Here is a 69,147-nt window from a genome sequence, read left to right on the forward strand (position 1 = left end):
GTTCCAGGACCTCATAATTTACAAATTAAGCACTGATGTTGAGTAATATGTTGTTTAATTATTCAAAAGTACACTACCAGTCAAAAGTTTGGACACACCTGATTGAATGTACTATGTTTTTCATTATCTTAAAGCCATTTTGATCTAAAGGCTTATGCTTAAATGCTTGAAATTTGTTTCTTAGACAAATATAAATAGTGAAGTTGATCCTATGTATGAATTTCTTTTCAAAGCCTTTGCCTTTCCATCAAGGCAAAGGGCGGCTACTTTAAAGAATCTAAAATATAAGATAGTTTTGATTTGTTTAACACTTTTTTGGTCACTGCATAATTCCATTTGTGTTATTTCATAGTTTTGATGTCTTTACTATTATTCTAAAATGTGAAAAATAGTAAAAATGAAAAATGTGGTGTGTCCAAACTTTTGACTGGTAGTGCAAGTCAACAATTGTTTTAAAGGATGTTCATGTATCCAAGATATTTCTTGTATACAAGAGTTAATTAACTTTAATTGAATTTTGCCCAGGAATAAGATTGATAGCACTGATAATTGAAATGCAATCTGAGCGTCTGTGCAAACTAAGCACAGTGTGTTTTGTTTTTTTTGTTGTTTTTTTCAGGGGCATCCAAAAATAGGCATTGATTTATGGATGTTCTCCATTCATTTCTTTCCTTGGATGAAGTTTGCTTGGAAGCCAGCAAGCAGGAAGCCCTGCAGCGCACATCTCTCTGCAGCCTAAATCTGTCCATTTACGGCTGTTGACCTTCATGTGCCACTGTTGAGAATATTAGGGCGGTATTAATGTCAAATTCCCCAGAAGTATTTCTCACTGAAAATGTCCACTGCCAATTTACAATTTACAATTTAGTGCTCTCCGGCATGAAAGACTGTATTTCTGAATTTATAGCAGAACTTGTCTAAGGCAGCATTTCCCTGGTGAGATCTAGCTTGTGTCTTGATTCTCTGTCCCCCTCTGTGAATTTATTGACTTTATTTTTCAGGGCTATCTGGATGCAAGCCAAACAGTGTGTTGCAGGAGGAGGGGATGACAGGGACCCTCGTGCTCTAGGACACAGCGGACAGATCATGTCCACTGCTAACATGATTATTCCTTTGTAATCTCCTTCACTGTGCAAGTCCATGCATGTGAAAAAGGATTTCACCCCAACTTCTCAAAAGTTCGCTCTTGAATTAAACAAAGGCTGCTATTTCTACAAGAGGAATACGTTTAAATTGGACCAGTAGAATTCGAGAGAAACTGAATGAATGCTTTGACTGAGATTGAGAGAGCAAACAACAACGTGGATGCCTAGTAGCTTCAGTGACATCACATATTATTTTCCTACAGAAACGTATTTTCCTACATCCCTATTCTTGAAGGACTATACTCTGCCAAAGAGGCAGGTTTCAGGAGTGGTGATCAAACTTTTAAAAAAAAATCCAAAAAGGTCTATACTGTAGGCTTGAAAGAGGAACAAAAGTTGAAATTTGAAAACTAGCTCTCCAGCAACAACAGCTCTGCTACTTGGAACAAAATCTTCTGCAGGAAAAGGCCTTTTCATGAAGCAGAATAAATGAGTGGCACTATTTTTGCTGTTTAAGATTTAAACATCTCAGTTTGGAGGATCCTGCCTATTCCCCTCCCTATCCATCCCGCTTCAACACACAAGTGAGGAGTTCAGATAGACTTAAGTTGAAAAATTAGCAATCAGGAACAACGACTAGCCTATAGTGACTGAATTTAGCAGGGGAGTTTGCTACTGTCCAGCCACATATGTCAGATTCTGGTAGCTATAGTGGGCCAAATGTATTCATTTAAAATGTGTAACTGTATACCTCCAGTTCTTACAATCCATTTATTTCTAATACATTTTTCAGTTGGGAATCAGTGAAATGGTTAAGGTTTTCCAAACGTTATTCGGGTTGTAGTAGGCTACTCTTCCTATCGTGCCAACCTGAGTGTGACGTAACACAGTCTACTACCAAGCAGTAAATGTCTAAATGACAACAGACCTGTAGTGCTCACCTTTGTAGATAACTAAGACCTTCAAGCATTGCATCCTGGGATCATTTAAATAGCCTACATCTCTCAAAAATGGAAAAAAAACAGCAAAAATACTTTGATATGAAATTATTTTCACGAGGCTGGACAACACTCGAATGGGCGAGCGAAGAGTGCGTGGGTAGCAGGGATTTTAATGGAAGTATAGAAATGGCACAGCCTCGGAGCCTGGATGAGGCCAGTCGCCGCGGGAGTGACCGTGGTGAAACAAGCGTCCGCTGGGAGATCTGCACTGACCCCGAGAACAGAGATAGAAGAGCTGGCGAGGGGAGGAGGAGGGGTGCAAAGCAATTTCTGCCAAACAAGGCCTGTTGTTTAGGAGTGCTTACATACTGTGAGTAGGTGGTCAAGGTAACTGAGCGCAGGTGAGCTGGCAAGTGCTGGAGGAAGGGAGAAGGGAGGGAGAGAGAGAGGAGAATTCTCCTGTTGTCTACTCCTGAACTTCAGCTAATAAACTAGCTCCATTTAAAAAAAAAAAAAAAATGCATTGTACAATCAGCCTGACTTTCAAGTAGGGCTGCAACTAACGATTATTTTCATTATCAATTTTATTACTGATTATGTCTTTCGATTAATCATTTAGTCTATACAATGTCATAAACAATGACAAATGCCCATCACAAGTTACCAGAGCCTAAAGTGAAGTCTTAAAATTGTTTACTTAGTCTGACCAGCAGTCAAAAACCCCAAAGTATTAATTTTATAATGATATGAAACAAAGAAAAACAAGCAAATCTTACCATATGTGAAGCTGTAACAGCAAATGGATGGTATTTTTACTTGTTCTCTTGGTGTCTCAGTAATAGAAGGGGGACATTCGGTTAATGAATATTTAACTAGCTAATTAGTCACAGAGTGTTATTGGATAGAATGCTATTACATGGTTAGATTGCATTTCCTTAATAGCGGGGATGGTTTGACATTAACAGCTGATGAGCAGCACAGATTGAACGAATGTGCTCTTTAGAATGGCACAGGCTTCGGCTTCGGGATCAAGACATCAAAATACACACAATTCCACAGCATCATTAATGATAAATGGCTGATAATCATTCTGAAGACGTTGACTGACAAATTGCGGGAATACGTTGTGATAACAGCTGCTCAGGGCATCTGTCATCAATAATTACCTCTGGACTGATGGAATTGTCTTGAAAGGAGAGGAGTGTCGTGCAAATGTGTGGCTGCGTTATGCCGCGTTTTGCATATGGATCGTTTGTTGATTGTTGCAAACAAAAAGGGGAACAGAAGCAAGCCTAACCAATCTTTTTTAATGTTATTTGTATGGCATTTTCTACTTTGATAGTCACAGTGAAGAAAAGCAGCAAGGATGAAAGAGGGAGAGGGGGGTGACATGCAATAAAGGGCCAAGGCTGGATTTGAAGCGAGGGTGTCAGGTACATTGCATGCACCATAGTCAACTGAGACACCAGCTTGTTTTAATTGGAAAAAATAGACTCTGGCAAATAAGTGAAATCAGTTGGTGTAGTGTTTGGTTGGACTGAAATCCTGCATACTGTCAGTGGCACATGGTGGAGAGCCACTGTTACAGAGAAACCAGACAGATGGGGGTGTGCTGAATGACTCCCAGTTAATCTGTTTCTCTGTCTCTCTCTCTCTCCCTTTCTCTCTCTCGCTCGCTCCCTCTGTCTGAAGCTCTAAATCTGTCTCTCCTCGCTTTGAAGAAATTTTCCCCCTGGGTAAACCCTCCTGCAAAGTAACCAAACTGTGATTCTGTGAACTGTCATGAAACAGATTTCTGGCATTTTTCCTTTGGCACCCGCAAAGCTGTAGCCTATAGACAGAGAGAAAGAGCGTTCGTTCAGGTGGTCAGCCACAGTGATACAGGAAGCAGAAAGAAAAAAAAATCTGATGACAAGGTTAGAAGTGGAGTGAGAAAATAGAAAATGTAAATTGCTGTCATTGTTGATGGCAAGGCAATGGAAATCAACAGCAATTTTCATATGTCTGAGACAGCAGGGGAAGAGTTCAAGCCCTGCGTCACCGCTTGTGTTTACGTGGATCAGAGTGGAAAACTGCGTAGACTCAACTGAAATTGATTGCTCCAAATATATATGATTATTCTGAAAATTACTTCTTTCCCGTGACATTTTGTTGATGGGCACAGAGACAGCAAATCAATAGATTGGATTAAATTTCCAATACTGGAAAAGCTATTCTATTATGGTGAACAGGAATTCTGCTGTCAAATAGCAGGTGGAAATAAGTAGGATATTGGGGAGAACTATGAAAGTTGGAAGATATTAAAAGTAAAAAGTAATATGGAAATACCACCTGTCTTTGGATTTCAATACAGTGCACAGGTGGCATCTAACTGCTCCACATTACTATTCCATATATGCATATTTATGTATTCCCCTCTCTTTCTCTCTTATCCCTTCTCCAAACTCCACTTAAGCATGATGACACCAGTATCATATGATAAAATAGCAGTGCTTGAATATGGAGTATTTGAGAAAATCCACATTTAACTCCATTTTACAACACAATTAATAATCCCGTCAAGGCACATTTTTCAGATGTATTTCATCATTTTGGACTAAGGTGACCCTTGAAATCCCATTGAAAGATATGCAGTACTCTGCATTGGGAAATTTTATGTCATCGTGTGAAAGAAGTTGGAGCTTTATATCTCAGCGCCAGGTCCCACAGGCAGTTAGGTGCATTTGGAGAAGGCTATAAAGGGGGTTGGCTGGAGTTGCCTCTGTCAGCTTCTATTTGGAGTTTGACTGGAAAGTGCCAAATCAGAACAGATTGAATTCTGGATTAGAGAGGAACTTCAGGACTGAGCAAAGTGTCCAAAGAGGACACTCAAGGTATAGGGAACACTGCTGCGCCCTGATAGAAAATGACATCTCTCTAAATAAAACCCTTGACTCTTAACAAGGACACCAAAATAAGCATGGACAACTGTAATTTTTGGTTTGTTCATGAATTTCCTTTCTGAATGATCTTTCTCTTCAAGCCTATTACCAGCTCATTTCATGCAAAAACATGTGCCTGTTTGAAGCTACCAAACCTGACTTATCAAAAGGAAAATAGAATTATAGATTAAAATGGTATTTTGCTCTCAGAAGCCTCATTAGGTTTGTGAACATGGGTTGCATCTTGTATAATTCAAGTTATTTCATCCTCAAGTGAGACTTGGGCCCAACATGAATCAGACCTCTGTGCCCTTCCTCTTACTGCTGTGTGATCACAAGGGCAACAGAGGATCAGAAGGGGCAACATTCAATCAATGAGGAAGATGGCAGGTGGATGTGGTAGGACAGCGGTCTTCAGTCCTCGGGACCCAAAGTAGCTACTTCTGGGTTTCTATCCTGCCAGGTAGTTAATTGCATTCACCTGCTGTTCCTGGTTAGATGACTAGAATGAAAACCAGCAGGGCTTTGGGTGGCGAGGAGCAGAGTTTAAGACCAAGGACAGGGTTGGTGGATAAGCAGGGAGACAATGGTAGAAGTCATTAGTTGGGATGTCCCCATTGTTATCCATTACAGTGTCCCAGGAGAGGTCACTGTGTCAAATGATCCTTTCGTTGGCATCGTCATGAATGGGTGCTTTAAGATTTTTGTGATTTTATGATACATTGTGCTGTAACATTGTGCGGAAAAACAGTGATAATTTATACGGCTGAATATGTGGAGTTTTGCCACACAGGGCACATAAACATGTTTTATTTGGCCATTCATTTCTAAACTAAGATGTAAACTCACAGACTAAATGATAGTTTGAATGGCTGTTACAGGCTATTATTTTTCATTGCTATCATCACAGAATATGCATACACAACATATGGTTGCTCTGTTATCATAAAAATTAAATTTTTCTGAAATGAATCCTGTGTTTGTGAAACACTGTTTTTCTGTAGTAATTATACTTAGTGGTTTAATTTGCATGATTGTGTTTTTAGCTGACAATTTTCCAGTGCCAAGTCAGTTGAGGTTCATTTCCTATTGTTGAAAATGTCACTTAATGATTTTGTCTGATGTTTTGGGGTGAAATGCTTTTGCGTTATTATTGAATATTAATGAAATAGTCATTAAGCATCATAAAGCAAGAGGTCAAATTGTTTGTCATCTATTGTGTGTACTAGCCAAGCTATAGTATGTGTTGTACAGGAATCTCATATACTACTTCAAACTAAGTCTGTAAACCACATTACTGAAGCATCAAAAATTACATCTATGCTCCACAATGCTCAGAAATTATTTGTAATTATTCACAACTGTAACTGTTTTAATTGCTTTTGGTGGTGTCCATGTTGTTGCTGATGCTATTTGTTATGCTGTTTGCTGCCTCCGAGTCCTCATGTGTGTCCGTTCCGCTTATGTCTGCGTACTTCACTGTGTTTTCAACCTTACTGTTTTCATTGTGTTTTGCTCACCTCCTTGTCCCCGGTTTTTCCTTCTTTTCCCCCAATTTCCCATCAAGAGGCCTTTTGCCTCTTGTCAGGCGGTCATTGTAAGTAAGAGTTTGTTCTTTTAAAGGTTAAATAAAAACATATGAAATTTCTCCTGGTACACTGTTCCCATGCACTGCTGCACATTCACTCGTCGTCTCTACAGCTGCAACCTTAATTTATGGCCATGGTGCCTGAATTCACATTGTGATAGACTGCTGAATGGAGAGGGGTATGTATAGTGTTTGTCCTCCACTGTTCTTGCACTGAATGTGAGGTCCTGTTGTTCCTCTATGTGAGACAAGTCCTTTGCACACCTATTCTTCTCTTTGTGCAGGTGCCAGTGGGAGACGATGAGGTCAGAGCCTTGCACACAATTTCAAACTCCCACACACTGTAATCTTGCATTGCTGGTGAAAAATGTATTGACGTTTCAGTGTTAAAACCTCAACAGGAATAACGCAGAGGATACAATATATAGTGTACTGGTCCAGTAGTAAACAAGTTCAAAGTTCAAGTCATTTGGGCATACAAACAATATAGGAATGGAATAGGATTATAGAACTGCAGTCTCTCCTTTAAACATTACCTGAATTACCTTTGGAAATGCATAAGTGTAAATAGTACATATTTTTCTATATTTCTACATTATGGTTGTGTATATTATTTGTTTGTCCTAATGGCTTGAACTTTGAACTTGTCTGCTAATGGATCAGTAGACTAGATATTGTTTTCTCTGTCTGCATGCATTATTCTGATGAAGGTTTTTAACACCGAAACGTCAATAAAGTTTTCAATAGCAATGCGAGAGAGCAGTGTGCAGGAGTTTATTTGAAATCCTGTTGTCCCTGTGCCATATGTGCCAGCATGTACAGTTTGTTAGGTGTCACCAAGTCAAATTCCTTACATTTACTGCTGAAAAAAGTTATTCTGATTCTGATTGGGTGGTGGTCGTCTCCTCTGGTTTCCTCTTGTTTACTTGAACCTGAAAACATTCCTTAACTGTCGGGAGGATGATCGATGGAGCAACTCACATCAGAATAAAGAACACCTTCATTGTAAAGAGTTTATTTTATATTCTTGTGCCTGTTAGCACTAATGTAGCCCCTAACAAATGTTTAGAGCCAACTTCAACAATAGAAGGAAATCATACTCAATGCTGGCAGTCTGTTGCTCGACCCGAAACACAGACTAATCACAGAAAACTTGTATAGCCTTTGTGTAGACCAAATCAATTCCTGGCAACGCAAAGCTGAGCTAGGGCAATTGTTATTGTAATTAATATACTCTGATTATTGAATGTGCTCACTGGCAGACGGTTTTCAGGTTGACATTGTTTCTTCCTGCTGGTTAAATTCAGGTTTACAATACAGCGAGTCAATAGCTACTCCTCGCTGACTCAGTTATTCAAAAACATAAACATAAGCTGTTCCACACTAGAGTTCAAGTGGCTTATATTAACTTACAAAATCTATGACTGAATTATATGAAAAATATGCATGACTCCATTTTGCCAGAAAGGAGTAAACAAAGTGTCTGGAGTCTCATTTTCACAGAGCAATAATTCTTTGCTGATAAGAATTCCAGTCACAGCTCATTGTAAAAAAAAATATATATATATTCATCTAATCAGACAACATAGCTGCAAACGCTGCAGCAAAATGTGATTTACTGAAATGAGGTAAATAAAGAAGGTCACTGAAACCTCTCCAGCAGGTTTAAAGCAACACACCTCCACTATGCACTCTGTAGTTGCAGGCAGGAGATAAGACAGTGACTACCTCTCTCTCAGTCTATTTATCTTGCTATCTAACTAGATGTCTACCTCTATCTTGTTAATTTTCCAGTGCTGACTGGAATATAAATCTCTTATCAGATGACAGTGAACTGTACTCACTACACTGTAGACAGCAGGCCAGAGGTTCTCATCTCAAGAGTCATATTTCTGGAGTTCATGATAAACAAAACCACAGTTGGCATTTTCATAACTTGACATCTTGGATGATACTTCATAAATACCTGCTGGTGTCCATGAGAAATAAGATCAGATCGTGTAGTGTGCTGCTGGTTAAATGCCAGTCATTACTGTTTCAAATAGATTTATGTCAGATGCATTCAGGGATAGAGAAGAGTGAGAAAGTGCATTTTGTTGGTGAGAGCTGAGATTACGCTCCATGTGAGGCAGACTCTTCTTAGGGATACATTATTCAGGGCCTCTCTCACCACTTAAACTAACTAACCCAAGCATGCCGTTCTGCATTTGCACTTTACCTCAACACAGGCAGCTAAAGCAAATACACTGCAGGTTTTATTTAAGATGTGTAAGGGTCTCACATTGCGTAACATCCCTTCCTTGGCTTTGAATAATGAAACCTCAACTCATGAAAGGAAATTCTGAACACTTCCATTAAGAACAATATATGATTTACCCAGTAGGTAAAGACAGCCTGAGAATAAAAGGTGTAAAAAGTATCAGTGAACAGATAAGCAAAGCCAATCTTGACAACAGGTTGCATGGAGCCCCGGGACCTCCCATCCAGATTCTGTGTGTGTGTGTGTGTGTGTGTGAGTGTGCGTGTGTGTGTGTGTGTGCAGCGCCATCGCTAGTGGGGTGAAAGGTGGTGACGATTCTAGGGGCCCACAGCTGGAGAGGGCCCACAACACTTCCAGAAGGATGTATGAATTAATGTATTCTATAGATCCTGCAAAGGCATCTGATACTTCAGAATAAAAAAAATTATAAACCTACAAATTATGCAAGTGGGTGCTACACACCGGTGGTGGATGAGTTGAGTCCCCCCCCCAATATGTGAAGCGCTTTGAGTACTTAGAAAAGGCGCTATATAAATGTAATCAATTATTATTATTATTATTATTATTACAAATTATGCAATATGTGATTAATATAGTTTTCATTTTCCAACCCAATTTGATAATTGGAATTTGATAGAAAGCATTCCAGCTGGTCACCAGCGTCTGTCTCTCTCTCTCTCTCGCTCTCTCTCTCTCTCTCTCTCTCTCTCTCTCTCTCCTCTGTGTGTGACAGTGTGTGTGTCTGCATTGGTTACAGAGTTGCCTATTAATTTTTGTTTCCATAACTGTTTTGTTTTGTTTTGTGTATCTTGTAATTATGCAAAAAATAAATAAATAAATAAATGATCCACTGTAGAATGTGGAAAAAGTAAAATACTCTGAAGCCCTTTCTGTAGTGTTTGCAGTATTTCTATTGTGTATAACCCTTTCTTCCAGTATAGTACATAGTAAAACAAGAGGTCCCATGCTGTTTTACAAGCAAAAGTAAAATAAGCATATTATCTACAGTATACATATTTTATACTATCAACCAAAGATCTATATAACACAAAGGCTCACTGCAGTGTTGACAGCTGCTCTTAGTGTTTTCTTTGGTCAGTGTGACTATCTGCTGTTTTGGTTGTCTCATTCAGTTTTGGGTTGTGTCTTCACTGTTTTGAAAGCTTGATTGCTCTCAAAACTGCGGCCTTTTCCAACTATCTGGCAGCTGTGGCATTGATAAGGCAATTTGGGCTAGTTTGACGCTTGCTGTTACATCAATTATTAATAGCCAGTTGTACATCAATTACTCTTTAAAACATGCATTTGAGTTTTGAGCCGACATGCAACAGCAAGACACAAGTGAAAAATCCCTAATACATTGTAGGATCTCCTGCAGACCCTGATGTCTCCTGCTGTATTTCTTTTTCAGTAGTTATGAATCATGAATATAGAGATAGTTCAATGTATAATACAGTGTTACTGAAGATGAAATTGAGGACTTGGCTGTGTGGGTTTGTTTGTGAGTTTTTGGGATGTTAGTTTGCAACCTGCCAATTGCATTGATATGGAATAATCTCTCTTGTCTTGATTTGGTAGTAGAAGTATTTCAGCATTATGCTGTTAGTCATTTGCAGAGCCAGAAGAGAGAGGCATGTGTAAAAGGAAGGAGAAGACAGATTGAGCGGGAAATGGATTTGGCCTCTATATTCAAGCTGAGTATGAATTCACTGCATTAAATATGTCCTTTATATAATAAATACTTACATTTACTTTATTAAAAAGGGGGGGTCCAGAACAATATTCTTTCAGGGGGCCCAGAGTTCTTAGCTACGTCCCTGTGTGTGTGTGTGTGTGTGTGTGTGTGTGTGTGTGTCTGTCGGAGTGTGGTTTCAACCCTCTCAAAAAGATTTTGAATGCTGTGTGAATCGATGATGCTGTGTAACCTTTAACAATCCAGCCAGAGTCAAAGGACACAGATAACTCACTCAGCATGTGGCACCTCAACAATATCAGCAAACACAAAACAGGGCGGTTTGTGCTGGGAACCAAAATGAATGCAACACCACCTCATCCTCAAATGTTAATTCTGAACACCAAATTTTCCACAGACAATTCGCTACTCTTAGCCTGGTGCTGTGTGACTTCAACGTTGGACAGTTGACCTTTGTTTGATGGGCATACAATGTATAAAAGTACACAAAAGGCTTGTTGGCCTTAAGTGGCACATGGAAAAAGACTCAGGATTTGTTCAAGTGTGCACAGGTTTATGGGCTGTTGGGCCTTTTAAAGTAAAGAGACGTTTTCTTTCTGCTGCTGCAATAAATATTAACTGTTCTTCGGAAACCCATTTAATAAGCAGTTCCCTTTCTTTATACAGGAACAAGAAGTAGGGAAATGTAAGTATGCAACGTAGCACAGGCATTTCACTATCCTCATGCACAAATGTTGTGTTATACCGGCAGCATATTTGGTCATAGACATGGTTTATAATTAAAGACCTGGGAGGACGTTCCAGTGTATGCTCTGGTGGTTGGAGCATCCACTGCCCTGAGGCCAGTTAGGCTGCTGCTGCCCCATGCATAGGACAGCTAAAACTAGATGTTAAAAAATTATAAATAATCAGAGCAGCAGGCTGTTGGAGTCACTCTATTGAAAGCTGCGCTGTGCAGAAGACGTTCTATTTCTTTTTTTAATATCCAAGCCATGAATGTTGATTAGTTTAGTGTGACTTTTAGACAGGGGTTCTACCGGGATGTGTGCGTCTGTGAAGGGCTTTATTTAGCCTGCAGAAAGTAATTGGACAGTTATAATGATAGGAGCTTTATTACACAATGGAGAGAATTTCCATATGGGGACCAATAAAGTATCCCCTTTATTACATTATTAATTAAGAGCTAAACAACCACTCCTGTGTGAGGTGTGGAGACATACACACATATCAGATAGCAATCTCTTATTTAAGAAACGTGTCGGTATCAGTTTATCATGAATTATTCAAAGGTGTAGTTGAAGGGAAAAGATAACAGATTCAGAGATAGAGAAACAAAAGTCAGCCTCCATAAAGTAGGTCAGTAAATGTTTCATGACAGAACAGTGGGTATGGTTAGTGCCCACTGGAGGATGCATGTTGTCTGGGTGTGGGACCGCCACAGTTTCTGATGTGCGGGGCTCCATGTCGTTCTTGCCTTAACAAAAGATAAGTGACAAACCGGCGTTTGCCACGTCCTAACATTATTGTGACATATTGTATCCATTTAGCTCTGATTGAATATCGCCAGAGACTTCAATCGGAAAATGTATCTTAAACACCTAAAAGATAATTGTCCTGGATTTTATTCAGCGCTGTTATCTTTTATCTGAAAACTTGTCCTATTGTGCCATATTCCAGCACCTGAAGCGAGGGCTCCTCCTTCGAGATTTTATAAGCTCTGTTGTATTGCATTTGCTTGGGAGAAGGACTGATAAGTGACTTGCTTATATAAGGTCGATAAAGAAAAGCCTTTCAAGCAACTAATTAAATATTTCTAAATTGGACAGTCCGGTCTATAAAAGCATGATCATCTTACATTAGGGGAGAAGGGGGTAAGGTGTGCCTGTGGGTAAGATGAGTCACCCCTCGTACCTGGGCAACCATACACAAAAGTAATCATGTGATCACAGATTTATGAAGAATAATTCATTTCCTTGAATCTGTGATGGAGGAGAGCACATGGAAAAAGCGATGAGAGAAAAATCTGATTTTTTGCTATATCAAGTGGTTTCATCATGCTAAAGATGTCATGATTATTGTATCTAAATGGAAGTAGATAGGTTTGAGGCTGGTACAATATGAGGTCATAACTGTGGGCCTGATTAGCTGTGTGACAGTTTTGTCAAAGGGGCGGTTGTGGAGTAAAATGTGTCATTAGCCCTGGGGCAAGTGGAGCCAATGTCTCAGCTTACCCCGATGTAATTACATTTACATTCTAGTAAAATGTAGTTAATTTAAACATATAACAGAGCAGACATCATTATGTCAGGAGACAGCAAACACAAAACAAACAGGGGTTCAGCCACCTTGGAGGATCTAAAAAGAGCAGCAGAGGAAGTGTCAGCAGGAAAGTCGATTTGATCAGTGGCAAGGGAACAGAAGATTGACAAGATAGCACTGGAGAGATATATTGAGAAAATCGACAAAGGTGAAGTACCAAGAGCAAGTTACGTCAGACACACACATCACACACACACACACACACAATGGGCTGAACTACATTGTGCAGAGTTGTGCTGAAGTAAACATCAGTTATGTTGTTAGACTGTGACAGAAGACAAAGACAGACAGATTGTCTGCCCCTGCATGCTGGTAAGTTCCTAGGAAAAAAAATGTTTTAAGTTGTGTAATATTTTACATCCATAGGGCTCAACTTGCCCTGTCCAAAAAATCAATTTTGAATGTGTCATATACTCTTAAAACTGTATTAGTTACAGAAATTATTTGAATTTCCATGGATTCCCAAACCATTTAAGCCCATAGGTGGCAACTGCACTTGCCAAAGTAGCGGTCATTTCTCATCAGTGAATATTTTTCTACATGCTTTTTCTACATGCATGTTCTTATTGTGATGACATGCTGGAAAACAATCAAATAAATAATTTAAAGAAAACAAGTCATGTCTGCACTTATTTCCTGTGTCACATGATGATGTCATCTTCCTGTTGGAGCTTCTTGGAGGCATGGCAGAAGTAAATCTCCCAGTAAAAAGTAAAGTAATTTTCATATAACCATGATAGTTTAATTTTTAACATAATGTATAATACTTAATCATGAGGGTCTCTTGTATTACCCAATTAAAACAAAACTCAGATCTATTATATTTATATATATATATATATATATACATTATTATATTTTTTTGTGGCTAGTCAAATGTCTGGGTGGCAGCTTTATATAGGATGAATGAAACGAAATGAATGAAAACAGAGAATAAGCAGATTTCATACTGATGATTTGCAAAAGTAAGAGAAAAATATAAAATTTTTATGATATGCAATCATTGGGCTTTACCATGGTCAAATTTAGACAAGTGAGTAACCATTTAACTGATGATATTAAATCAACTTTAATAACTATAACAACTTTCCTACAATGAGTTGTAATATTCTGAATTCTCTCTCAGGTACACATCGGGGTTTTAGATGTTCTCAGTGCTGAGTCACCTGCAGTTGCCTTAAACATTACAGCGGTGCAGTCTGAGCAGAACGCACATGACTGTGACAGTGATGGCTCTGATGCTGAAGTGGCGTGTGATTTTAAACGCTTTTCATCAAGACGGCTCCTGGGAGAGTTATTTCTCAGATGATGGTCCTCAACTATCTCTCAATACCAGTGAACCAGAGACCTCAAAGTTTCCCCCGAGCCACACGTCATCAGTCCTGTTGAGCCTCTTTGTCTTTCAGAGAAAAGCCTAAATGTGCTTTTGACTTTTTATGGTAAAGCTCTTTTGGGACATTTTAGTGTTGTGTTGTAATGTTGACACTTTTTGTGACGTGTCTTACAATTTCAAGACAAATTGGGTTGTTCAAGACAGTAAAACTTCAGGAATAAAGGCATTTCTAAGATATTTTCATTTATTCATGAAGAAAATAAGCTACAGAAGGATTCTTCTGATGTCAATGAATGTTGTTATACTTTTATACTCGATGCACTTTGCCTGAATAAACATTGATCTGTTAAAAGCAATGAAATTGAATTAAATGGCATTTTTTCCTATAATGTATTTTTACATTATAGAAGTACTTACAATGTGCGTATCCACTGGCAACTATAGCTGCCGTGTTTAAACAATATTTTCTTGGAAAAAAGCAAACACTGGGTGAAAATAAATGTAGAACATGTTTATATTATACTGCCAACATGGCTATATACATGACACCTTTGTGAAAATTGGGGGGGGGGGGGGCACAAATAGGTTTAGTATATATAGCAAATATTGTTTGAAATAATATTAAATATTGTGCTGTACTTGCACAAAATGTACAAAGGTGGGTCATTTTATCCTGCTCTCCCCTTTATGCATCTGGACTTGACAATAAATTTTACATCCAAACACAATTAAAAACAGACCTTATTGTTTAGCATGTTGACTAAAATACGTATAAGACAGCAACTCTTCAGAGTGTGCACCTTTTAAAGTACACAAGCAGACATGATGTATGTCATGAACACACTTACACAGAGGTAGTACTCATGACTGAGGTGTTGCAGCCCTCTGTGTGTGGTGGGTGTTCCCTGCATGGCAGGTTTAACACAGGCAGTCATTACACTACAGCGGTCCACTGCCCCTTAGAGGCTAAAACCAAAGTCTACACCCAAACATAGGAAATGGTCAAAGAAAACTCAAATAAGGAAAAAAGCACAGAAAACTTTTTTATTAACAACTCTTTTATAATGCTGGATCTGATCCATCAATAGAAGCACAACTTAAGATCACAAATAATGACAAAGTCTATTAAAAACAAAAATAATGCTATTTACATTCTCTTGATATTTTAATACATCAGACACCAAAATCTGCTTCTTTTTTTTAAGTATAGAAAAGAAATATCATACATCTCCTTATCAGGCTTTTTTTTAACATCCTGGAGGGTTTTGTCATTTGATGTGAAACCTCAATCTGGACTTCCTGCCAGCATCCTGTTGAAGTACAGGACTGCAGGCTCTTCAGTAAGGTTTTGGATGCTGTAGGCGTGTCCTGTGTAACAGAACAACACAGTAAGGAACAACAGAATAACATGAAGACGCTGTATAACAAAGGGCATTATTACTTTTCATGGAGATACACCACCAGTCAAAAGTTTGGACACACCTGATTGAATGTATGTTTTTCATTATCTTAAAGCCATTTTGATCTAAAGGCTTATGCTTAAATGCTTGAAATTTGTTTCTTAGACAATAATAGTTTTGATGTCTTAACTATTATTTTAAAATGTGAAAAATAGTAAAAATAAAGAAAAATGTGTGTGACCAAACTTCTGACTGGTACTGTATATCCGGGGCTGTACAAGTATGACTAAAATGACTGTCCAGGTGACTCTTATCTTGCCGAATATTGTGATCACAACTGATTAAGTACTATTGATCATCTGGAGAACAAAATTATTTTATTACACCATTCTTACTGGAACAACATATTGACTATTTTCAACTTTCACTTTTTCTACTTTTTAGTGCAGTAACCCTCTCACAGCAGCAGCTAACGTCTCTAAATCAGCAAGGTTACTTCCAATTTTGCAGTGGTCCTTATTCACACATTCACATCAACCTACACTTTATCTTTGGGTTGTTTGGGTCTAATTTATGGGGAAAACGGAGCACTGCCTTCTTGCACTCATGCTTGATTTTGTGATGATTTTGAGGTGATTTAATACATTGGTCATTTTACTTTGAAGAGCACCAACAACCCCAAACACTGACTGTTTTGTACTTTACGCCATCAAAACCATAACTTGTAACTAGATTAATTCTAAAGCATAGATGATTATTTTTTTGCTTTTTAACATTTTTGTATCAGATAGGGAGAAGGAATTTGGCAACATCATTCATGGCAGGGCTCTAAAACACAACCATTATGGCTGCAACTGCGACCTAAATTTGAACTGTGCAAGCTTGAAATCAAATTTGGGAGCACTGGTGTGAGTGCAGGTAACTGTCTTGGTGAGTCTTTAGTGCCATTAATGAAACTCTGTCTACATCAGTAAAATTCTTCTGATGCCCTTACCAATTCACAGCTCTTCAAACATGAGAGGCTACTCGCCATGGAAATAGTCATAAACATTAACGTCATAATAAATGTGTGGGGCCAGTGATGAATTCAAGAAGTCACAGGTTTCCAGAACTCAGAAAAACAAAGTTAGTGTGTAATTTTTGCTGGGTGCTCCTAAATTTTTGCTGGTGTTTAGAACTTCCTGAGGTTGGGAGCATCAACGAAATTACTTCAATGCTGCCTTATTATACAGTTATTGATCGTGGAAACTAAAATAGAGATATACAATTTAATGCTGTGCTAAATATATCATATGCTTACCATGTGGCACCATGAAGGATTGTCCTGGGTTGAAATGGGACTCCTTGCCATTGATGGTCATATTCACACAGCTTGTGAGGATGTTAAAAACCTTCAAAACAGAACAAGCAAAAAAAAAAAAAAAAAAAAAAAAAAAAAAGGTCAGCATAATGGAGCATATATGAGAAGTACAAAAGAGAAAAAACTGTTTACTTACTGTTGTGGCATAGTGATCCACCCAAAGAGGCTTCTTCATGTAGGAGCCCAGCAGGATCTTGCCATTACAGAAGGAACCACAGTGCAGATCCATGTGGAAGCCCATCGCTCTGCCTTGGTAGAAGTACCAGTTAAAATGGTCTGGGGTCATCTCACTTCCATCTAAAAGAAGTCAAGGAAAAGTCAAAATTACTTCATGGTAGGGCTGGGGCAATAATTCAATATTATTTATCTTTCAGTAGAGTTATATGGTGATGAAATAATATGGAGTTATTGTGATAAACAATTCTGTTGTCTAAATTAATGATAAAAAGCGAACAGTAATTAAAATATCTCATGAAATGAGATCTGGTTCAATATATTATTTGAAAATGACAGTTTTATAGTACTTTAGATTACCATTTTCATTATTAGTCAGTTTACTTATTTAACATGTCATTTTGCATGTTATCAGATATCATTACTGTATATATCGATATTGAAATACTTTCTTATGATTATCATGATGCTAATTTTGTACATATCGCCCAACCCTACTTGACGGTTCAGACTACCCTACTTGGTTCGGTCAGATGTCACATGCAATGGCTGCCTAAGTCACCTGTTCTCAACACAGTTTAACAAGGGAACAAAGACCGTTTTCCAGCCTAAAAAAATATTAACAATGATAACCTTTATCATACCAATTGGCCAAATGGGGTATGGCAGTGGGTTTGGCCTCTCGCTAAAAGGCATAGGCTATAGCTTCTGAATTGATTCACATAACACCATCAAACTTTGTGTGACTATCAGCGGACATAAGAACATGGCCCAATCAAACAAAATGGGGGCGCTGGACAGCTCACATAGTGCTGATTGGCCATGTGGTGTTGAGATAATCGACTAAAATACTTAAAGGTGACAATAATTTGAACAGGCATATCTCGTGTCCCATTTCAAGTATAGTCATGAAAATGTGTGCATCTCCCGAAGTGAAGTGATAACAGGGAATGGAAGAAATTAACTTTTGGTGAAAATCCGACATGTGGAACTAGCATATCTTGAATTGCATAGCGTTGACAGAGGTATGTACTCTACTGATTGGCATCTAGTCTCTTTTGTTTTGGTAGTTACCTGTATCTGTAAAGTTACCTGTATCTATAAATTATTTAAGAGGCTAAATGAAGTGTGCTAAGATTCTATATTTTAGCAGATATATTTTCTTACTGTCGATCATGACAGGCCACAAACTCGTGAGCCACTCCGTTAGGTTGGCCTTATCCTTAACCTGCAAGACCAGCGGTCTGAGAGGAGAACCACACAGTTCTGATTCAGACAGCACAGGATGGACGTCTCTGGAGGACGGGAGAGCTGAACAGACAAATAGTAAAGATAGTAAGGAAGAGTTAAATTACACATGAGAAATGTATTAGGATGGCTCAGAGAATACACCATGTCTACAAATTTAACAAACTTTACTCGAAGCAAATCTTTGATATTTTTAGGCTAGGGCATGGTTCATGAATATGCAGAATGTTTAAAACATACTCAAGTCCTCATTTTCCTCATAATGGTCCAGCTTAATCATGGAGGATGGCCCACTTCTGAGGCCTTTTAACCTGCCAAAAAGCAAAAAAGAAAAAAGAAAATATCAAAACACAATTCATTTTGAAAAGGAAAAAGGTTAAAAGGCCAATTTGCATGTTGAATGATAACTATAAAGATAACAACAAACAGTAATGACACATTCTTGCTCAAGCCTTCACACAACAATAGTTTTATTTTGCCGCACGACTTTTCAGACAAAAATAAAGGATTATTCCTGACTTGCTTTTACTTTACTCACTCTCTAAAGTAACTAAATGACTTATAGTTGTAGGATTTGAATTCATGAATTGCTGCAAAGGAGAAAGGAGCCGGGAGAATCAAGTGTTCGGTTGCGGGAGTTGTCTTGCTTTGAAGTGTTTTCAAGTATTTCTGCATGGCAATTTGATGGTCGCCTTTCTCTCCTGCAAGACGGTCTATCTAAGCAAAGTCCTCAGCAAACAAAGCCGTCACTGCAGTGAGCTACCGAATTCTCCGCCCCCCCTTCTTTCTTAGAACTTTGATTGGCTGAAAATGTTTTATCGTTGTCTCAGCAGTCCAAATAAAAAAAGGCTCTGAGATCGATCCAAAAATATAGTTATCGTTTTGGATGTTTTTATAGTTACCGTTGTAGTGGGAACACAGACATTCCATCTACTTAGAAAGATTTAAATCTTTTTATAGTTACATTTATAGTTATTGTTCTAGATGTGAGTGGGCCTTGAGAGTGGCACCATTTAGCCTGTTCCTTACGTGCTATCTGAGTGACTGTCCTGTAGGATGTCATGGTTCGAAGGCCAGCTCCGCCTCTTCCTAGATTCTGCACCATACATCGCGACCGTGGCAGTGTCAGTCTTGTTGAGTTTGATGCAATCAGTGGCAAGAACTTGTACAGGCTCCTCAGCAGGACGTCCAATGACATTGCTGCTCTGAATAGACTGCTCCTCCTGGACAGAGAACAACATTTTGTGGCTGCTCTTCTCGCGTGTGTCGCTACTGTTGGCCACATCAGGGGTCTCTGCGCCTGAGGTGAAAATGTCCTTAAACGTGGCCAAAGAGCACTTGACAGTCTTTGGAGCTGAAAGTGGTTTCTGTTTCGGTAGGGGCTCAGGAGCTCCCCCCTGTGGCTTTGGCGAGACCGCCATGTTGCCGTTTTTGGGGGTTCCGACTGCAGGGGATTTACGTCGTTTAGGCTGCATTCCCCTTCCCTTGTGAGTTTTGGGGCTCTTGGGATTGGGGTTTTGAGGTTGTGTAGAGATGCTCTCCACATCCTCAGAGATTTCATTAACCTTCCACCAGCTACCGGTAGGTTTCCTCCTCCGTCTCTCTTGTACTGGCGTCTTGACATGCTCTTTGGGGAGAGTTCTTTGGGGAGAGATAGGGGCTGGTGTGCCGGGCATTTTTTCATTAGGGGTGTGATGGTATATTCTGTCATACATCCTTTCCCCTGTAAAATATCACACATGGAGCATCTTAATATGTTTGTTAACATTGTTGTATCTTTATAAATCTATCGGTGGACGTTTACAACACAGTGAGACTATTTGTACCTAGCTAACAAGATAAAACAGATTACAACTATAACTTGAAAATGAATTAAATTATTTTATAAAAGATTAACTCTGAGCCCATCTGTGGAAACAAACCCCTGACCTTACCTGCGGCAAGGCTGTGCTCTCTGTGCAGGGGGGCCACAGGGCTGAGCAGTCCAGGGTCCAGGTCCTGATCTGGAAACTGTTGCTGCTCCTCCTGATCATCATTAAATTCTTTGTCTGTCGGTGTAGACTCGTGTGGTTTTTCTCTCCTCTTAGTTCTCTTTTTGGTCAGTTTGGCCTTCTTTTTCTCTGTCTTTTGCATTGCGGTCTCACTGGGTGACGGCGCAGACTGCTTCTGATTTCTCTCCTCTAAATCTCCTTCCTTCCTAGCCTTTATGGGCAAAGGTTCTGTTGCTCTGGGCTTTTTGTGGCTCTGTTTTGACTTCTTGACCACAGGTGGGTCGGTAACCTTTGTTTCCTCTGTGCTCAGAGAGTAGTTCAGCCACCACTCTCCAGGCTTATTCCTTTTCCTTCTCCCAAGCCCCTGGTTGACTTCAGAGGAGTTTCCCTCATCAGCACTTGAGGATTTGGTCTGCTTAACCTTTCCATTTGCTGGATCCTTTGATATCACTTTTCTTTTTGCTTCTGGTTCTTTGATTTCTTTGGCTAGGGGACAACAGGCAAAAAAAAGACCCTGTTATCATTTGAGATGCTTAAGGAGAATACCACTGAAATCTGCTTTGAGACTTTGAACATTCATTACCTTCCCTGATAGCCAAATTTCCAATATGAATTAACCGAATTTTTGTCTTTAAAAACTCAAATAATCTATGATTACATAAAGTCACTCTCCAATTCACTGTCAGTGGAACTCATCAAGGCTGTGAATCTTCTGGTTTCTACCTTCCACCTTATATACACTCACCGAGCACTTTATTAGGAACACCTTACTAATACTGGGTAGGCATCAGCTTTCAGCTCAGTGTCAACCGGCTACCAACGTGACATCCGCCTCAAGGTTCGACGAGTTGTGCATTCTGAGATGCTTTTCTGCTCACCACAGTTGTAAAGAGTGGTTATCTGAGTTAAGGGCAGTTTATAATACAACGATTTATGATCGCCCGATGGACATCGCTACAAAGTTACCAACATTCCATCATCGCTCAACTTTGATTTTGGACGCTGTTGCTCATAAAAAGTATAAACACTAGAGCGATTATAGAACACATTGCAGAGGTTCAGTCATTTGCTCTCATCTAGTTACTTTACTTTGTTACTATAGTTCTAAATAGCAACTAGTTACTTTACTAAGTTAGTCTTTATTAAAAGTAACTCAGTCGAGTGCTTTCAAGTTACCCGCTTAAAAACTTCACAACCTTTATGTCTTCTGGTGATGTAACTTCTCACTAGTAGGCTATAGAAATCATCACCGAGTACACTGCTGTTATCTACTTATCTGTTATCTACTTAACAAGCAGCTTTCATTTATTCGGGGTCTGATCGTCTTTATGGTAAACTAGTATGATCACAGAGGCAGCCTTGATTAATCATGTCTGGTCTAAAAAATAAACAGCAGATAGCGCTCACAACACATTGGCAAGTGCTTTCAGTTCTCAGATGTACAGGTAACAATAATGTTCTGACCCTTTTCTTCCATCAGTTCAAAGTAATGCAAATATTCCCAGGTTGTGAAGTTTATTGTTGTGTCAATTCTGAAAGAGTCGGAGCCTACAGACTCCACCGCGCGTCAACCAGCTGCTGCAGTCTGCTTTTAATAACGCCATGTAACGAAATATATTTTCTTAATTGCACTAATTGAAAATTTAACCATTTGAAAGGAAAATAATAATACTAGTTTGTAAACCAGTCTGCAGAATAGCCTAATGTACCTACATGTTATGTAACTGCTTTTGCAATGTTATTTTTCTTTTTTAAGTTTGATTCAAGTAAATCTATTGTCTTTATCCAGGTCTAGATAAATAGCATAAATTGTCTCCTCAGTGTACGTTTTATTCTACAGTCTATTACAAAAGTACGGTCTTCCAGAGCTGTTGATTACCGTTTAATTTGAGCTCAGAGAATTAATCGACGTTAGGATAAGAGAGTTCCATAATGTTGTCATGACCCCATCGACTTTGACCCCATCGCTGAGCCAGCGATGGGGTCAAAGTTCAATCCAATTTAAGTCTCAGCGATGGGCGCAAGGACCATCACAACGATGACAGATCGCCTATCACTGGAAGTATAAACAACATGTCATTGCGACCGACGATAGAATATGATCATCGCTGGTGGTGACGATCATAAATCGCTGTACTATAAACTGCCCTTTACTGTAGCCTTTCTGTCAGCTCGAACCAGTCTGGCCATTCTCCTCTGACCTCTCTCATCAACAAGGCGTTTCCGTCCGCAGAACTGCTGCTCACTGGATGTTTTTTGCACCATTCTGTATAACCTCTAGAGACTCTTGTGCGTGAAAATCCCAGGAGATCAGCAGTTTCAGAAATACTCAAAGCAGCCCGTCTGGCACCAACAGCCATGCCACGGTCAAAGTCACTGAGATCAAATTTTTTCCCCATTCTGATGCTTGATGTGAACATTAACTAAAGCTGCTGACCTGTATCTGCATGATCTTATGCATTGCACTGCTGCCACATGATTGTCTGAATGGATAATTGCATGAATAAGCAGGTGTACAGGTGTTCCTAATAAAGTGCTCGGTGAGCGTAGTTGTTAATGTTCACAAACATTGATCCAGCAGTCCTAGGCCACAGAAACAGTATATAATATTCCTTTTAATGACCAATGTTTATAAATAGCCAAAAGATTCAGTGTTAACACATAGGAAGAGATTTAAATGGTAGCAGGACCTTACCTGGACCAAAATTCTGCTCTGCTTGTTGTCCTGGAGAATATGGGTCTACAGCACCTCCATGCTCTTCACTGCTCTGCTCCTGGTTTTGCTTCTTTAGAGTCTCCACAGACAGAGTCTCTTTTACTGCATCAGACACCTGAATCCTTTCTCTGGTTCCCTTTAACGACTTAGCTCTGCTCTTCTTGGCATTTTCTTTACTGTTTTTTATAGACTCTGATCTCCTCACCTCAGAAGACTTTGGAGCTTTCTTTTCCTTTTTCAGAGTGGATTTTCCTTTAACAGACTCACTGGTGGCACTGTCTTTAGGTTGGTCCTCTGCCTTGTCGGCAGCTTTGCTTTGTTTGGATGGCATCTTGCTACGCCCTGCCTTCTCTGGTTGGCTGTCCTTTGTCCCCTTGTCGACTGATCTTTCTTCATCAGTGCTGGAAGTTTTGCTCTGCCTCTGTCTGGATATACTCTTGCTCTGGCCTTTTTTACTTGGGATGGAAAACCGAAGAGGAGTGTCATCCTCCAGAATCAGGAAGACATCTTCTGGCTCAGGAGGAGTGGGTTCTTTTACCAGAGACAGTGACTTCATGGGGCTTAAAAGAAGAGCGATGAATGGATTATTCACTGTTCTATGTTGAGTGCTAAAGTAATTCAGAAATGCACAAAGGATAAGAAGCCTGTATTATGTAAAGCTGTTACAATTATGGCCATTTTTCATCAGGAAGACAAGGCAGCATCAAATTAATAAGTGGTACTGTTATTTCAACTCACCATGCACGTTTGGGCTGCCCAATATCTCTAAGTTTCTGTAGAAACGCAGTCATGTTTTTTCCCACACTGGTGCACATCTCCACCGGCAGCTGCCTGTTCGTACTTTCTGACTTTTTCTCATGAGCTGAGTGTTGAGGCTCCTGTCTAACTGCTGGCACTGGTGGGTCTGTACTCCACTGCCTGGTAATAAGCAATATGCAAAAACAACACAAATGACTGAATAAAGTTCCGCTATAGCACAGGAAAATTAAACAATATATTGTCGCATTAAATGTACATCAAAGTGTGAAAAGGTGTTTGCAATATTATATTTTCATTATAATTAACTTCTTTGTCTAGCTTTATTACATGGAACAGAAATGTGTCTTTCATATCTTTCATGTCACCTCAGTGAAAGCACAAAATAAATACAATAACTATGTATATAAAACATGGATCAATTCTTACTTTGGTGTTTTTTGGGGGGCCTCCAGGGCAGGTGTTTGACATTTGTTGGGTGTTTTCTCTGTGACTGGGTCAGTCTCTTTGCTGCAGAGGATAGTCAATGTAGAGCAAATGAATACACTTGGAGCATAAACATCATCCACTCCTGAAAATGAACTAACTATTGTGTTGATTAAGTTTTAAAAAGCCTCACCATGACAATGCCTCCTTCTTTGTGTGAGTAGAAGTCTTGGATTTGCTTAAAGCAAACTTTTTCGGTGGAGACTCCAACTCAGCATCACCACTACTAGAGAAAAGGAGAAATATTAAAGAAACATGCTGTAGGTTAACTAGTGAAAACACACTGACTTGCAATCTCAATGTCGACTTTTACATACACTTTCCTAACCCAAACAGCACTACAGACAAAAAGTATACACAAAAGTTATTTCAGACAACTTATTTTCTACTTGAAAGGCATAATTATATAATGCTCCTTACTCCTGTGTGATTTGCACATTACACTGGGGTTTGTGGAAGTGGAGGGGCACCGTCTTCTGCTCTTCCTGTAAATCATCTTCACAGGCAAAAAGAATTGGGGATACAGTTCTGTCTTTTTCATAGTCTTGCTCCTCCATATCCATATTCCCCTCAATGGGGCTGGATGTCTTCATTGGTCGATGCTCTTTAAACGGGCTGTCCATATCTACCATGAGGAAAAGCAGCATTCATCAACAGGCAAAATACAGCTGCACTCAAGACAGGGCATGGTAACAAGCACTTTAATTAACATTTAATATGGATTTATAAATAAATCCTTCATAATGCAATTAGAGCCCAAGTAGATTCTCAGTATAATGCATGTACGAGTTTCTTACCAATGTCAAGTTTTGGACTCGCTGACTTCATTGCTGGTTGTACGGTATCTTCTACAGGAACCTAAAGGGTAAAGAAACACCTCATGTATGGCTCAGGACAGCTCAAAGCAGAAAATCAAACAAAAATTCACAGCAGTAAAAAGCAAGGTGTAGTCCTACTATGGTATTAAAACAGTCTCATAAGTATTTATAAACAAATGTCAAGTTACATAACTCGTAAAACACAATGCACAAATAAATGCAGAGTGATTTGTATCTGTAAATCTGTATCTGTACCTCTAATTTACCACTTGTATATCATCATTTGTACGTCAACTTAGCATTTTTAAATGGAAATATATTTGTGAATCTCCACCTATTTGTGTGGATTCTTTTGAGACTGTTTTAACATGCTGTTTCACACAAAATCCACAAATGCAGGGAGCACGTGACTTGTAAATTGTCACGTGACTCCTGTCTCGTAAAACACAATGCACAAATAAATCCAGAGTGATTTGTATCTATAACCCATCATTTGAATAAATGTAAACTGATTTGAAAATATGCGTCAACATTCGTAAATAAATGCCTCTAATCTACAACTCCTATATCATTATTTGTAAATAAACACAAACATTTGTACAAATAATTTGTACTAATAACTTACTCAAACATCCCCATTTGCATGGCTTAATAACATTCACAATCCTTAAATTCATTTGCGAATCGTCAACTAAGCATTTTTAAATGGAAATGTATTTGTGAATTTCAACCGATTCGTGTGGATCCTTTTGAGACTCTCGTACCGCGCCGTGTGTCTCTCACAAAATCCACAAATGCAGGGAAGCGCTTTCCAGTAGATGGCGGTAATGCAACATTTATGGATGCCAAGATGCCAACCGCTGTTAAACTAAACAGAAGTAGAAGAAGACCAAGTGAAGGGACGGCAGGACGGCAGCAGCATGGCTAGCTAACTAGCTGCTACCATGGAGGCAATCTCGGAACCCATCGTTTATCGGTCTGACGACGATTAGACTCTGGGGGCGACGGCCAGTATTTCGGGGTAAACCATTAATCAAACCAATAACTAACAGCAGTCAACGTCAGACAACCTTATCATACTTTAGCAGTTACCTAGTGTTTCTGTAGTGGCGACTAAACGTTAAAAAATATACATATTAGCAGTTTGAATTAAACTGAAGCTCCCTGCGCTCTCCGGGGAAAATATTACGCCAAACTCCCTTTAAGAAATATGACAGATTAACAATTCCTTACGTGTCCGTAAAAACACATAACTCTAGAAACACAAGATAAAAGGCGGCACATGTAGACAGTCTTCTTGTCAATTCGACATCAATATAATCCATAAAGATAAACTGTATTTCCGTACAAAGTTTATATTTTGTCGCCTCAACTCGCTACCAGCCTCCGTTGGGTTAGCTGTGCTATTTTAGTGGGAGAAGACCGTGGGAATGAGAGGCGAACCGTTTCAGAAATTAGTTTTCTCACTGAAATAAGTGCTGGTTGGGGGATCAGATACACGCCGAATTAAACACCGACTCATAACACTGTTAATTCACCGTCTATCATGTGTGTGTGCGGTATTTGAGGAGTTTTTTCGGCCGTTACCAAAGTAACTACCCGGTTTGCTTCTTCCTGTTTGGTGCTGGAGAGAGCGCACCTACCTTCCGATAATATTAAACATGTTTGATTGGCTGGCAAAGTTAGCTAACGTTGACTCGCAAATCGGTTCGGCATTTCGGCGACAGTACAATCCTACTTTTAGCTAGTTTAAAGTTTGGCTGGAGACAGTGGGCCAAGCAGGTTCATTCAAGATAACGCTAGCCTATCTTTTCCTATGTTCTATTTTCAGTCAATGATCGCAGTTAAGCTAAATGGCATGTTTCTTAACTTACGCCTAAATCACTCTGCATTTATTTGTGCATTGTGTTTTACGAGACACAAGTCACATGCTCCCTGCATTTGTGGATTTTGTGTGAAACAGCACGGTAGAACAGTCTCAAAAGAATTCACACAAATAGGTGGAGATTCACAAATATATTTCCATTTAAAAATGCTAAGTTGACATATAAATGATGATATACGAGTGGTAAATTAGAGGCACAGATACAGATTTTCAGATACAAATCACTCTGCATTTATTTGTGCAGTTTTACGAGTTACTTAACTTGACATTTGTTTGTGAATACTTATGAGACTGTTTTAATACCATAACCTACTGTCTAGCATTGAACAGCAGTGAATCAACAACAAACCTACGCAAATCTAATTTGCAAGACATTAAGGATAAGGCTGGTGTTTTTTAATGCATTGCTTACCGTCAACAAATCCTATGAAAATAACAAAATCAACAATGCGTTTGCTCTACTCCCGTTACTTTCTGACTTCCCACGTACCGTTTTTAGCCATCAACCCTGGCTCCAATTGTAAGCTAAAAACCTTGAAATACAGCTCACAAAGACATAGTTTCAATTTTAAAAATCACTAACTGTTACCACGAAAAGTCAGGCTGTTGTAGTTATTACCACATCAAATGGGAACAAATTCTACATTACGCCGGGGACTATTTTCGGTGCTACGGAACTACTTTCCTGAGATCGCAAATGTGTTTACAGCCGGCTTATTAAGTTGTTTGAGGAAAAAGTCAGCTGGCCCGGTGCATCACGATGATGAAATATGCTGCCCAAAGCAACGGCATGGCTCTTTGACGTGTTTTTAATCGTTTTTTTAATACAATGGAGTTCTATGGCTGCTGGGACATGGCTTCATTGGGCACCGGCTACATGGACGAGACTTATTAGCAAAACAAAATCATTACTGATTTTGTTATTTTCATAGGATTTGTTGATGGTAAGCAATGCATTAAAAAACACCAGCCATATCCTTTAACACTTCTGGCTCAAACTGACTGAAGTGAAAGTTAAAGGAAACTCGCAAAATTTAAGGGACATGTGAATAAAGGGCACATTTTCTTAGCATCATTCACATTTTTCCCTCATACAGCAGGTTTGGTTTTACTGGCCCTACAACACTGATGATTGGCTGGCTCTGCCAACATAAATTCCGCATGTTAAATCAGCCATCAGGGACTTGTTTTCTCCATGTAGGGAGACCAATTGTGGCCACTACCTCAAACTGCTTGTAACATTTTTAATTTGTGACACTCTGATAAGTTTGTTTTGGCCTATATGTCAAGAGAAGAGCATCACCATATATTTTCTACGATTTACTCATGAGTAGTCACAGTACTGATTGTACATTACCATCTGACATCTTGGTTGTTTTTCACTCTGATGACCTTCCTGTGTGACTGGTGAAGCCTCACTCTCCATCTCTTTTTTCTCTGTATTAGAGAAGGTCTTGTGCAGTGGAGACGTGGGGACTAAGTCAACATCTGAGGCTGAATCTGCAAAGAATGCCAACGTATAGGTTAACAGATAATGACATCAGGCCAGGATATATGCAAAAGAAATTGCCTAAATCATAGCAACGCAACTTAATCACATACTTACCCAAGTCATCAAACATCCTATCAATGTCTTGAAGAGTCACCTTTCCTGTCCATTGTTTAGATGAACTGAAACACAAGTGTCAGGTCAAAATCTTGGCTGACAAACTTCATCCTTCCCAGACAAAAGTTGTGAGGCTCAAAGCCAACTTCAGCACACAGAGAAGATTTTGCATTAAAAGGGGAACACCGCTCCATTTAAGCCACTGTTGTGGTCTACGACATTAACAAATGAATTGTAAGAAATGGTGGAGGTGACTGGGAGAGCAACTGTATTGGGGAGAAGGATACATGTCAGCACTAGAACAGACTAAAGCTCATTTAGGTAGAAAAATAAAACATTCTGTGCATTCACAAAATCAGTCCGTAATTCATTATCTATGCAGTTACAAGACTTCACACCTGCTGACATCCCAAGTTTATGTCCAAGTATTCTGGTTTCTGGCTTTAGGAAATTGTTCACATTCACAAATGATTGGAAATGACCCAGAACATAATAATTTCTTAAATTGCATGGCATTCCCCTAGAAATCATTTTGAAATATTTGGCAAATATACCTTTCCTTGTTTTGGAAGTAGTGGAGCTTCCTCTGTGGTCTCCTCTGTGAACAGCCAACAGGTATAGCAAGAGTTAGTCCTGTGTCTTTGTGGAAAGCATCTATTTAGCATAGTTACTTTGCTATGGAATGAATACTAGATTAAGCTTTCTTTTTTAGGCTAGATATTCCCTCAGCCCTCCCCAGGAACACATAAGAAAGGCCAAACAAAAAGCAGGAAATCGGTAATTAATATAAGTAGTTTGTCCAAAATCTGAAAAAAAAATAAAACCACACACCTGTGCCATATGTTCCGTCCAATTTTACACTGTATTAAACGTTTAACAGGAGGCTGAATTGCACACTGAGATGAAAATCCCCATTAGATGGCTAGGTTACAATAGCTAAACACAAGTTGATTTTGGGTGGGCATTGAAAGTGAGGCTGAAAACGACTGCTGACTCCCAGCTATGTTGTCATTCCTATCTCCCCTCTCTTCTGTTTACCTTCACCATGCTGTGTTACGGAGCCCGGGAGTGGCCATTGGGAGAGAAAAAAAGTTATATCGAGTCCACGATTTACTGTAACGTGCGCAAGTTTTAGTCCATTCGTGCGCATGAGATACAATTTGTTCCCTCGATTTCGTTAAACTGTGCAATTTAGGAAAAAATGCAACTTAAAAGGTACCTTTTATGTATTGCAGATAGGCCTAGTAAGGATTTGGTATGTTAATATCCATTGTCTGTTTACACTGAATAGGCATATCCCCCAAATATTGCAACATATTTAGCCACTTAACCTTCAGGCCATGTAAACACAATCAGGTGGCTGCAACACACCCAGGACAGCGCCACATTTAAACATAATCACCAATATGTGCACTGACTCTTTATAAGCTCGTGAATAGCGCATGTATTATATATCGAGAGCACAATATCACTATTTCGAGGGCACGTTTTGGCAATTTGTGCGCACGTAAAGAGGAAATCGAGGGAATTAATTGTATCTCGTGCACACGAATAAACCAAAATGAGGGCTCATTTTAACCAGATTGAGGGAACGAATTGTATCTCGTGCGCAAAAAAAAATAAAACGAGAGCTTGAATTGCATATCGTGCGCACTGTACAGTAAATCGTGGCCACGACATAAATTATTTTTCTCCCAATGGCCACTCCTGGGCTTCGTACTGTCTGAAGAACTAGCTAATAAAAAATGAGTGGACTGCCCGTTCTTCTTTATTGTTATTCTTTGTTTTTAAAGGATAAGGCTGGTGTTTTTTAATGCATTGCTTACCGTCAACAAATCCTATGAAAATAACAAAATCAGCAATGATTTTGTTTTGCCAACAAGTCTCATCCATGTAGCCGGTGCCCAATGAATCCATGTCCCAGCAGCCATAGAACTCCATTGTATTAAAAAAACGATTAAAAACACGTCAAAGAGCAATGCCGTTGCTCTGGGCAACATATTTCATCATCGCGATGCACCGGGCCAGCCGACTTGTTCCTCAAACAACTTAATAAGCCGGTGTTCTACCGTATTTGGTGACCCATCAGATTCTGTGACCTGCAGTGTTGGTTAGGTTTAGGCATGAGGAGTGTATGGAAGCCCGTTTCCGCCACCTGTTAAAAAAAATCTGGCACATTTATTTATTTTTTCATCATCAAGTGAGATTTTTTTCTCAATAGTATTTACATGCTATCTCATATTCATAAGATAGTATCTCATAATTATGAGATAGTATCTCATAAATATGACTTACCATCTCATAATTATGCGATAGCATCTCATAAATATGACTTAGCATCTCATAAATATGACTTAGTATCTCATAATTATGAGATAGTATCTCATAATAATGGCTTAGCATCTCATAATAATGGCTTAGCATCTCATAATTATGACTTAGTATCTCATAATTATGACTTAGTATGTCATAATTATGAGATAGTATCTCATAAATATGACTTAGCATCTCATAATTATGACATAGTATCTCATAAATATGACTTAGCATCTCATAATTATGAGATACTAACTAATACTATTGAGAAAAGAATCTCACTTGATAAAAAAAATGTGCCAGATTCTTTTTTAACAGGTGGCGGAAACGGGCTTCCATAGGAGTGAGATGGTTGGGGTTAGGGTAAGAATATCAGGGCAGGTCACAGAATCTGATGGGTCACCAAATTCGGTGTAACACCGGCTGTAAAGACGTTTGCAATGTCAGGAAAGTAGTTCCGTAGCACCGAAAATAGTCCCCGGCGTAATGAAGAATTTGTTCCCATTTGAATTTGCCTGACTGACAACAGCCTGACTTTTCGTGGTAACAGTTAGCGATTTTTAAAATTTAAACTATGTCTTTGTGAGCTGTATCTCAAGGTTTTTAGCTTACAATTGGAGTCAGTGACTTCTAGGTTGACGGCTAAAAACGGTACGTGGGAAGTCAGAAAGTAACGGGAGTAGAGCAAACGCATTGTTGATTTTGTTATTTTCATAGGATTTGTTGACAGTAAGCAATGCATTAAAAAACACTAGCCTTATCCTTTAAGTAATTAATTCACCATTTCTAAATGGTGCTGTGGATGTTGGTTCAAGGACTGAAGGGACACGGTGGGCTAGAAGAGAATGGAGAATAAACTGCGTTGAGGCCAACATTCAGAATAGGCACTGTGGTGATCCCTCTTGTTTACAACTGCTTGTATAGCACGGTGTGGGTGACCTAGGTAACGATACGGTTGCGAGATGCATGTGTCAGACAGACATTTTACTATCAACATTAATTAAAAGACGTTCACTTACCAGACTAGGATATTTGGTTTCCATGTATCTCTCCCTTTTCAGCTGTCTCGGCCAGCGAGCCTAGCGTCTGCCGCTTGCTAACAAACAGTTAGCCAAGAAGCTAGCATATCTTGTAAAACAAATGTGTTCTCATTTAACCACCAGTACGCATTTATTTGAAACAGCCCGGTAAAATGTAGATAGCGTTAACTAGATGTTAACGGGAAAGCTGTTGGGCTAGCTATCGAGCTACCTTGATAAAACGTTAGCGTTAGCAAAACAAAGAAATTGTTGACAAATTCTAAATAGCCCGCGCACACCCGCAACCGCGACGTTCTTCTTCTACGTCTTCTTAGTTTGGCAGACTGAACGCAGCTCTGCCGCGTTGCTGCCCCCTGCAGGTTAAATGTAACGTAAGGCCACGGTTTGGAAACATTTCCATTTCAATGAGCCCCCAATTGATTGTGTCCCTACTAGGAACCCCACCAGTATGGAGGATCAGATTAGTCATAATTAAATAAATAAATATGTGTCAGTAAAATAAATAATTACATAAATAAATACATAAATATATAATATCATCAGTAAATAAATTAATAATTGATTGCTTTTATTCTTTAATTTCAACTATATTTAGTTGTATTTTTATTTCATAAAAACTTTTTTTTTTTCAAATGGCTTTTATTTTCAATTACATGATGATATTATTCAGAATTACATTTTTCAAAGTGGTTCTTTTATTTCCCTTTTTCTTTTTTCATTGCTCCTCTTTATTTCATAATGACTCTTCATTTCATAATGTCTCTTTTCATAATGTCTCAGCCGTCTGTCAATCAAAGTGAATGGGGCGGGATCTATTTGCTGATTGGGTAATCCTTTGCAATCAATTCTTTTTCCTGGCTCTGAGGCTGGTCTTGCCCCATGAGCCAAATGACGTTAAAAAATACATTAATTAGTTGGATGTTGAAGGGTGTAGTCCAGAGCTATAATTTCTGTTGATCCTTAAGAAACTCCCTAAGCTTTATTTTTACATTTGGAAAGACATGTACACTGTTTATTGACTATTTTGGTCTTGGCCTTGACTCGGTCTCAACGCCCTTTGGACCTGGTCTTGACTTGAACTCAACTGGACCTGGTCTTGGAATTGACTTGGACTCGATTAAGGTGGTCTTGACTACAGCGCTAAATTCGAATGCCCTGTTCTTTTCCACAGCTGGAGGTCCCATCGCTGACATCTTGCAGCAGGCCCTCCTGCCTGTGGTCAGCCACTCCAACTGCACCAAAAAATCCACCCTACAATTCTATTAATAGAATGCACTTTCAATGGCAGAAGATCTTGATTTGTTTACATACATAGTTAGATTTGTTTATATACAGTTAGCAGAGTTAGCTAAATTGATGAAGATTGAGATTTTGTTTGTCTAAGTTATGAACGTACAGGCCATAGCAGAACAAGACTAAGCGTCTAACAGCCCCGTGACGCTGAATTTTGTGGAAGCGTCTGCTGAGATTTTACTTAAGGAAAATCACTGGTGTAAACACCTACTCAATTAAAAAGAAAAGTAGCTCATTTAAAATATACTCAAAGTAAAAGTTACTTTTTAATAAATCAACTCAGTGTAATGTGTTAGAAGGAGGAATAAGGGTAATGTAAAGTATGTAAGTATTTTTTCATTATTCTCCTACAGCCAGTGTGGTTACACTGATTTTGTCCTGCTTGCCAACCCCATCCCTGTTGTAACTAATACTTCCCTTCTCTACAGCTTCAAAATGTTGCTTGTGCATCTTGGACCTAAAGCTTGTGATACAACAAGCAACATTTTGGAGAAGATGACAAGGCAACGTGTCGGTCAACAGGAATTGAAGTCAGACTTGCAGCATAATACCTTGCAAAACAGCTGAGGACATGACTGACTGGCTGGTGGAGCAGGGCAAGAAATCTCTCAGGGAGCGGTGAGACTTACTGAGACACATACAGACAGTCCACCACTCAATCTATCATCATCTCTGCTCATGTTAAAGGAATATTTCACCCAAAAATGAAAATTCAGTCATTATCTACTCACCCCCATGCCAGTAGAAATCCCGGATCTCCGGGACTGTTGTATGGACTAACAAACTTTACCCGATTTTCTAGCACTGGCATATCAATATGTTAGAGAAGAGCCATAAAAAGTTCATAGATCAGAGTCAGCCAAAGGTGAAATGCATATTCCTGATGAAATGATGTATTGACTGTCACACAGGGAGTGCATTTGATTCACATTTGATGTGTCAAAACATACAAAATCAAACAAGTTATCAACAAAGCAACTGCATCAAAAATAGCAATAACATAATTTCCCATTACATATTAGGATTTTGAACATGAAGCATCACTTGTCTTGAGCAAAATGTTCAGTGAAATATCTTTTTCTGCTTCGCAGCAATCTCCATCGGTAACATGGCCTCAGGGCCGGCGTCTTCATAAAGTGGCTGTTTGATGTGCCTCCAAACCACCAAAACAATCCGCATGACAAACAGCGCACAGGCCAAAGCCAACAGCACAGCTAAGGGATGAGAGAACAGTAAGTACAGCTTTTAAACAAATAGTTGTGCTCATAAAGATTTTCTGCTGCTTGCCTCCAAATGCAGTTTTATATACAGGCTATAGCATTATAACATTTCCTCATCCAGCAGAAGTGGAAAAGTGATGGAATAAGTGGAAAGTGGAAGCACTGTTACCTCTGTTAACTTTACGTGTCTTGGAAATTACTGAAGTAAAAGTAAGAATCACTAAAAAAGTAGCAGTACCTTATGAAAAAGTCACCAAAAAGTAGTACAAGCACTTCCTTATTTCCATTAAGATTTTGTTCATGTTACAATTTTCTTTTACTTTCCACCTCTGTCACCCTTCAGTGCATCAGCGAAATGAACTAGTGGTATTTATGAGATTATCATAAAATGCATGTGTTTTTGTTGTCAGTTCCTCACCAATGAAGATGCCATTGCGGCTGGGCGCTGCAGCATCATAGTTTTTGTCCAGGTTTCCAGACAGAGCCCAGATCACAACAGGGTAGATGGTGAGGATGTACCGCACATGCTTGTCGAGGACAAAGTTTTCCAGGATAAACCTGCGAGAGACCAAAAACACACACATTGCTTTGGAAATCCCCCCGATGGATGCCTGAGTTATGGCATGTTGCTTTTTTCACAAATGTTTTCCAGTGTGTGAAGAGCATTCTCCTTCGATGCACTTACCACACAAGCAACACAACAGTCAAAATAGAGAGCGAGATGGTGGCAGCGTCCGTTGGAGACATGTTTGCATTATAAGTGAGCACAATGGTCAGGTTAATTAGAGTTGCAATCGTTGTCCATGTTGCGTATATGGACACACCATTCTGAACCTGCAAATATATTAAAGAGTATAAGTTTAATACACTCACACACATACAGAGTGCCTGAAACATTGTCAGTTTAAATATTTCCCTTGTTCTACTTTGGCTGACCGGTTGATTTTTGTTGTTGTTCCTGAGTTAAAAAATCTTATCTGTCACACTAGTACAACCATTATCTAAAATTAGTAAAGTAGATTAATCTAAGCTGGTACCTGGAAGTGTATAAACCTGTACTAGTCAATGATGTTAATATGGGTGTCATACTAACCAACACACGGAGGAGCCACAAGTCTACTTTGTTGTATTTCTTGAGCCAGGCTCCATAAATATGGAGTCCATGGCAGGTGTAGCATATCATGGTATAGTTTGTACAGATGACCAGAAGAAGAAAAACCAGTGCAGCAAGCATCAACCTTTAGTGGGGGGGGGGACAGCAGAAAAAAATACATATTTCATCATGTTGTTGTAAACAGTTTCTATGGTATGACCTTATGTATCATATATTATGTTACAGCTTACATTATGTTGTAAATATATGTAGTGACAGAAACCTGTGCTCCAGGTTTAATTTACAAAGCATCAACTTGTATCAGAAATTAGCCATTTCATTTAAAAACACTTACCCTCTGTCCCAAAGAATCAGCCAGCCAATATTGAAACACATATTGATGCACCAACTAATAAAGAATCCATAAGGCAGCACTGAGGGGCTGCAGTAAACAAAGCCATAGCCGTTCCTAGAAGCAAAACAAGAACAATGAATTATATGTTTATTCAGTGTAACAAATATACTGGGCAGACCTGGATCAATTTAGGCAACCACAGGAAAGTATTTGACAGTTTATTTACTATACTATTTTGGTGAACTATGAACTGCTGACACTCAATTTTGATTTGATTGCAGTGATTTGATAGCTGACAGTTTTCCTCATGCATCAAAGCCCACACATCTGGTATTCCAAGCAGGTTTTAAAAAAAAAAAAATACTAATTAAGTATTTGCATATCCTATTTGACCCAGGTCTGGTCTTTGGATAAAGTTAAGATTTTTATTAATGTTGTAATAGAGAGAATATAAAAAGTAGGCCCTAACTTTCTGCAAAGACTAGTGAGGATGTAGACAATCATTGAAATCAGCCAGGTGTAAATGACGGCCCAGATGTTGAAGGTCCATCCTGAAGGTGTGACCTGGGTGTCAAACACAGCGGACACGTTGGCTGTGGTGGTCAAATAGGGACCTGGGCAGGGAAATGAAAACAATGAATGAAGACATAAACAGAACTGTAGTGAGAGGGATGTGACCTGTTAAACTACCATTCATGATTTCTCAGTAATCCTACAGTACTCGTTCAAAATGCTGCATATTGACAGAAAGACAGTTAAAAAAAAAACTTACCAATTCCAACAACGGCCAGCCCATTAAATACCAAGCTTATTGCAAAGAGGAGAATAGACACTACTATCGCAGCAAGACGTCCAGAATCGTGTTCTCCCATTGTGGTCAACTATGAGAAAAGAAAACTTCAGCTTATTCAAAAATAGAGTGCTTGTACATATTTACACAGAGAACGTTTAGATACTTTGTTAAAGCATTGACACTAAAGAATTGATAGATATGGCACATCTTCATTATCAGATACTGTTTTGTTAGATTTGGTACATCTAAAATAGCACCAGTGGCTTATCGTGAGTGAGCAGGAAGGGTTTAGTGTCTTGCTCAAGGAAATGTTGACAGGTCACACAGATATTGATGGAAACACAGAGACTGTTGCAGGGAATGAACCTGAGACAGCAGGTTATGGGACGGTCTCTGTAACCACTAGGCCACTCTGCCATCCCAAGTTTGATTAAAAAGAAATTGCGAATGTTGTCATGGAAGTGACTCAGAAAGTTGGGATCAACAGCAGGGTGGCGTAGCTGACCCTGACCTCTGACCTCCCTGTGGAAGGGGGCCAGAGATAATAAAGTATCACATTATCATTATACGTCTGCCACAAGGAATATTGATCCAAATTATGCCTTTTTCTTGATAAATCAGCATCTTTCGCATAACCTTTACTGATGTGTTTTACCATAAAAACATGATCAAAAGTTAGTTATCTTTTGTGTATCAGACAAACCACTGCAGAGTGTTGATGTGAATGAGGAAGGCCTTTCTGTTATTCTAATACTATGATTGAAATGCTTCAGATATATGATGTGAAAAGTAAACAATTTTCAGAATTTTAATCAAATTCTAGGCTGAAATAGACAAATGACAAGATTTATCAAGCTTTTAAGCAATGCGTAATTTCAGAGAGGCACACGTGCCATCACTGCATGCTGTGTTTTCTTGTGGATAATTAAGCTGACTGGCAGCATGACTTAGATAACAACAAGTGCCACATGATCAAGACTGGCAACACGATGAAAACAAATAAGACATACCTTTCCTTGCCCCTCCCTATGCGAGCCAGTATGGAGAACAAGACAGACTGTGCAGGGGATGGGCGACTGCTTAACTTATAGAATAGCTGGTTGTGCAAGAGGAAGGTTTATGACCACCCAACACATCACGTGTATCTCTTATCTGGCATACATTTCTGCCTCAGTGCAATACATCATAAAAGGATAACACACTATAGATGTTTTCCCCCCACACCTAATTATGAAAGGCATTCTTTGCTTGAGAATCAATGACATTGTACTGTACATATTTTGTGTACGTTTGTATTAAAACCTATAAATACGTTAAACATAACCAATATCATGACAGCTGGTATTGTCAAGCACATCACATAATGTCAGCAGATAGAGTTAAATAAAGTTACATTTATATTAAAATATCAAGTGACATGAGTAGATTAATACAGGACTACAGGTGTAATCTGATAGTCTAGGTATAGCTGTGCTATAACATTTCTCTGCTTGTTTCCTATACAGTCTGAAAGTGAGAATCAACAGAAGGAAGGTGGAATAGACACAAGGTCTAGAAAAACTAGATTTTATCCCAACCTGGCTGTTTGAATCTTATTTTCCAATCAGTTGAAAGTGGAATAATTAGTTGTAGCTGAACTTAGTATGTAGGCTGCTTACTTTTTACCACCATTACGATCCTTTCTTGTCATTGTGGGGTTATTACTTTACACACTGGATCCTAAGTGGGATACCAAGGTGATGACCATAAAGAGCAAGGCCTCCCTGCATTCCTATTACTCTGTCACTCTTGACCTCAGAGGACAGCTCATTTTATGTTAATGCCCTTTTGTACCTGGTCTATCTGTTCTCATAACTCGTATCTATTCTCGAATATAGAAGACAAAAAAAAACAGAGAATGCATAAAATTTAAGAACAAAATATTTATTTAACAGTAACAGAACACATAGACATGAGTCAAATTGCATAACCAACAACAAATTAACTTTAAACTTTTTGCATATGTGTACAGGTTGGAATGGGATGTCAATGAACTCAGCATTGAGTTCATATAGGGAGAAAACATCACCCAACAGCATTTGAATAGTGCACATTATTTCAACTAATTCGTCAGTGTTGTCAATGTATGTGTTGTACTCTTACATGTACAATGCATTGACTGCTAAGTATATAATATACAGTATATAATACATGTAATATATTTGGGAAGTTTCATCATGTGTGAGCAGTGTCTCCAAGGCCATAGTCATCAATTGCAACAAAATAAAAAGCATTTATAAATACCTCTCATACAGAATAAATCACTGATTATCACACCATGCTGTATCAATAAGGAGAACTTTGGAGTGAAATGGAGTAAAGATATAGAAACAATATCCTCAGCGAAATATCTTTTTCTGCCTCTCAGCAATCTCCATGGGTGACATGGCCTCTGGGCTGACGTCCTTGTATAGTGGCTGTTTGATGTGCCTCCAAACCACCAAAACAGGCCTTGGGACAAACAAGGCACAGGCTAAAGCCAACAGTGCAACTGTTGCAGAAGGAAAGTAGCAGAGCAAAGCATTAGTATACATACTGTATTTGTAGACAAGCAGACAAATACGCAAATATGATGTGAAAAGAGACAAAAAGTTGATAAAGCCAGGTATAATGTCAGGAACACATAATATTTAATGTCCAAGTGATTTAATTCAATATGCTTAATAAGTCTTTTGTTTTTTCAGTTCCTCACCAGTGAAGATGTCATTGCGGCCGGGTGCTGCAGCATCATAGTTTTTTGTCAGGATCCCAGACAGAGCCCAGATCACAACGGGGTAGATGGTGAGGATGTACCGCACATGCTTGTCGAGGATCGTGTTTTCCAGGATAAACCTGTGAGAGATCCGACACATTTGCTTCAGAAATACCCAGAGGTTTTCTCACAAATTTGCTGAAGTGAATACGTATTTCTCCTCTGCCCTACGCTTACCACACAAGCAGCACAACAGTCAAAATAGAGAGTGAGACGGTGGCAGCGTCTGTTGGAGACATGTTTGCATCATTGGTCAGCACAATAGTCAGGTTAACTAGAGTTGCAATCGTTGTCCATGTTGCGTATACGGCCACACCATTCTGAACCTGCAATAGAGACGATTTAAAACACTCAAATGCGCAGCCGTGTTTATGAGAATAAAGTTGGCACCAGCTAGTACATAATGCTAATACACCTGTCATACTAACCAACACACGGAGGAGCCACAGGTCTACTTTGTGGTATTTGTTGAGCCAGGCTCCATAATTATGTAATCCATGGCAAGAGAAGCTTATCATGACATAGTTGGTGAAGGCAATCAGAAAAAGGAAAACCACGGCAGCAATCATCAACCTGTGATGGGGATACAAAATAGCATAAAGAACATTTTATTACAATAATCATGCACATAACTGCACATTTTTGTTTGCTGTCCAGAAAAGGTTGTGGTGAATAAAGTTAGGCCACTCACAGCAATTGTGAAATATGTTATTGCAGCAACCAGGTTATGTTTTTTATAGTATTAATATCTGCTACCAACATGGTGTTTTGCCATGAACACAGCCCCATAAATGTGGCTGTTATTTGATTATAGCCTGTCATTTGCCTATCTCGATGACCAGAACACTTTGAACAGCTCACCTTCTGTCCCAGAGAAACAACCATCCAACATTGAAGCCCTGATTCAAGCACCAGGCCACAAAAAATCCATGTGGCAAAACAGGAGGGCTGCAGTAAACATAGCCATAGGCGTTTCTAGAAAGAAAAAAATACCACAAGGAGGAAATACACTTCACTCAGCATACGAAACACAGTCTAGAAGACAAAAAGAATCTGTAACATCAACGCAGCAGTAGGTTACACTCCTGTTTTTTAGAGGGGAGAAACCCCTTTAGGCAGGTTCTTACTTTCTACAGAGACCGATGAGGATGTAGACAAACATTACAATCAGCCAGATGTAAATGACTGACCAAATGGAAAAGGCCCAATTTGATGGAGTGATCTGGGTGTTAAATGCATCTGAAACATTGCCGGTGCTCTCCAAAAATGGATCTGGGGGACAAAATCCAAAGACCAAAGAACTGTATTACAGTAAGTGTGATGCAGGTACAGATACAGGTGTTAGATGACTGTTAAAACATTTCACAGAATGAATCCAGACGTACTATGAAAAGCAATTTTCTGGGATGGCATGGCCAGTGGCACAGAAACTATACCATGTATATACAGTGTGTATTACAAATTACTGCATATAAAAGGGAGACAGAACTTGGACTTACATGTTCCAGGTCCCGCCAGAGCACCGAACACCAGAGTAATGACAAAGCAGAGCACTGACAACACTATGCCAATCAACTGGCTAATACAGTGTTCTCCCATTGTGGTTAAGTCAGCTTATCTAAAAACAGAAATGATGACTTAAAACACTTGCAAATCATAATAAAAAAAATGCAACAATTAACTAATTTGTGCATCAGTTTTGGAAATGCTTAATATGTTTGTTGAAAAATGAATCTTAGAATTTAAATCAAATTCTAATTTTATGCAGGTGAGTTTTTAAAAATGTATAATTTCATTAAGACACAGTCCACATGTGTCACTGTGCATTTATCCTACACCTTAACTATGAAGTGGTACCAAAAGTAACAGGATAAAATAAACGTTTGGCATACCTTTTGTTGGACTTTCTTAGGTAGAAGCAGTGAGCAGTAAAGAGCAACAGAAGGAGGGTGGGCTTTTTATTTCATACAAACAGCTGGTTGTGTAAGAGCCATGTGCTTTATGACCTTTCAGCACATGTACATCCTATAACGGTATCAAAGTTTAGAGTTTCCCCCCATATGTAATTAAAGAGATCTCTGCCCTTGGTCTTCAAATGATGAACTTGGTGAATAGAGAAGAAAAAAAAATACATAAATCTGCTATCAGTGACTACTGCTGCTGTAGGCTATAACATCATACATTTACAACGTAAACAATTACAAAAGGTAGACTTTGTCCCAACTGGCCTGTTTGATAATAGGCCTTTTTCAGTTGAACAGTCAAAAGGGGGCAGCAGGGTTTACTCACTACTTATGTGCCTGAATGTTTGACTTTGAACAACTTTGCTCTTGAGCATGTTTGAGTTGTTGGCTTGGTGCAATCCTTTTGCCACCATTTAGAAAAGTCATGACCAAATTAACATATTTTTTCACTTCTAATGTCAGAGTTCATTTTGTGTTGCTTTGATAGATAAATATAAATAGTGTTACAACCCGGCTCAAGGAAGTAACAAAGGAGAGACATACGTCAAAGTAAAAGTTATAACAATTTATTAACTAAAACTAAGGGATAAACAAACACAAACTACATCAAACCAAAAGAACAGAACAAACAGTGTGCATAGGTGAGGAGGGAGAGAGCAACTGATGGTCTGAAGGCTTTTTAAGCCCAGGGAGTACACCGGGCCCAGGTGCACTCCATCAGCGCTGACGATCCCGCCTACCAGGCTCCTACAGGACAGACAAGACACACAGAGCAGCAGCCGGTAGAGCGGGAGGGTAGATAAAAACTTGGTAAGAGCATCATGAGTTTGATTTCTATAATCAGTTTCAACTTCAATAAATTCAATCATTCCATACAAATTCAGAAAACAGAATTTAAATTCAGTCGTCTGGTGAAACAAATCTCATCACTTTCAATCTAAGTCATTTACACAAGACACTTTTGTCAAGACTTTAGAAATCTTTGCAAGTCATCAAAGTACAAGTCAAAGTCAAGTCCCAAGTCAAGTCTCAAGTTTTCTCTTCATGCACCAAGTCTCAAGCAATTAAAATTAGATAGATAGAACTGCTGTAATATGTCCGGTAAATTGTTTTTAATTTACCCTTTGGCATGTAGGTAGCACTGAGTATGCTTTTGCTGTAGTCAGCGGTCAAGTGTTATAACAAGGTCGTTACCATTAGGCAAAGGTGGGCACTGCCTCGAGGGCCCCACACAAGACAATAATAGGCTACAACTAATATAATAATAGAAAAATATTTTTATTATAAATCATGGAAATGTTTAACACAAACAGCAGTCATGAAAGAGCACTGAGCAAAATATTCAATAATGGGGCACCAACAGTAAACAGAGATTAGGAATCAATAAGCAGAGATCACAAAGAATAATGCATATGGGTTGAAATGGAAGGGAGAACAAGGCAAAAAAGCATAACAGCAACAATAATTATCACGGTAATAACTATCAACAATAATAACCACCAAAAGTAGGCCTATTCATAATAATAACTCAACCTTGTTTGAGTTATTTCAACCTTGCTTGTCAGCTACAACCCTTGCCATGGAACAGCAGCGCTTGATGCAGTCAAACATTTAAACTCCAACCCCAGAAACTAGAGTTAAAATCGGCTATGAACACATGACCAAAAACATAATTTGGCTTTTAGATAATTACAGTCTTTTTTTTTTTTTTTTTTAAATGTCCATTGGCTGTTACCAAAATCGGGGCTCCGGCCGGTCCATCATCCCACCGTGGCGCTGTGCTTCCGGGCAGTACCGGCGTGTGTGAGCGCTGTCCCCGGTGGCTTTGCAGATGGGACAGGTGTAGCTCCAGAGGACGGGGCAGATCACCTTCCCGTCTTCTGACTTCAGCTTGTGTGACCGGTAGACCCCCGCAGATTCCCCGTTCTGCTTGCAGAAGCGGCAGTAGTCGAGGAAGTAGTCCGAGGAAGTCACACTGCAGGCGGTGTCCGAAAGGCTGCTGGTGGAACTCAGGTTGCTCCCTTTGAAGTTTTTACGGGCCTTCTCCTTCTGCGGGGTACAGGCTTGGTTTTGGTCCCATGGCGCTTTCGGTCCTTTCTGGGGAGCACCGGTGGCCCTGGTCTCCATCTCACGCAAGCCGCACAGTTGCGCCAGCAGTGTGCCCAGGTTCATGTAGTCATGCCACATGTCAAAGTCGTCCCCGACAGGGAGGGGGGCGGTCTGGCTCGCGATCTGTCTCTGCATGGTCGTCATTCTTGGGAGTTTTGTTGTGATTTGTGCGGCCACGTGCTGCAGCCTCTCATTTTTATAGATGTCTGAGAAATGGCCCTATGTTCCTCAAGTGCAACAATGTGTGGATCTTCAGTAATCAGCTTTGTGAGAAAAGGCCTTTTTTTCATAATATTTTCTAACTCTAATGTCACACCACATGCACTGCCCCTCCAGCAGTGCACCTGTTTGTACTTGGGGCAGAAAAGGGTAGAGAAAGGTCAGAGAGTTGATTTGCCCAATTCTGGTTGGCATCAGTGGTCGTCTGCAGTCTAGACCACACACTTAAATCCAAAATTTAAAAGCCACTATCAGATATAAAGGTATTCTCAATCTAATGTAGGAATTTCAAATGCATAAAACACTAGGCCTATTTTGAAAACTGGTAAACTGCACATTCCAGATGGAACTTCTAAGTTGTTAGTATGTCTTATTATTAATTTACACAAGACAGTGTAATGAATTAAAAGTGATATCCAAAGTGTGTGTGTGTGTGTGTGTGTGTGTGTGTGAGAGAGAGAGAGAGAGAGAGAGAGAGAGAGAGATTTATTTTAAGTTATCTTTACTTATCTGTATGTATATACACATATATATATATATATATATATATATATATATATATATATATATATATATATATATATATTCACAGCCAAACTTGGACAACTAAGGTCAGAGAAGGAAGAAGCGTTTAGGAGTGGGGACAGAGACAGGTTTAAAGAGTCAAAGTACAGGTTTAGCAAGGCGGTGAGAGAAGCTAAACGACTGTACTCTGAGAAACTCCAACACCAGTTCTCAGCCAACGACTCTGCTTCTGTCTGGAAAGGGCTCAGACAGATCACCAACTACAAACCTAGAGCCCCCCACTCTGCTAATGATTTGCGCCTGGCCAACAACTTGAATGAGTTTTACTGCCGCTTTGAAAGACGATGGGACAGTCCTGACACCTCTCCACAGCTGCCCACCTCAGAGCCCCCCTCCCCCCCTACCACAGTGACAACTCTCTCCATCCTGGAGAGGGACGTTAACAGGCTCAAGAGACAGAACCCCAGCAAAGCAGCCCGGCCAGACTCTGTCTCTCCATCCACCTTGAAGCACTGTGCTGATCAGCTGTCTCCGGTGTTCACAGACATTTTCAACACCTCACTGGAGACATGCCACGTACCAGCCTGCTTCAAGACCTCCGCCATCATCCCCGTCCCCAAAAAGCCAAGGACCACAGGACTTAACGACTACAGACCCGTCTCCCTGACCTCTGTGGTGATGAAGTCATTTGAGCGCCTTGTGCTGTCACACCTCAAAAACATCACTGACCCACTCCCTGCAGTTCGCCTACAGAGCCAACAGGTCTGTAGACGATGCAGTAAACATGGCCCTCCACTTCGTCCTCCAGCACCTGGACTCCTCAGGAACCTACGGCAGGATCCTATTTGTGGACTTCAGCTCTGCCTTTAACACGATCATCTCGGCTCTGCTACAGGACAAGCTCTCCCAGCTGAGTGTGCCTGACTCCACCTGCAGGTGGATCACAGACTTCCTGTCGGACAGGAAGCAGCACGTGAAGCTGGGAAAACACGTCTCTGACTCCCGGACCATCGGCACCGGTTCCCCTCAAGGCTGCATTCTTTCCCCTCTACTCTTCTCCCTGTACACCAACAGCTGCACCTCCAGTCACCAGTCTGTCAAGCTCTTGAAGTTCGCGGACGACACCACCCTCATTGGGCTCATCTCTGTGAGTCAGCCTACAGGCGGGAGATCGACCGGCTGGTGTCCAAGGTTATTATCGTTAACAAAAACTAGCGAAATAACGAAAACTAGGTGTGAAAAAACATTTTCATTAACTGAAATAAAAATAAAAACGAGGCTTTACAAAAAAACGATAACTAAGTGAAACTGTATTGTGTGTTTACAAAACTAACCAAAATAAACTAAAATTATAGAGAAAATGTCTTTAGTTTTCGTCTTTGTCAATTTATTTCATACATAAGCCTAGTATTTTGGGTGGATATGAAATCTATCTCCAAATGGTTTTTTTTCTATTTTTTTTTACCTTTTTGAATCTCGCCCCTGACAAATACCCCACATTACAAAAAAAGACTAAAACTAACACTGAAACTAATAAAAACTAAACTAAAACTAAGCATTTTCAAAAACTAAAAACTAAACTAAACTAGCAAACCCGCTTTAAAAACGAATTAAAACTAAACTGAAATTGAAAACAAAAAGTCAAAACGAAATAAAAATAAAAACTAATGAAAAATGCAAAACTATAATAACCTTGCTGGTGTCCTGGTGCGGACTGAACAACCTAGAGCTCAACGCTGTAAAGACAGTGGAGATGGTTGTGGACTTCAGGAAGAACCCGGCCCCACTCACCCCATCACCCTGAGTCCTTCCGCTTCCTGGGCTCCATCATTACCCAGGACCTCAAGTGGGAGCTGAACATCAGCTCCCTCACAAAAAAAGCACAACAGAGGATGTACTTCCTGCGGCAGCTGAGGAAGTTCAACCTGCCAAAGACGATGATGGCACACTTCTACACCTCCATAGTCCATCCTCACCTCCTCCATCACCATCTGGTACGCTGCTGCTACTGCCAAGGACAAGGGCAGACTGCAGCCAGTCTACAGCTTTTCCATTTCACTTTAATAGCAGATATATTGCACATTTTTTATTATATTTTTTCATATTCTGTATTGTAAATATCTCTTTTTGTTTTTTATATTCATGTTCTTGACTTTTTGACTTGCAGTACTTGTGTTTTTACTTCTACTTTCTTATTTTTCTCCATGTTTATTGTATGCACCTACATACCAAGGCATATTCCTTGTAACTTTACTTGGCAATAAACCTGATTCTAATTCTGATTCTGATATATATATTAACAGCAAAATCACACATTTTCTGTTTGGATTTTTTAGTTAATTTTACCTATTCTTATTTATATATTTGATTGCAATGTTGCAATGTCACACAGCTCTGGTTACACATTTCTTTATTCTAGTAGATCTTTACTTATTGTACGTGCATTTTTGTTTTTATTTCACACTTGCTTTGGCAATGTAAACGTATGTTTCCCATGCCAATAAAGCCTCTTTGAATTGAATTGAATTGCATTGAGACAGAGAGAGAGAGAGAGAGAGAGAGAGAGAGAGCGAGAGAGAGAGAGAGCGAGAGAGAGAGAGAGAGAGAGCGAGCGTGTGTGTGCGTGCGCGTGCATGTGTAGGCTATTTGTCTGAAACCAAGTGGTTGGATGATGTCTGGTCGGTCTGTGTTGTGTGTATTGTAATGTTTGTGACTACACCGCCGCAGACGTCGATCTAATGATCCCTGGCGCCAGGACGGCCTTCTAGTTCTCTTTAAACTGAGCCATTGTTTCATGTCCAAAGACTGGACCGTTAGTATGAAGACGCACACCTGAACATTTAGAAAACCAACCCCTTTGTTAAATTATGTAATGTGTATGTGTACTCTTCACTCTCATTGAGCCAGGGTGGGGTGTGTAAATGTTGGTGTGTTTGGGTTCTTGGGGTTAAGTACCTTTGCTGTTTTTTCTTCTTATCTTTTTTTTATGTGTATATTGTGAGTGTTCCTTACTGTCTTTTTTCGTTTCCATGGTAAAAAATTCTAAAATGTACACCCACATGCTCATTGTTATGTTGTTTAAAACGGTTTTCAATGAAAATATTTTGCAAAAAAAAAAAAAAAAGAAAAACAACTCCTGCGGCACACGAACTCCTGAGATTTGTTTGAGCATATTTGCTTTAGCACTCCTTGAAGTTTTCGTCGCCGTAATGACCTAGTGTATTGTTCTGACTACGTTGTGCAGCTATCTTTCCCGTGCAAGCGTGCCATTTATGTAACTGCGTGGTGTGCGCATTTCCACTGCAGTTGAAATTACAGTAGTAATCACTGTGATTTGCGTTAAAACTGAACACTTGGTCTGTACTCACTATTACTGTACAATGCTTTTGTTAATCAAATATGCATTTGTTTGTTTGGTGTGCATAACATTATTAAGTGTGTCGTGTGTTTACCAGTTTTGCAATGCAAAACCGTCGTCGTGGGTGGGGTGGAACGGGGTGGGTAGGGAGGGGGTAAATAAGAGAGGGGCGCTTAGTCTCACGCATGCGCAATACTATACCGGCGGCAGCTGTAGAAACGGTGGCCTAGCGAATAAGGGGATTATAGAGCCCAATTTGACAGGTCAGAGAATAATTAAATTCATTTCGTAGTCTCTGTGTGGTAATTCGATATATTCCTGAGCTCGTCAAATTCTCAATGTCAGCAACGCTTGCAGAATATTCGTCAGGGTGTGGTGTTGTCTCTTGAGCTAACGTTAACGTTACATTTCAGAGCTAATGCAGCTAGCGTCAGCTAGCCGCTGTTAGCCAGCTAGCGCTTTCGGCACTAAACAGGCTGTGCTAACAACGGCTCTGACATTAGCTATGTAGCTCACTATAGCCTTCTTGCTATCGTAAACCAGCAGTTTATTCGTCCAGTATTGTTTAGTGAATTGACGGGGGAAGCGACACTCCTGGTTGTTAGCTGTTTATGGCATTGGTAGTTTAGGAATCTTTAAGTGTCAACTAGTTTAAGACAAGACAAACAAAGCTATCAAGCTAGTATCCTTAGATGCCCCCATTGCTCCCTACAAGCAATGAACTGTGATGAATGGTACCCCATTTAGCTACCCTGCAGTGTTTTCAAATGTGAAGTATAACGTTGGATAGTAACATAGTGATTGTCTTGAAAATCCCTATAATCTACACCTGCATGAAACTGGTTAAGATATTCTACGTACAGCTAACTTAATTCGTGTGAAGGTACATAATGTTATGCCTAATGTAAACAAAAGAATTTACCCAGGCTTGACAAACGTATTGCACCTTGGTATAGCTGTGTCATACCATTGGTGTTTTCACACAACCCTTTCCCAAATATTACTTAACTCATGTAATATATTTCTATATCTTTTCAGGCTACACAATGAGTCAGGGTAAGGACAATGCACGGCTCAAGAGCTACAAGAACAAGTCTCTCAACACAGATGAGATGAGGAGGAGGAGGGAAGAGGAAGGCCTACAGCTCCGCAAACAGAAGAAGGACGAACAGGTGAGCCAAGCATGGAGGGAGTGCTATGGGGCTTGTTAAGCGGTGGTTGATTGTTGATGATTTAGCTTTAATATATATTATTTGTACAGGGAGAAATCCCTGAAGGTAAAATGTTGGAATTGTGACCATTGGTGATGCCATAAGACAAATGACCAAATATGTTTTTTGTTTTTTTTAAATAGACAATATTATTCTCTTCTGTTCCAGCTGTTTAAGAGGAGGAATGTTGCCACAGTGGAGGAGGATGGAGCCCTGGAGGATGATGGGATGGCTGACAGCGGCTATCTGGAGTCCCAAGCTAACAACATGGATCCACTCACGGTGAGAAAGATGGACATTAATCAACACATGGATAGAGATACTAAAATAAAGGATCCTACTCTCTGCATACACTCAGTGATATTATACACAAGTCAGGTGTGAAGGTGTTCATTGTATACTCAGGCTTTTCTTTCTTATGCATCCCCATCACCCTCTTCATTTCAACAAATTTCACAATTTCTGTCTCTCCCCTCACTGTTTATTTTTGTCTCTCGGTCTCCATCTCTGTCTGTCCTGTAGGGTGGGGTGATATCTGAGGACATGACTCAAATGATCTTCTCCAGTTCTCCTGAGCAGCAGCTGATAGGTACTCAGCGCTTCAGGAAACTTCTGTCTAAAGGTAAGCGTGCTGTAGCTGTATATCATACCTCGTATAGCCTACACATTTCACCCGTGGTTCTTGACAGTGGAACCTGCCTGTGCACTTAATTCAGTGAGGTATGCCTTGTCTCACACAGAACCCAACCCACCTATTGATGAAGTCATTGCCACTCAAGGGGTGGTGGAGCGCTTTGTTGAGTTCCTGAAGAGGAGGGAAAACTGCACATTGCAGGTACATTTCCTCAGTGATATTGTCAGTTATGTGCTGATATTGAAAAACCCCACCTGATTTTTATATTGGTAATAAACACAGCATCCAGACTAGATGTTTCCAGAATATGAGGCCATTCATAAACCCCAGTAACAATTTGACCTAGACTTGCATCTTATGCTATGTTCAGACAGCAGGCAGATCAGATTTGTTTTTCAAATCTCATCTTTAATGCTGACTGTCCACCTTGTAATTTACAAGTGACCAGACCGGATTTGTGTGCTTGGACAGTATAATCAGTTGCTGCCAGTACAACATTCATTGTCATTATAACAATGCAGTTGTGCACACACTGACTAAGGGTGCGTTTTCTGTCCAACAACTCTGGGTGCTAGTAACAAGCTGGTAACATGGAAGTCTCCTTGTTGCTTATTCTGACTGTTTTTATGATGGCATTTTCTTGTTGCGGTGCAGTGAGAGGAGGCTTGAAACCTCTTAATTTGTCCAGACACCAGTATTCTCTTGCTGGCTCTCCTCCCTGTTTGTTGTTCTCTGCTCTTCATGTCGCAACGTTTAACGTCAAATACATGTTGCATTGGGAGTGAGGGTGAAAAAACGCACTTCAAATCCAGTCTGAGTGGCCAGACTGAGTCGGATATTCACAGATGCCATTTGAGATGCGCATTTCAGACCACCTACAGATGTAGTTTAAATCTCATGTTATGCTTTGTTTTTTTGTTTTGTTATGTTTTGTTTTTGCTCTTCAGACTTTATTTTTTTAAAGGGTTTTCTAAGGGGTTTGACTCGTGTTGGTTATGCAAAAAAGAAGAACTGCCTGTCTGAACATAGCATTACTGTATGCTTCTCACTCACTGAAGTGCAGCTTGTTAAATATCTTGTTGTTGTGTTTCAGTTTCACAAACATGGTCAAATTTAGGTTGTGATGCAAAACCTGAGAGCAGCTGGTGCAGAGAGAACATTTATGCAGTAGCAGAGGATAAGTTGAAGTTCAAACCCAACAGTTCCAAGAGAATTATATTCTTTAAATATGCAAAATGTAAACATTTTGTTTGATAATTGTTGTTTTAGTTCGAGGCTGCATGGGTGCTGACCAACATCGCATCGGGTACATCCCACCAGACACGTGTGGTAATCCAGGCGGGGGCTGTGCCCATTTTCATAGAGATGCTCAGCTCTGATTTCGAAGACGTACAGGAACAGGTAAGGAGGATGCTGACTGACCTGTGATTTTCTGCTCTGGCTGTGCTCTCACCCATTTGTCTTGTCATCGGAAGTGACTGAACGCTTTTCTAATAATGTTCCTTGTTCTTACTCCCCCAGGCCATTACTGTAAATAACAACATATTCTTAGTTAGCCTGTCTGATTTAATGAGGTTAAATAAAACAGAAGTGGTGATTTATAAACACTTTAGGAAGGTGCATAAATTTAATTAGAATACATGCAAGTCTATTATCCTGTACTAACTCATTTCATTAAACATTTTAACATTTAATGTTTACTGTTGTATGACCTGGATTTGCTATCGCCCCTCAGGCAGTGTGGGCCTTGGGAAACATAGCAGGAGATAGCACAGAATGCAGAGACTACGTAGTGGACTGCAACATCCTGCCCTCGCTGGTGCAGTAAGTGGCAACTCCACACATCATTGTCATTACATTTTCTCTTTTACTGATGCTTGAAAATACCGAGAGCAGACCAGTGAATATGCTTTATAGCTTGGAGATCCTGCATCCTTGGTAAAACGTGTGCTGCTCCTTTCGCAGGTTATTGGCCAAACAGAATCGTCTGACAATGATGAGGAATGCCGTGTGGGCACTCTCAAATCTGTGCAGAGGCAAGAACCCACCTCCAGACTTCACCAAGGTAATTGGCCAAGATAAATATATTGCTGTGGCAACAATGCAGCTATCACATTGCCAAGGTATATCATATCTCATATCTCAAGGTCACAGCAGGCTGTGTAATGTTGTTAATATAAAAACTGGGAAACGCAGTTGCTCCCACTAAACTTAACCAAGCAAATGGCATGCATGCTCCTTCTCTAACCCTCTCACCCACTTTTATTGTCCCATTCCCTCCAGGTGTCCCCATGTCTCAGTGTGCTCTCCTGGCTGCTGTTTGTCAATGACACCGACATCCTGGCTGATGCATGCTGGGCGCTTTCCTACCTGTCTGATGGCCCCAATGACAAAATCCAGGCTGTCATCGACTCTGGAGTCTGCCGCAGGCTGGTGGAATTACTGCTGTAAGGTCTTACACACACACACACCATCACTTGTATGATATGAGAGTTCATAGAACTCTATCATTAATTACTGGAGAGACATATAAACTTTGTTGTCAGTTGTGTATTGGGCTTTTTTCGAGAGAGATGAACTTCTGAGTGATCACACAGTACGATTTTGTGTTGTCCTAGGCACTCTGATTATAAGGTGGTATCCCCTGCACTGCGGGCTGTTGGGAACATAGTCACTGGAGATGACCTACAGACACAGGTAACAGCAGCATGTACACACGGAAAGTAATGCTATATTAAAATTCTTGGAGTGAAATGTTGCTTTATCTAATAAAGAGTGATGCACCGATATATCAGTAGACAGTTTGTATCAGCTGGCTTAATAGCTTACAGTAGTCTGTAATTTGAACACCCTGCCTCACGTTCCCACTGTTTAAACACACATTCACAAGTGGGAGTTGGCCGCTGCAAGAACAGTCCTTTGTTGGCCACTCCGCTGTGACACTGGAGGAGTTGGCAGTTAATCTTGCTCAAGCACACATTGACAGTAGTTGTTGAGAGAGGAGAGAGTGTTTCTCATGCACTTTGCACACCCAGTTTTTCCCAGCCAGTCCAGGGATTCAAACCAATGACCCTCCAGTCACCAACCTGCTCCCATACCCTACAGACTACTGCTGGTGATGGCCTATTGAAAACAGCAGTTTTTAGCATTTGTGAAAGAAAAGTAACTGTTTTCTAGATGATGTTACAAGTGCCTGGCAAAGAAAAATGCTGAAATAAAATTCCAAATGTCAAAGCATTCCATTCATGTCATTAATTGGTGGGTATGTGTGTGTCTCAGCATTAAGTATTTCAATAAGAATGCATCAGCTACATGTCAGTGGGCTATTTCTGACTTTGGTTGTGCTTTGTTGTATTGTCCAGGTGATCCTGAACTGTTCAGCCCTGCAGTCCCTGCTCCACCTCCTCAGCAGCCCCAAGGAGTCCATCAAGAAGGAAGCCTGCTGGACCATCTCCAACATCACTGCAGGGAACCGCGCACAAATACAGGTGTGTGTGCAGGCGTGCTACAACTTAGCGTGCAGATTGGTTACTCATAGATCTGGTAAAGTTGACATGAACATTGCATTTCCACACTCAGACTTTCTTCCTCTTGGTAGATGGTGATTGATGCAGAACTGCTGCCTCCTCTCATCACCATCCTGCAAGTAGCAGAGTTCCGCACACGGAAGGAGGCAGCCTGGGCCATTACCAACGCCACCTCAGGGGGGTCTGCAGAGCAGATCAGGTCAGACCGCTGATGCACTGTTCATTCCCAAGGCACAGCCTGAGGCCAGTTAGCATTCCTATATCTGTGGTCTCTCAACCATTCCATTGTAGCTTGTTGCTGCCATATGGATGACGTTTTGGGTATAACAGTCGTAAGAGCCAGTAGCTGGCTCACTCCACCAATCAGATGTAATATAACACTGACGTTCAGGCTGTAGTTAGCTCCTCCAATCAGAAGTAATGTATTAACACAAAAGTAAATTCCTGCTTATTTGCCCTGGGCGGACAGTAAAAGTTATATCCTGGAGTGTGTGTGTGTGTGTGTGTGTGTGTGTGTGTGTGTGTGTGTGTGTGTGTGTGTGTGTGTGTGTGTGTGTGTGTGTGTGTGTGTGTGTGTGTGTGTGTGTGTGTGTGTGTGTGTGTGTGTGTGTACTGCCCCCTGCAGGCACCTGGTGGACCTGGGCTGTATAAAGCCTCTGTGTGACCTGCTCACACTTATGGACTCCAAAATCGTGCAGGTGGCTCTGAACGGCCTGGAGAACATCCTGCGTCTGGGAGAACTCGAGGCCAAGAGGGGAGGAGGCATCAACCCCTACTGTGCACTCATTGAGGAGGCCTACGGTAGGCGTACACACACATTTTGAATTGGACAGCTAGCAGTACAACATCAATTATTGGACACATCCCCATCTGACGTGCTTCTTTCCTTGATCCCACAAAATTTGGAAGACAATCCCCCACAAACAGTTTGTCCACAGTATTCAAATAGGTTTGCAAATGCATATGCCAATTTTTGCAACGGTACACTCCTTTCAAAGTCGATTTGATCTCCGCTTACCTGAATCAGGCAGGTGCATCCACCTAAGCGAGCGCTAGATGAGCAGTTTGCAGTCACAGTTCTGTTTTCCCAGCTTCTAGGTTTTGCATCAGTGGGCGATACTATAGGCCAGATCCCCATCTTGTCATTAAATAGATATGGATGCCAAGCTTTCAGGGCTGTGAAAAGTTACAGATATTAAGCCGTATTCATCCCTCCTTCCCAGGTCTGGACAAGCTGGAGTTCCTGCAGGGCCATGAGAACCAGGAAATCTACCAGAAAGCCTTTGACTTGATTGAGCGCTACTTCAGCCCTGAAGATGAGGACCCGTCCCTGGCTCCAGCTGTCGACCTGCAGCAGCAGCAGTTCCTCTTCCAGCAGTGTGAGGCCCCAATGGAGGGCTTCCAGCTATAATGCTAACCCCCCCCCTCCATGCTCCACCTTCATCCTCACCTCAGCCCCCCTCTGTCTCTCTCTCTCTCACTCTCTGCCCACTACCACGACCAAGGGCGACAACAACCCTAGATTCCCTTCCCTCCCTTCCCATTATCAGAGAGATTGATTTAATCATTATCATGATTATTAAAAATGTAATATTACAGGAGCACGTGTGTGCGTACGTCCAATGCGGGTCGAGTTCTGCAGTCTTGTCAGCCAGTTTGTGAAGGTTTCACTCTCATTATTCTGTCTTGCGCTGAGCTCACCTCTGCGCTTAATGCCTCAGCAGCACAATCCCCGATCCCCATCCTCACCCCACCCACCTGCTCAAGCCCCAGTATCTCCCACTGCTCCCCAGAAGGTACCCAGCAGAGTGCGCCCCTGTAACACCATCCCCGTGTTACCCCAGACAAGCCGTCTACTTTTTGGACTTCCTTCTTCTGCTCATCCCTTACTAAAGGCCCACCTTCCTCTCCACATTCCCATATGATTGACGACCGCATCTCTCCGAGTGAATGGGAGTTAGTAGGACTGCGCTGCTTGTCTGATTGAACTGCATTAATGACTCTTGAGACAGACAAACATGGACGTGATTTTACCCCCCACATCCCTAGAGAAGAATGATTTAACCTAAACACTGGACTGACCGTGAGACTTTGACCACATGATTGACTGTGGTCATTGGACTGAACCGCCCACAGTGGCGCGATGTGGCCAGTCCCAACCCAAGGACTTAACTGACCTCTACTGAAGGCACTTAAACAACTCAAAAATGGAGGTGACTTCCCTTACCTCTTCTCTCCGGCCATTGGTTGGTTGCCGTGGATAGGCGACCATAGATGGACAAATTAGGAACTTGACTGTGTTGGCGAGGGGTGGAGCTTGTTAATGACAAACTAGGCTGCTTGCGTACCCTCTTGGATCCCATATCATGCATTCCTGCCACCAGTAATGGGACTCTCCAACCACACAGGCTCCATCCCTAAGAGTTTGGGCTGCCTCCTGCCTCTGGTGTGATGTGCATAACCCCATGGAACCATGGGAATTGGAGTCTTCCCTCGCACTGAGACAATTGGACAGACTTAGACGACACAAAATAGACTATTTAACCCTGGAGTCTGTCCAGAAGCAGACCAGTGGGAATTTTTATTATCTTACCATAATTCCATTTCATTCGCAGCACTTTAGTTCAGGAATGACACCTGCTCATTGAGAATATACAGTAGTTTTTACGCTCACTATTTGATTGGTTGATGATGTTGATGACACGGCTCTTCCCTCCTCAGGAAGTGAGGTGTAAAGAGGTGTGGTCTGTATCCTCAGTCCCCTTCCGGTATGACAAGGATTACAAAGTACCTCACTGTTTACCCTTCCCGCAACGGGACTAGCATATTGTGGACTGAAACTGTTAACACACTAATTATAATCAGTAGATCATGCTGCCTCATCAAAGCTATGAGAACTTTATCCTGACTAAGTAAGTTCCACCAGTCAGACTCTGGAGAATTGGCTATTGGCAATGAGCAATCAAACATTGGCTTCCCAATGTATGTTCAGGTTATATTTTGTAGTTTGATCATGCCAAATCATTGACACATACAAACCAATTTTTGGGTCAGGAGTGTTGAAAACAATGTTCTTTTTTAAACCATTTTAAGTTTTTATTTGGGGGTAGAATCTGTCATTTTGCTGATGGTGCCATAATCCTTATTCAGAAATCCTGCCGGGTAATTTCAACAAAAGAAATCCAGATTAAACTTGAAAATACTGGTGATTACATTAGTTAACAAAACTGAATGTTTGTTTACCAAGTCCTCTTTACATTTCTTACTTTTGTCAAAATCTCTGCAAGAGATGACCAGCTCTTCATGTTCATTACTGCTATTGTATTGAGTTTGTGTAACTGTCCTCTGTTATGCCATTTGCATAAATGCTGTTTCATGAACTACTGTGTTAGTGAATCAGTTTCATTGTGGTCACTATGCATGATAGTATCAATGATCAACAGAATGCTTATTTCTGGTAAATATTTTCTTTGATCAAAGTACTGCTATGTGATAGCAGAGTAGTAGTTTCACCTCCCGTGTGTCCAGTATTTAGTTTGCCATGTGGCATGCTTTAGCACACTGTATGTTTAGTGGACAACGTGAGCAAGAAAACACCACAATGCACTTCACACTGAACACACAAGAGGGGGAGATGCTACAAGTGTTCTCATCGCTCACTCTGGAAAAAAAAAGTATTCCTTTAAAGTAGATTTTATTGAGTTTAGGTTTATGAGAAAATTGGTTATTGACATATGGAAAGTCACAAGGAGCAGTAATTTTATTGGTGTACATCATCATCATTAGGTTTTGTTTGTTCATACAAACAAAACCTAATGATGTGAGGATGAGCTTGCAAGGACAGGACCAAGCACTGTACAAGAGGATCATGTCCGATCCACTTCTTTGACGTTCTTGCATGAAAACTGTATAGATTGGTTAAAAACTATTTAGGGCCCAACTGTCCTCACAAAACTGTGAGCACAACTGTCACATGCGCATCGTTTTAAAAACAACACAGACAGACACTTAAGGCATTTATGTTGGAGAGCCTGAGAGAGAAAAATATATGGATTGAAAGGTTACTGGTTACGGTACAAAACTAGGTGCTGTTGTAAGTAGCGATGGGTGGGTCTGTTCAAGGGCACAAGTCTCAAAACGGTGCAGAAGAGTTCTCATCTAAAAATCATTACCAATTTTTTTTTATTTGTACTGAATACCAAGAATTTCAGTTACAAAAAGCCATGAGCACTTAAAACTTGAATTACACCAACAGGCTGAAAAGTCATTTTGAAGTTTTCCTTTCCCCTCTGACCCTCGCAACCAAATGCCACTACATATCTACACAGACCTATCAAGAGTTTATTCAAAGTGGAGCACAGTTATTGCCTTATGGAGACACAATTTGTCTGCGTTGCATCCTCAAAACAAGTGCCGGTTTTTGACCTTAGTACATTCACTCAAAAGGACACAAAATCTTGAATTGTGTTTGAAAATGATCAAATAATCCATGATGGGTGTGCCTTAACCTCAAGAATTATACTCAATGCCATTCTCAATTTCAGGAGCTGCCGCTATGCTACTAGATATCCAATGTTGTGATATCTTGTGGTAGCTCTACCTGTCCACAGAGGGTGGGAGTGGAGGGTGGGGCTCTAACGTTGTGACACCAAGGACGGGGGACACTAATGTCCCCGTTTTTGGGGAACATGACATGGTTGTGTGGCGATTGGCCGTCCCCCATCACTGAGCCTTCTCAGACATGGCGGCAGCTGCTTCCCTCTCTCTCTGGAGTTCCTCCTTCCATCTGGCTTTCTTCTCCATGTTCTGGCCGGTTAGGGACTCGTGCCTGCCTGCAGCCTGGAGCCAAAGTGGGAGAAATTACAGGTGAGATGTGCATCTGACAAAAAAGTTCCAGAAAACACTGCTGAAACCATTAGCGATTTAATATATAATTCAAGAAACGTGATTGCTAATAATTCAGGTAGGTTCACTGTGCCACCTAAGACATTGTCAGGCAATGCACACACACACATTTTAAAACAATCAGGATTTTACCTAATATTAAACCTGCAAATACTTACATTTACAACTTTAACATTTAGTTCTTGGCTCTGTAGACCAAAACGATGTATTCCCATGAGACAACTGCGATAAACACCCAAATTTCTCACCCAAATTGAGATAATCACCCAAAATTTCCCCCCTTGTCAACCGACACTGGAGAATACCGATGCATGCACACAAAATGCATTCACCGACTACTGGGACTCACCCGTTTGCCCAGGAAGACCATCACCAGACAGGCTACTATTGTTGTCACCATCATCCCATAGCAGGCTTTCACTCTGACTCTGTTTCTGGCAGCATCAAGCATTTCAAACCTGCAGCACAGACACGTGTACAAATGTTAGCATGGCCAAATACATTGAAAACCAGTATTCTTATTAATAGTTGGTAATAACATGGTAATACCAGTAGTGCTCCAATCTCTGTAGGCCTTTTCTATCTTCTATCTCTTATGTCTAAATTTAAAATCATCAACAATACAATTTAGTCATCTGAGGCTCATTATTTTAAGTCATTTTGAGTATGGGAGGTAGAGGGTCTGTAGTCTGTATGCGTGACAATCAGGTCTTTTATCAAGACAGCAGACTAGTTCTGTGATCTCCTCCCTGATGCCAGGAACCAGACTAATTACCTCCAGCTACAAACACAGACCTTGTTTGAACTACAGCTGTCCTGAAAGACCAGCTACACCCAGTGACACCACTCAACCAATTAGCTGGCTCTGTGCTTATGATGTAACTGAACTAAATCATGCAGAGTGCCAATCAGACGCAAATGTGCAGGGAGAGTCTGCTATAAACAGGAAGTGTCTACTTACGACACAAGCTCTGGTATCTGGTCTGTCGTCTTGAAGCGTCCAGACCAGAGCAAAATCCTCTTGTCCATCTCTGAAGGCCTGTAGCCTGGGACTTTGAACCCAAGACGAGGTGCTGCTATACGGAAAACACACATGTAGGGGAAAACAAAACAAAGTCTAAATCCACTACACCAACAAAAACAGACAGTAAATCCACATCCCTAACAAAGAACGGAGACTGAAGAGACGTTCAATTTCACATGCTCTGGTCATTAGCTCGGTCACCCCACTGTGACCCCACTTCCTGTGTTCCTCCCTCCTTAGGGACAGTTAGGTGAACTTTCACCCAGTTACTATGGCAACAACAAGCACCCCTTGATGTGCGAAATCCTCTGCAGAGAAAGGCAAAAACGTGCTCTGACAATCAGTACTGAGGAGAAGTGTTTTATTTCTCTGACCTGACTGAAAAAACACTTTCACCAGTTAAGTTGTTTATAGACAAAACAAACATTTAGATGTGACAGTAATTTCACACCAGTGGGTATGGGCCATTCCCCATGTCAGTATAAATCTAATCAATAGCAAGAAAGTCATTTCTAAGTTTATATACAAATAATCTGTATTCTCAGAAGTATAGGGAGCAGAGGTGTCCTAGATTAGAAGTGAAAGCAGCAAAGAAGTTCTGTGATTGAACTGGATCAGTGTGATTAAGTCTCTCACCAGGGGACAACAGCACGTCCCGGGGTGAGGTGTGGTGTACGTGTGAGATAGGGATGCACCGATACCGATACTGGTATCGGTATCGGTGCCGATACCAGGCTAAAATGGAATATCGGTATCGGAGATTTTACCCAAGACTAAAATCTGATACCGGAAGCCATGAGTAACATGTAAGAAATAAAAGCAAACTGTCTTGATTTTATGCATTTGTGGCACGTAGAAGCCTGTATTTCTCAAACAGTGGGAAAAACAAGGATTTTATCTCAATAATTTTGTCCATTGACCCCAAACTAAGGAAGTAAGCCTGCACTGTTCAGTAAAAGTAATGGATCGGATCGGTACTCAGTATCGGCCGATACTTAAACTTTCATACTCGTAATCGGTATCGGCATTGAAAAAGTGGCATCGGTGCATCCCTAGTGTGAGAGACAAAGATAGAGACAGAATCAGTCTGTCTGTGAGCCAAACCCCTACCTTGTGCTGGGGCTGGAGGCTGAGGCTCGGCTTTTCCCTCCTGCGGTTTATTGCACATCGTCCTGCGACTCCCTGTCTCCATAACCTGCCTGCGCCACTGACCTGTGGAGAGAACAAACACAAAAAAAACAAGGAAGTGTTGGATCTGTACATGCAACTTGAGCAACACCTCAGGAGAATCTCACATTTCATGATTCATGTCAAAATCTCACAACTACAACAACCACATACACTTTTATTGCCAATGAAACGTTAACATGCTGAAACATTTGGGTATTTTTTAATAGGTACATGACAAACTACCTTCATGACCTAGCAGCAATCAAAAAGATAATAACCATGAACATGAAGACACCATCATAAAAAAAGATGGGCATGGCCAATGGGCTGCCAACTTTCAGAGTAAGACAAAGGTATACCAGGTTTACAGTGGTTATATTAACGTTGAATAAAAAGTTATCTTAGGTGAAATTGCTTTAGTAAAGCATTCTAAAATGTGATCATCATACAATCAAACCTGAACATCAATTACAAATTTCACAACACGGGAAGTGCCAATCAGTAATCACCTGGCATGACACACCCCTCTCTGGGCTAAACAAATTTATTACAGGTCAGTGAAGCAATCTGAACACTGTAGAATCATTTAATCTAACTAGTTAACTTACAAACAGTCAAACAACACAAGAGGGTACAACAGCCAGATGTATTTGGTCGCCTGTAAATCACTCCACCTGACAAACTATTGTCCCACCTGGAAACGGTACTGTTAGCAAGTGGTAGTTGAGTACACATTGTGCCAGCTAATTATAAATCCAAAAACAACACGGAAATCGCAAAGTTAACGTTACTAACCTATGAAGCTGCGAGTGGCAAGGCGAGATTTGATGAAATTCATCTTCGTGGTGATGTAAATAAGAATCAACCAGTGTATTACGCCATGAAATCGCGCCGAAAAGCTGAAATTTCCCTGTCAGCTGTTGAAAGTCAAGTAGCTACGCTGCACGTCTGTTTCCAAATACCGAGCTGGGAACAGGACCCCGTCAGATAAGTACAGGAGGCTGTGCCGTCTGCCTGATCAAAATGCATGCAGGCAACCCATGAGGCAGCCTCATCAGTTGGTACAACTGAGATCTCTTTATCACACATCAACAACAGAGACAGTAGCTAACATATAGCCATAGGAAACCGCCTGTACCTTTTTACTGGCCTGACAATTTACCTGTCATAGGTAGCTGCTCGGGCTTTAATGGCATAGTTTACTCAAATATAGACATCTTTTTTGCTGTAAATAGTTCTGAGACAAACATATTAGATATAGCATTGAATGCGATAAGTATAACGTTTGATTCTATAGAGGTCGCAATTATTATTTATCCAGACTGAGAAGCATTACATTCAGGCACAGTTATTTGTCGTTGACAGGGTGGAGAGGACCTTGCAGTCCAGTATGGCGGCGCCCGGTGGAACTTTAAACTGTGAGGACTTTTCAATGTTTCAGGTAATTGCACTGCGGTATTAATTCAAGTGACTGTGTCATGAAATGGCATGCATCCGAATAGAAACGTCTCGGGATTTAACAGGTTGTGTCGTTTATTTGTCGTGTAATCAGCTGAATGAGTGACCCCTTCTGTCTACAAATGCTCCCAGTCTGGACTAAGAGTTCAAGGTGCTAACGTTAGGTTGGATAACTAGTAGTCACAAGACAAGGAAGCTTGGTTGTTGTCGCTTTCCATTGAACAGTTACACCGTAATAGGTTTCCAGATAAAAACAACTGACAATTTGATGCCTAATTTGTTGAAGTAGTTTCTATAAAATGGTTTATAAACTACTTTGCCTTACACAATACAGTCTGCAGTGATCTGAGCTCTCTTCAGTGGGCTCAGGTTTACCTCTGCCCCAGGATAATTCGCTTTACCGCTGTAACTAGTGGCACCAGAGGTGAAAACTAATATGATTTTAAATTGAGCAGAAAGCTAACTCTGGAAAACCTGCATTTGCATCTTGTGTTCACAGAAAAACAGCTACACATTTGAATCAAGTTCAAGTGTGTTTATTTGTCAGCATACACAGGGTAAACAGTGCAATGAAATGCTTGTATGCTGGGTCCTCTCAGTATAAAAAAAAAATAGGAATATATATTTCACAAACCTGGATAAAGAATTAAAATAAACAGAAGTTAAGAGGAAAATAAAGCATAAGAACATAATTATGTTTAAGTTCCTTAGTGGAAAAGGGAATAATGTAGTGCAAGTTATGGCTAGTGCAGTGAAGTCACATAGTGTCATAGTGTTTGTAAAGTGTTTGAGTGTCCATAGTAAACAAGAGTGAAGGTGTCAAATCCCTGTTCAGTGAAAACTACGTCTCTCTTGGCCTTCAAAACATCACTTGGATTGGATTGTGAAAGTTAATTCCGTTTGTTGATTTGTTTACTGGAGCTGCAGCTGCTGACTGTCTGTGTGTCCGTGTGTGTGTGTGTGTGTGTGTTCCTCAGGAGGTGCTGAAGGTGATGCGAACCATAGACGACCGCATCGTCCACGCCCTGAACACCACCGTGCCCACCGTCTCCTTCTCGGGTAAAGTGGACGCCACGCAGACATGCAAACAACTCTACGAATCGGTACGTTATGATTATCACTGCAGAAATAATGTGCATGGCTGGGTGTTTTCACCTGGATTGGATTGAACTGTACATGTTACAACTGGAAACCATAAGCAACTGAGGAATTGGAATTTGGAAAACCCTACAGGAAACTGAATTGGAATTGAATTGGAATTTCAGGAAGTTTTCTTACCACATAGCTGAGATTTCATGCAGTGCTGAATATCATAAAATGTTAAAGGTTTCTTTCAGGTGGTATTTGATGCATAACGTAATCATAATACATACATTATGATTGAATGTGTTTGATTTGTTTAACTGTCTTTTATTTGATTCATAATGTTGGATTTATAATGTTTAGCAAGTCATGTCAACCTCTCTTAGAAGTGGAATTTAATGGTTTAATTCTGTTTCCCGTCATTGCAATTCAATTCCAATTCTGTTTCCTTAGAGCTGGGTGACATTCCAATTCCAATTCCAACTCCAGGAATTGCATTTGGAATTTACCAAACGGCCCCAACTCTGCTTCCCAGTATTAAACTTAAACTGGTACTTGTGCTCGTAAACATTTCTTTCTCTCCGTGTATTGTGCAGATGATGGAGGCCCATCTGAGCAGAGACAAAGCTATCAAGGCATGTATAGCCCAAACATCTGATGTGGTGGGGCGGCTGCGTGAAGAACGGGCAAAAGACGGCGAGAACCTCGCGCTCATCAAACAGCTCAGGAAGGAGCAGACCAAAGTAATTCCTCTTCCTAACACTAGAGGGCGACAAACACCAAAAAGCTGCGAGATGTGAGCCAGACGAGAAAAGGGGAGCAAGACATTGAGATGATTTTCTTTACATGACTCATCAGTGAATCAAGTTTTGTTATCAGAAACATGGTTGCAGCAGATAGAAATGGATCTTGGACTTCGATTTTACAGTGTTTTGAGTAATGCACTGTGTTTTGTCTTCCTTGCTTCCAGCTAAAACTCATGCAGTCAGAGCTGAATGTTGAAGAAGTTGTCAATGACAGAAGTCTGAAGGTAAGACAGCAGTTATCAGTAGTAAATATACATAATTTGTGAGTGTCTCAGTCTTGAAAAGCATGGACCTTCTGACCCACAATCTCCTGTATATCCAATTTTAAATAATTACTAAAAATCCTGTAAAATCACCTATAATCCTGCATAAAGATAAAGGATTTTACACCAACTTTTTACACTGATCTTTCCTGTTTAGGTCTTCAGTGAAAGGTGCCGAATCCACTACAGGCCTCCTAAGGTGAAGTGATGGCTGTGTCTGGTGAGAAGAGCTGCTCCGCCCGAGGGCCGCGTCCAGACTGGAGCTGAAACTGTGAGCCGCCGCTGCGTCCCGACTCCAGGCTGTTCACCGCCCGGCCCGCTCTGACCTCTCTTCCCCCTTAGCTGTCACCCCTTATGACTATTGTATTGCGTTGCCACATTAACGCAAGACCACCTCTGTAAAACTGTCATCTCTGTGCTTCTTTTCTGACAAGCATTGATTTTTTTTAAAAAGATATTGAGATGTTTTCAAATGATCCCTGTTGTCTGTGATTTAAAGCCAAATCAGTTATTTGTGAGGCTGTTGTGTAAATCAATATTTTTTGCATAGAATACAGTCTGAGTGGTACAGTTTCATCCACTGCATGTCCTGACTTCATATACGGACAGGATGCCATTTTCTGTCTGTTACCTTACAAAAAGTCACATGTGAAAACCCACATGTAAATTCAGGAGATGTTTTCTGGACTCTGATGGTTTTCACATGTGAACAATTTTTCTCACATTGCATTCTGACGTTCCATGACAGTTTTTACTTAAGATGTAAAAACTTTTCAGTTTCTAGATGTTTTTTTTCCACGTGAACTTTTTTTTCACATTTTCACCTGCCATTAGATGTCAATATTTGTTTCACACGTGAAAACGTCATTTCACATGCAAAGAGACAATTCACAGATGAAAATGTCAATGGGACACGTTCACGTAGGAAAATCCACACATGTCCATAAAGCATATGTGCTTTGAATTAATGTGGGTTTTTACATGTGACGTTTTTGTAAGTGTTTGCACTTGGGGTCAGAGAACTTGTTACTGTCAGGAGGTTGGGGGAGCGGAGCTCAGCTTCGTGTGTCAGTATACTTCCTCCTTTTGGCTCATGTCTGCGCCCTGCCCATCCCTGTGTCATCCCAGATGTTTGCAAAAAAAGCATGATCGTTTCCTCCTCCAAGAGACTAGTCAGAATCACCTGATGATGAGTCAAGGAAGTGTTTCCATGGTGATTACAGCTTGTGATTGCAACATTTCAAACTGCTTGATCCAAGCATTGATTAGACTTGTGTTGGCTTGAGTTTAGAGGATTGCTTAAGTTGTTTTTGCTTAAGATGTTTTATGCTACAGTCCTGTGTTGAATTAGGTCAAGGGGATTGAATTGATTTCATTTGACTGATCTATAGTGTCAAACTTTTCCATTGTACTTCCTGCAAATATTTGTGCAGAAAGAGACAACAAAAAACACGAAATTGGTATAGTCCAATTAGAACAAAGAAGTAGAGGCAACCATGTTGTCTACAGTAATAATATTAATAATAATAAATAGCAATAATAATGATAATATAGTAAAGGTGTGTGAAAGCAGCTGAGTGCAGGCTCTAACTGTAATCAGCTGTTTTTATCCATGCTCCCAGTATATGATGTGTGTATAGACGGCAACATACCTCAAACATCTTTACAATGGAAAGTTTATACGGTTTTAAGAATAAGGACTATCAACAGTGAAGCAGACGCCATCTTAAATACATGAATGAATCACGTTCACCTCCCAATTTATCATTTTGGTTTGGATAATACGCTGTATAAACATACATTCTTCTTCTTGTCACACTGAACCACACCTACTGCACTGGTGTTGAACCATGTTTTTCTACTAAATCATAGTGACAGACTGATCAGAATGTAATGAGCCACAAAGATGTACAAGGGGTCGTTTGAGTTCAACATAATGTAAAAGGATAGTTATGTTTTCATGCTATGAATCCACAAGAGCATTATCTTTATGGCTGAATTTTAATACGGGTATCCGTCTAAAATATGTATTATGAAGGCATTTATATAGAATAGTATGCAGGTATGTGTCAGAAATGATCACAAAAGAACTTAAAAATGTCTTGTTTTTTCCAGCTTACATGGTAATACCTGGTTTAGTGAAAAGAGTAATGAAAATTCAAAGTTTTTGTGTGATAGCCTGAATTAACTGTAGGAGGAAGAGACAACAAAGAAATGTAGTCGGCAGTCGGCAAAATAGCATAACTTGTTTCAGTTCACATGGCAGTAACTATCTTGATTTGGTAAGAGTAACATTGTGGAAACACATTTTTTCAAGAGGTTTTTGTGGCTTCAAGTTCAGCAAGCAGGAGAGCCTGAACCTGATGAGTCATGTGTCAGGCATTCATGAGTGTGTAGCTTAGCGAAGGCCGGTGATTCCCAACCCCTTACTGGCAACTCAGTCTGATGTGTAGGAGTGAGGAATTAACTGCATGTGACACAACACACAAGGCGGACTGGAATGGCTTCACAAAGGGATTTTATCTGAAGCTGCACAATACAAAAAAATCAATCATCTGCCATGTGAAAGATAAACAAACAACTGTCAGATGTAGTCGAGACTTCATCTGAGGACAAAGAATACGCTTGAGTCTGTTTGAGTTGACTATCCAAAAATATCTTTCACACAGTGTGCTGACTGACATCGATTCATCACCGTGTCGCCATTCAAAAACATTTTCAGTCGGGTATCGCAGAAGAAAAACAACTGTGAATCATAACAAATCTCATTTCGTGATACATTTTTTTTATTAATACCGTACAAAATAGTTCATTCAACTCACTCCCTCCCAATACTGAACATCCCCATCCATAGCCTATGTTATAAAGCACTGGCAATGGAAACATTACTGTAACGTTGTGTATTATAATCCAGGACACAGAAGCAGTGCATTTTGACAGGAGACCTGCAGGCACTGAGGGTTTGAAACAGGCCAGACTTTGTTGTGTGGTCCTGTTAGAAATATAGAATGGGGTCGTGTTCGCTCTTGGACTCCTGCACATCGTTCAGCTTTGCTTCTCTTCCATGACATGGGAGTGCCTGGAACACACGCAGGTGGACATGATCGTCTCCTCCTACATGGACCTGCAGCACAGAGACAGGAAAGTGTGACATCCAACTTCACTGAACAAAAATGTTAACGCAACATGCAACGATTTTCAAGATTTTACTTGGTTACAGTTCATATAAGACAATCATTTGAGAGAAATTCTGGGCAAAGGAGAAATACCAACAGGGATGTAAACAAAGTTGTGCACAAGATTTGAAAGAAATGTGATAATTTAACTCGTGAAGCATGGGACCAAAACTTTACATGTTGCATTCATATTTTTGTTATAAAAATATATTTGACTTGACCTTGACTGATATTTGACCTGTTTTACAGTGAACGTGTTCCCTGTTCTGCTATGAATCACTTTTGGTGCTGAGTGGTCATCAAGAGAATCAACGCCCAGATTAATTGCCCCGAGAGGAGAGTGAACATAAATGGGCAAGTCTGAATGTCAGTAGTCTGAATGAAGTAAATCCAACGGGTGATACGGAAGTGACAGACATTTGAGGCGATCCAGCAGTTTTTAAGCATCTCGCGGTGTTAATTACCTTGATGAAGTAGTTGGTTCCAGCCACAACCTGACTCTTGAAGGACTTGGCTTTGAAAACCTCATAGGTCTTCCCTGTTTTCTCCTCTACGTGAGGCTTCATCTGTTATGTATGAGAGGGAAATAACACTGGGATGAAATGCAAGCCCGAGTATTGAGTGTAGGCTAACTCTTAAACTCAAAAGAAGGTAAAAGTCTAAGTGTAATATTTCACTTTCAGGAAATCATAACTGGTGCCAGCTGATTTGCAGTGTAGCCTCGCTAAGCTACGCACATTAGCCTGTGAGGGAATACTGTTATCCACCTACCTGCTCACAGATCTTGTGAACCTCGTCGTTGGCATCCTTCACCTCACCGATCCCTCCACACATAGACATGGTGATGAATTGAAGTGAAGAAATAAAACCGACTTCTTCTTCTTCCTGTTCTTATAGAAGTTGCGCTTCTCTTTCAGCAGAGGCGTTCCAGTTCAATACGTGGATCATATGACTCTGTTGTGGAGCGAACCATCGGCTCAGGGGGGGGTTTGCTCTAATAAACCGTGTCACAAACCAACAATACAGCGCGTGAGGACCATATATTATAAATAGACACAAACTGAAATTTCTTATTTCTATTGTCATATACATATTTAGATCACAAAGGGAAATAATGGAAAATAATTGTGGGATGTTTCACTCTGTACCCTCTGTAGAGACAGGGTGGGTCGGTCCGAGGCGTGGCTGTGTTTGGATGACAGCTGACTGACTGTAGACAACAAAAGCTGCACCTAAATGAATGGAAACAATAGCGCAGGTTTATAAACTACTGTATAACATGGGCCATTGGATTAGGCTAAAAAGACTAGACAGCTTTCTCATACAAAATTGTGCACGGTTTGTCGTCCAGACCCCTTCAGCAATACAGGCTCAGTCAGTTATCTTTTAAATCACTTCTCTAAATGCATTTTACAGACCACGGTGTGCTTATAATAGTTTCGTTTTACGCGTTTATTCTTCTCAAACTAGGCTAATTCATGTCTAATATTTTGTTAAATATCTTATTTGCCTTTGAAATTAATGTATGTGTTTTGTTATCCTTCATTCAGTTGTATTTTGTTATTATTTCTTTATAGAGAAACCACAACCATAACATCCAGTTGTTATTGCATGAGCACTGGAATACCTGTATGTGTTGCTACAAAAGGAGAAGTAAAGAAAGGAAGTAAACCGCATATCTACCTCTCTCAGCCCTGTATTTATCCATACTCTGGGAAACGTGGCCTTAAGTGGTGTTCTGGCCGACACCCCGGGGTGAACCTAGTGACAAGCACCGAACTAGCGCCCAGTCTGAGCAAATTATTATTATCTCCACTACAGCCTTTATTTATAATCGTTTTGTTGTCTGTAAACCTTTTTTTTCAATCTCAGTTTAATATAAAACTGTAGCCAATCATTACTATTCAGTGCGGCAGGGGGTTTGCTGGAGGGACATGGAGGGAGATATGAAGGTGTTATAACAGCAAAACACCTGAGAACTTGCGTGTTGGAATTTATATTCACACACCGTGTCCTAAATTTTCATTCACAGAAAAGATTTACAAATTTGTCAGTCAATATTCTAATGAATGGAATAGAAGCTGCAAACTTGTGATATGATGTGTGTGTGTCGTTTGCTGATAAAGCAACATTAACTATTGCTATCTGAATAGCCTGCTGGTGATGCAGATGAAAAGTTTTGGTAAGAGGTGTGACTGAGGATGGCAGCAACACGAATCGTATACTTGGGCTAG

At 40.3% G+C, this 69,147-nt stretch overlaps 8 protein-coding genes across 9 annotated transcripts; 2 read left to right on the top strand and 6 right to left on the bottom strand.

The window, feature by feature from the left end:
* Positions 1-15,287: 15,287 nt before the first annotated feature.
* Positions 15,288-29,173, bottom strand: LOC139923083 (uncharacterized). The gene is made up of 16 exons (XM_071913786.2): positions 29,135-29,173; positions 28,581-28,645; positions 28,332-28,474; positions 25,069-25,129; positions 24,692-24,896; positions 24,405-24,497; positions 24,215-24,295; positions 23,768-23,947; positions 23,009-23,589; positions 20,257-20,799; positions 19,352-20,045; positions 18,563-18,633; positions 18,242-18,385; positions 17,037-17,197; positions 16,841-16,931; positions 15,288-15,508 (listed from the first exon to the last, which is right to left on the bottom strand). Exons 2-16 carry the CDS (start codon positions 28,594-28,596, stop codon positions 15,426-15,428), a joined length of 3,147 nt encoding a protein of 1,048 aa, XP_071769887.2. The 5' UTR covers positions 28,597-28,645; positions 29,135-29,173; the 3' UTR covers positions 15,288-15,425.
* Positions 29,174-34,291: 5,118 nt separating this feature from the next.
* On the bottom strand, positions 34,292-38,361 carry LOC139923080 (uncharacterized). The gene is made up of 7 exons (XM_071913781.1): positions 38,349-38,361; positions 36,367-36,511; positions 35,898-36,011; positions 35,543-35,687; positions 35,135-35,283; positions 34,868-35,007; positions 34,292-34,443 (listed from the first exon to the last, which is right to left on the bottom strand). Exons 1-7 carry the CDS (start codon positions 38,359-38,361, stop codon positions 34,292-34,294), a joined length of 858 nt encoding a protein of 285 aa, XP_071769882.1.
* A 707-nt stretch (positions 38,362-39,068) lies between these two features.
* LOC139923078 (uncharacterized) lies at positions 39,069-41,080 on the bottom strand. Its single transcript, XM_071913780.1, has 7 exons — positions 40,981-41,080; positions 40,609-40,753; positions 40,343-40,456; positions 39,910-40,054; positions 39,659-39,807; positions 39,422-39,561; positions 39,069-39,220 (listed from the first exon to the last, which is right to left on the bottom strand). Exons 1-7 carry the CDS (start codon positions 41,078-41,080, stop codon positions 39,069-39,071), a joined length of 945 nt encoding a protein of 314 aa, XP_071769881.1.
* Positions 41,081-43,176: 2,096 nt separating this feature from the next.
* On the bottom strand, positions 43,177-43,698 carry nanos2 (nanos homolog 2). The gene has a single exon (XM_071913779.1). It carries the CDS (start codon positions 43,696-43,698, stop codon positions 43,177-43,179), a length of 522 nt encoding a protein of 173 aa, XP_071769880.1.
* Positions 43,699-47,871: 4,173 nt separating this feature from the next.
* Positions 47,872-56,597, top strand: kpna1 (karyopherin alpha 1 (importin alpha 5)). The gene is made up of 14 exons (XM_071913794.2): positions 47,872-47,919; positions 48,695-48,828; positions 49,036-49,149; positions 49,390-49,489; positions 49,608-49,702; positions 50,771-50,902; positions 51,237-51,325; positions 51,467-51,566; positions 51,785-51,948; positions 52,120-52,198; positions 52,864-52,989; positions 53,100-53,227; positions 53,654-53,829; positions 54,252-56,597. Exons 2-14 carry the CDS (start codon positions 48,703-48,705, stop codon positions 54,437-54,439), a joined length of 1,617 nt encoding a protein of 538 aa, XP_071769895.1. The 5' UTR covers positions 47,872-47,919; positions 48,695-48,702; the 3' UTR covers positions 54,440-56,597.
* A 168-nt stretch (positions 56,598-56,765) lies between these two features.
* fam162a (family with sequence similarity 162 member A) lies at positions 56,766-61,068 on the bottom strand. 2 transcript variants are annotated; one of them, XM_071913777.2, is made up of 5 exons: positions 60,923-61,068; positions 60,068-60,169; positions 58,895-59,006; positions 58,283-58,391; positions 56,766-57,867 (listed from the first exon to the last, which is right to left on the bottom strand). In XM_071913777.2, exons 1-5 carry the CDS (start codon positions 60,963-60,965, stop codon positions 57,751-57,753), a joined length of 483 nt encoding a protein of 160 aa, XP_071769878.1. In that variant the 5' UTR covers positions 60,966-61,068; the 3' UTR covers positions 56,766-57,750. The 2 variants fall into 2 exon arrangements, with proteins under 2 accessions (XP_071769878.1, XP_071769877.1); XM_071913776.2 differs by having other exon boundaries at positions 58,895-59,009.
* Positions 61,069-61,497: 429 nt separating this feature from the next.
* mix23 (mitochondrial matrix import factor 23) lies at positions 61,498-65,744 on the top strand. Its single transcript, XM_071913784.2, has 5 exons — positions 61,498-61,568; positions 62,563-62,688; positions 63,265-63,411; positions 63,639-63,698; positions 63,895-65,744. The coding sequence occupies exons 1-5, from the start codon at positions 61,518-61,520 to the stop codon at positions 63,943-63,945; spliced, it is 435 nt and encodes a 144-aa protein (XP_071769885.1). The 5' UTR covers positions 61,498-61,517; the 3' UTR covers positions 63,946-65,744.
* A 758-nt stretch (positions 65,745-66,502) lies between these two features.
* On the bottom strand, positions 66,503-67,844 carry LOC139923070 (cystatin-B-like). The gene is made up of 3 exons (XM_071913770.2): positions 67,685-67,844; positions 67,378-67,479; positions 66,503-66,861 (listed from the first exon to the last, which is right to left on the bottom strand). Exons 1-3 carry the CDS (start codon positions 67,751-67,753, stop codon positions 66,733-66,735), a joined length of 300 nt encoding a protein of 99 aa, XP_071769871.2. The 5' UTR covers positions 67,754-67,844; the 3' UTR covers positions 66,503-66,732.
* Positions 67,845-69,147: the final 1,303 nt, after the last annotated feature.

Source organism: Centroberyx gerrardi, chromosome 22 (assembly GCF_048128805.1).
Source record: "Centroberyx gerrardi isolate f3 chromosome 22, fCenGer3.hap1.cur.20231027, whole genome shotgun sequence".
Lineage (NCBI taxonomy): Eukaryota > Metazoa > Chordata > Actinopteri > Beryciformes > Berycidae > Centroberyx > Centroberyx gerrardi.

Excerpts from the sequence above, each read along its gene's own strand:
- LOC139923083 (XM_071913786.2), bottom strand. Across the intron at positions 23,590-23,767 it reads GGGCAGCCCAAACGTGCATG|CCCCATGAAGTCACTGTCTC; the intron begins GTGAGTTGAAAT and ends TCTTCTTTTAAG. Across the intron at positions 20,800-23,008 it reads AGAGCAGAATTTTGGTCCAG|CCAAAGAAATCAAAGAACCA; the intron begins GTAAGGTCCTGC and ends GTTGTCCCCTAG.
- LOC139923080 (XM_071913781.1), bottom strand. Across the intron at positions 35,688-35,897 it reads CTGATTCTTTGGGACAGAGG|GTTGATGCTTGCTGCACTGG; the intron begins GTAAGTGTTTTT and ends CCCCCACTAAAG. Across the intron at positions 34,444-34,867 it reads CCGCAATGGCATCTTCATTG|CTGTGCTGTTGGCTTTGGCC; the intron begins GTGAGGAACTGA and ends CTCATCCCTTAG.
- LOC139923078 (XM_071913780.1), bottom strand. The coding sequence starts at position 41,080 with ATGGGAGAACACTGTATTAGCCAGTTGATTGGCATAGTGTTGTCAGTG. Across the intron at positions 40,754-40,980 it reads TCTGGCGGGACCTGGAACAT|ATCCATTTTTGGAGAGCACC; the intron begins GTAAGTCCAAGT and ends TTTGTCCCCCAG. Across the intron at positions 40,457-40,608 it reads CTCATCGGTCTCTGTAGAAA|AAACGCCTATGGCTATGTTT; the intron begins GTAAGAACCTGC and ends TTTTCTTTCTAG.
- nanos2 (XM_071913779.1), bottom strand. The coding sequence starts at position 43,698 with ATGACGACCATGCAGAGACAGATCGCGAGCCAGACCGCCCCCCTCCCT.
- kpna1 (XM_071913794.2), top strand. The coding sequence starts at position 48,703 with ATGAGTCAGGGTAAGGACAATGCACGGCTCAAGAGCTACAAGAACAAG. Across the intron at positions 48,829-49,035 it reads AACAGAAGAAGGACGAACAG|CTGTTTAAGAGGAGGAATGT; the intron begins GTGAGCCAAGCA and ends CTTCTGTTCCAG. Across the intron at positions 53,830-54,251 it reads ACTCATTGAGGAGGCCTACG|GTCTGGACAAGCTGGAGTTC; the intron begins GTAGGCGTACAC and ends CCTCCTTCCCAG.
- fam162a (XM_071913776.2), bottom strand. The coding sequence starts at position 60,965 with ATGAATTTCATCAAATCTCGCCTTGCCACTCGCAGCTTCATAG. Across the intron at positions 58,392-58,894 it reads CAGATACCAGAGCTTGTGTC|GTTTGAAATGCTTGATGCTG; the intron begins GTAAGTAGACAC and ends TCTGTGCTGCAG. Across the intron at positions 57,868-58,282 it reads TGGTCTTCCTGGGCAAACGG|GCTGCAGGCAGGCACGAGTC; the intron begins GTGAGTCCCAGT and ends CTTTGGCTCCAG.
- mix23 (XM_071913784.2), top strand. The coding sequence starts at position 61,518 with ATGGCGGCGCCCGGTGGAACTTTAAACTGTGAGGACTTTTCAATGTTT. Across the intron at positions 63,412-63,638 it reads TCAGGAAGGAGCAGACCAAA|CTAAAACTCATGCAGTCAGA; the intron begins GTAATTCCTCTT and ends CCTTGCTTCCAG. Across the intron at positions 63,699-63,894 it reads TCAATGACAGAAGTCTGAAG|GTCTTCAGTGAAAGGTGCCG; the intron begins GTAAGACAGCAG and ends TTTCCTGTTTAG.
- LOC139923070 (XM_071913770.2), bottom strand. The coding sequence starts at position 67,753 with ATGTCTATGTGTGGAGGGATCGGTGAGGTGAAGGATGCCAACGACGAG. Across the intron at positions 67,480-67,684 it reads TTCACAAGATCTGTGAGCAG|ATGAAGCCTCACGTAGAGGA; the intron begins GTAGGTGGATAA and ends CATACATAACAG. Across the intron at positions 66,862-67,377 it reads GAACCAACTACTTCATCAAG|GTCCATGTAGGAGGAGACGA; the intron begins GTAATTAACACC and ends TCTGTGCTGCAG.